This window comes from Mesocricetus auratus, unplaced genomic scaffold, assembly GCF_017639785.1.
Source record: "Mesocricetus auratus isolate SY011 unplaced genomic scaffold, BCM_Maur_2.0 Super-Scaffold_4256, whole genome shotgun sequence".
NCBI lineage: Eukaryota > Metazoa > Chordata > Mammalia > Rodentia > Cricetidae > Mesocricetus > Mesocricetus auratus.
This window is the reverse complement of record NW_024429182.1, coordinates 123,773,410-123,845,498: the sequence shown is the minus strand read 5'-3', so window position 1 is coordinate 123,845,498 and position 72,089 is coordinate 123,773,410. Positions and strand designations below refer to the sequence as shown.

At 45.6% G+C, this 72,089-nt stretch overlaps 1 long non-coding RNA gene across 2 annotated transcripts; it reads right to left on the bottom strand.

Annotated features, from left to right (window-relative positions):
• Positions 1-45,320: 45,320 nt before the first annotated feature.
• Positions 45,321-50,680, bottom strand: LOC121133560. Of its 2 annotated transcripts, XR_005870447.1 has the most exons (4): positions 48,385-50,680; positions 47,013-47,122; positions 46,380-46,562; positions 45,321-45,966 (listed from the first exon to the last, which is right to left on the bottom strand). It is a non-coding gene; the product is annotated as an uncharacterized LOC121133560 (long non-coding RNA). The 2 variants fall into 2 exon arrangements; XR_005870446.1 differs by having other exon boundaries at positions 46,380-47,122.
• Positions 50,681-72,089: the final 21,409 nt, after the last annotated feature.

The following is a 72,089-nucleotide window of genomic DNA, read 5'->3' as shown; positions in this document are numbered from 1 at the left end:
TCACACCTGAAATCTTTCAAGAGGCCTAGTTTGCAAAAGCAAGATTTAAATGCCCAATTTACTAGGGGCATCTCGGCCTGAATCTCATGAAAGGAAAAAAAGAAGGAAGGGATGGAGAATAGGAAAGAAAAAAAAAAGACAATGATACCAATACATGAGTCGTTTGCAAATGAAAACTGGAGCTCATTTTGGGGGCATCTCCCATGAGAACACCACTTTATTTCACCGAAAGGGAGAGTGACATTTTGGTTTAGCTCCAGGCACAGAGGGGGCCAAAAGGCAAGTCCCGCAGAAGAACATCTGGTTGGCAGACACCGAGGAACACAACACCTGCAGGCTCCTCATGTGTTTATGCAGTAACTGCTTGTCCATTATCCACACAAAATATGTTCTGGGGCTGGAAATGGGTGCTTCATGCCAGCAAAGTCTGGAGCGATAACGCGGCCTGTTTATCTTGGAATTCCCAGTCTTGCATGGGCGGGCCGCCCTCAGCCAAGCCAACTTTGGAACATTTTTGTGCCTAGAGCCTCTCTGATGAAACTTCAACACGAGTTTGAAACTGGAGGCTAGGGTAAGGGCGTTGGAGGATGCGAGCGTGAAGAATGACTGCTGGGCTTTGGGGTGGATTCGCTTGTGCTATTATTTACTCCTGTGTGAAGATTTTCTGGCAGGACCTTTCCATTTCTGAGCCTCTGGAAGCAGTTGTGTGTATCAAAAACATCACCAAAATAAGCCATCTGAACACCCTCACTTACAGGAAACCTTACCCTGGGGACTCGGAGTTCCTCTAAAGGAACAAGGCCTGCCGCTTTTGACTCTGTCCTTGGCAGCTGGGGTTGGGAGACCCCGGCACAATTTATTGTGTCCTCCTTTGAAACACTTTCTGATGCATATGAAGCATCCACAGAAGAGGTCTGGCTGGAAGCCATGTGATGGAGCCCAGAGCAAAAAAAAAAAAAGTCCACCAAAATCAAACCTCACTCTTGAGGGTTGGGGTCAAACCCTACGGTAATCCTGGTCCCATCCAGAATCAATGCTGCTGCCATGGTGAACGCTGTTGACGTGGGGGAGAGTTAAAACCTAAAATTATGGAAGCAAGAAAAGAGAGGTGTGGGGAGAACAGCCAAATTCATTAAGTATTTGAGTTCCAGCTTTCGCCAGGCCAAAGGATTAGCACTTTGCAGGCTTTTTCTCATAACAACTCAAATCTCCTTAGTTTATAGTCTAGAAAAAGAAGGGAACCTCCAGGGTCAGTAACTGAAGGAAAAGGTGCATGCGTAGTCTGTCCCCTGCCAACGCATTCCACAGGTTCAGTGTGTGTGGGATTGCCTCTCTGGATCAAAGACCTTGTGCCTGGTGTCTAACCCTGACCCTGCTAATCCAGAGAGTAAAGTTAAGGAGTCACACAGTGTGTGGGAGCTGCAACACATCCTGCTTTTCTCTGAACCACCATCCTTAATTCACACCTTTCCCCAGGAGATAGCCAGAGGAAGGGATGCTACAAGGTACTTTCCGTATTGTTTAAGGATACACAATTTCATACACAAAATATGAGGAGCAAACCAATGAAAACAAAGGAAATGAATACACTAAATGTGGAGAAACCTAGGGGAATGTGGATACTTATGGGAGACATAAAGGAGAGAAAGTCCTAGAAGCATCAAATACCCAACAGTATGTGTAGGCTGCATACATGGGGCACTCAGAATTTCCTGGGATTTGAATTGAGTATTCATGAGGGTACCCACATTGGGTCTCCCACCCTCAGCTTAAAATACGCAGGTAAAAGCCAGCGGAAGACTAATTGGCTAGTTAAGCTGTTAGTTCCCAGGAGTCCCCAAAATAAATACGTATATTTGTGTCACATGCCTCCCACCTGTCGGCCATTTGTTTTTAATTCTGGGCCTTTTTCATGATCCCAGCGGAGAAAGGTCTGCTATGTCACAGACGGAGAAAAGAGAAAGGAAAAGAGAGGGGTTCAGCAGCGAGGCTTGGCCTATGACCTCATACAGAATTACACATTTCTTATATTTTTGGTTGTGAGCCTAGCCTGTAGAGCCATCTCTCCAGCCCCAGAATTACACATTTCTAAACTTGTACCTCTCCTTCTTGAGCCTTGTCCGAGTACGTTAAAGCTACTTCTACCTTCATCTCACTGTGTGTGCCTCAAGACAGTTTATTGATCATCTTTTTTGTTTTGTTTTGTTTTTTGTTTTGTTTTTTTCGAGACAGGTTTCTCTGTAGCTTTGGAGGCTGTCCTGGAACTCACTTTGTAGACCAGGCTGGCCTCGAACTCACAGAGATCCGCCTGCCTCTGCCTCCCGAGTGCTGGGATTAAAGGCGTGTGTCACCAACGCCCGGCTAGTCTAGTCATCTTGATTTGCATCTGAGCTGTTATGTGCCCTGACTTCTATGTGTAATGTACTCAAAGAGTACAACTACATCAGGGTGAGTCCAACCTGACGTGTGATCTCTAAGGCTGAGCTGATCTTTATTACTGTGTGATTCTTGGTACTCTAAAGAAAACATGTCCTAGTAGAATGACCCAGAAGCTAAGAAAACCAGGTAAACCCAAGAAGAATCACATGAGTCTCTTTAAAGACAATACTTACAGAGTATTTCCTATTGCTGGAATTTGTAATCGTTTATTTAAAATCTGTTCAGTGTTCCCGAGGCTTCCCCTGTCAGTCAACACTTTCATCCTTCACACCCAGTGGAAGCTGTGTGAGTATCATATTAACCTTACAAAGTCTTCAGAAAAGATATGATTATTCCTGTTTTATAAGCGGATAAACTGTGCTAAGCAAGTAGCATAAATTGCCTGGAGCTACACTGCTATAAAACCATGGTTCCAGATTTAGAATGCTAAACAAATACCAGCTCAGCTACCACCCAGACCCACATCCTGGGCCTTGGATCCTGGCCCTGACATCTACCCCATCTGTGCCATCTGTGACTTGCTGGAGCACATGATGGGACTGGTCCTGCCGAACAACAGCCCCAGGAGCTCAATGACTCAGGGCAACAGCAGGATATCCAAAAAGAGTTTCAGTGAGAGTCCAGTATTGACGATGTACCAGAGACCCGGAGGCATTGAGCCAGACCAATGACTCATTGCAATGAACGTTTGCAGGTGGGACTAACTGAACAAGAGGGTATACTGTGTGACATGCCATAGCTTCCAGTGTCACTAAGATGAAAAAAGAGGTGTTGGAGAGGCAGGAAAGATGGAGGAGTGAAGAGGTTTTTGTTTGTTTTATCTTGTTTTTAATTAATTTGGGGGGACACTTCAGGGGTGAAGGAAGGCTATGGAAGGACTGAGAGGTGATCAGGAGTGGAGTACATAATATAAAATTCTCAAATAAATAATTATGTGATATATATCATATATCACATACACATATATACATACATATATGTATATATATTAGACTGGGCATTAGATAATATCAAACACTAAATTGTTGGATTTTTATTTCCCATGGTATAAAAATGTTTTTATTAATATATAATGTCTTTAATTTTTAGTGGTTTTGTTTTCGTGTGTGTGTGTGTGTGTGTGTGTGTGTGTGTGTGTGTGTGTGTGTATCCATGATCATGTGTCTGTGGAATGCATGTCTATGAAGACCTGAGGTCAATAATGGAAGTCTCCCAAGATCGCTCTTCTGCCTTATTCCCTTAGGCAGGGTCTCTCAGCGAGTCCATAGCTCACTGGCGGGGCTAGTCATTCTGGCTTTCTGTCAACTTGACACAAACTAGAGTCATTTGGCAAGAGGAATCTGAGTTGAGAAAATGCCTCAATCAAATTTCCTGTAAGTAAGTTGTGGGGGTATCGATCAATGATTGACGTGGGATGCCCAGTCCACTGTGGTACCACCCTTGCTGTCCTGAGTCACGTAAGAAAGCAGCCCAAGTGAACCACAAGGAGCAAGTCAGTAAGCAGCCTTGGTCTCCGCTTTGGTTCCTGCCTCCTTGCTCCAGCCCTGCTTCAGTTCTTGCCCCTAATTTTCTCAGTGATGAATTGTTACCTACACATGTAAGAAGAAATACACCCTTTCCTCTCCAAGCTGCTTTTAGGTAAGGAAAACCTAACGAAGATACTGTCTTGCTAATCAACTAGCTCTGAGGACCCTCTGCCTTTGCCTTCCAATGATAGAATTACAGATGGGTTGCTACACCCACCCAGCATTTGCAAGGATTCTGAGGATTTTAACTCCGGTTCTCACACTGTATGGCAAGAGCTTTAACCTCGGAGCCGTCTTCCCAGCCTCCAATGTATTGTTTTCTATCTGCCTTCTTCCGGTTAGCAACATTGCTGCACAGTCTCCACTCTCTTGGCGTCTGTGCTAGTTCATTTTTGCTTTCTGGAATTTCAGTAGACTATAGTACATCCATTCACCAATGATACTTGTTTTCCACTTGTACGTACAAATAAAGCTGCTGTTAATTTTGTTTCATTTTAAGAAACCTTTCACATGGACTTTGATGATTTCCCTGTGGAGGGTCTCACTATCCCTGGGGAGTGGGTGGGGGTGGGTTGGGGGGTCAGTGGGAAGCATGGGAGGATGGGAGGACAAGGGAAGGGGGGATGGATATGTAAATAAGAGTGTTTCTAAAATAAGAAAAGAAACCTTTCACAATAAAACAAAACAGAAAGGAAATTTGTGAGTGGCTGAAGAGGTTTGGGGAGGAAATGTGGAAAGGAAAGGCAAAAGGGAAGCATTGAGCATATTTAAATACAAAGGCGGAAGAACAGAAGAAATGGAGTCTGGAATGAAGTCTGAGAGTGCAGAAAACACGACTGAGAACCCTTGCAGCAGTATTGACAAGAACACACACACACACACAACAACACCATAAAGATGGTTCAATTAGAACTCATGTCAGAATGAATTTGGAAAAGAAAACACTAATTGACTATTAAATGCGCAAGTCACAGACTATTCATCATTTCCTTACTCCACTGTCGCCCCATGAAGTCTCATCGGTGCCTAAGTAACAGATGAGAACACTAGTGACACTTGCTTATGGGACCCTGAGTCACAAAGGATCTTGGAGGCACAAAGGTCCTTGTATTCACAGACAGACACTAGGGAAGTTGGGAATGGTAATTTGCAGGGGCATCTCCTCAATGAAGGAAAGAAAATACCTGAATTCCACCCAGCAAGCTGGCAATGGGTATTGTTGAGAAGCCGGTGACCTTTTGCAACATTTTTCTGACCTTTTGTAGAGGAAGCCCTCACCCAACTCCCCCAGAATGCTTCTTCCAGACTCTTCCTCCCTACACATTTCTCTTCAGCTTTCAGTGAATAGAACCCATCCTTAGGGGGTATGTCACATGTACTTTATAATCTGCTGAGCTCTATGGATTCTAGGCCTTTTAGTTATTGAACCCTCCTTCATGGTCACATGTACTTTGCAAAAGAGTTTCTATGTAGTCAGGCCTTAAGCTTTTTTGTGCACCTGGCAATGGAATGATTGCTGCCTGTAAGCTTTGTCATTAACGTCCATAAACCACCCAGCATCCAACTCCCAAAGTTTGATCCAGTCTAAGTCAAGCTGAACTGAGTTTTCATCTTCACCTCTTAGAAGATCATTTCACTACCAACCATGATACCTGCAGAGACCCCCCACAAAAGGGGATGGTGGAGGAGGCCAGAGTAGATAGCTTTGGGTTTCGATCTGTGAAAGCCCGATGCAGTCCATTTCTACATTACCCTTCATTTGAAGACAGGCCTCTATGGCTTTAAGAGATGCAAAAATCAATGGTTTAAAGAACAATTCGTTCAGGCTTTCTTTAAACAAGCAGAGTGCATCCCCAGGTGCTATGACAGTAGCAGGTTAAGGTTACACGACACTCCTGCCACCATAGCTGCAGACATGGAGAGGCTGCATCTCTCATACCTGGGACTCTAGGGTGACAGTGAACTTCTCCAGCTTTGCTCTTGTCTCCAAGCTCAGCAAGTTCCCATCCTCCTCCAGCAGAATCTACTACACAGACTTGACTTTGTGGTTCCCTAATTCCTACCCATTACATGTAGGAACTCCAGCCTTCACACAAGGCTCATTTGGATCTATCCCAGTGTATATTTCCTATCCTGCCTCCATAATTCCTTCGTGCCAGCCATACAGGCTCTCTTTCTCCCACCCCCACCCTCTTCTCCTTTGCTGGTTATGTTATCATTTACTGTAACCAGAAGTCCTGACCTTTGCTCTTCCCAACTGAACCATCGTTCTCAATTTGCCAAGACTGCTGGCTCATGTGGCAGAGTGTCAACACCAGTTCTTTTCTTCATTCTTCTGGTTGCAGCTCCCCTTTTACCCACAGGGGTCCCCCCTTACATCTTGGGCAAATCTTGTGATACTTGCCGCACTATATTTTTGATTGCTTGAATATTCTTCTTCCCTGCTAAATAGGAAGGGCCTCAGTGACAGGAACAGCAACTTACTTATATCCATGTCTAGGTCAGGGCCAGATGGATGTACAGATCATCTAGCTGGTGAACATAAAGCTTGACTGTGGCCTTTCTCCAGTTTTAGCAGTTCTTTGGTTTCCATTGTCTTCGCAGATCAGTTTCATATATCAAGTGAGCAGTGAACTGCTGTTCTAATTCTAAAGTCTAACCCGTCTGTCTGAGGTTCTATCCAGTTTGACATTCTGTAATTCTCTAGTTTCCAAATATGAAGTTAAGATTGGGAGTATGGATTTCTACTGCAAAGGGGCTAAATTAAAAGTCCTTAAGATGGCCATTTTGTGTTGCCAGAAAATGCAAGATAGGAGGAGAGAAGAGAAGGATGAGGCACAACAAAGTAGGGAGGAGAACAAACAGCAGTCCAGGGGAAACCAAGACCTAAGGAGGAACATGGACTCAACAACTGACGCTTCCCAGAGTCTTCAAGGACATTAGGGCCTCCTGGTGACTTCTGAGGATCCCTTAAAGACTTTCATCGGGATAGAGACCTCTCCGGAGGAGCTAAAGTCGCATGCTTGTATCCCACCTACATGCCAGGCTCTCCACTGAGGATTGACTCCTTCAGCCTCTCTTGGAGTATGAGGTAATACTATCAGGATTTCATGAACCATACAAGTATCTACAAGATTCTTCAGGGCTCCATTCTTCATGCCTGAAAGTATACGTATTGCGACACGCTCTGAAACGCTGGCCTTTGTTTCAAGATAAACAGCTGCTGAGCAGAGAAACACTTCCAAACGTTAATTTTCTTCATGTTAGGAAGCAAGAACAATCTCGTAACAAATGGGTGAACTTCACTTTTCAAATGGAAAACACAGAGGAAGGATTTGCTCCCACAAAAGGCTTGAGGCTAAAGCTTAGGGAGAATTAGCAAGAACAACGAAGCCATTGCTGATCAAAGTTCATCACAGCTAACAATATCAATATGTGGTCAGAAGAGCTGGAACTAACACAAAACAGGCAGTAGGATTTGGGGGGCATGAGGACTTTGTCTTTCTAGACCCCCAAGTCTCTCCCATTCCCTAAGTTCACAGTTGTCCCTGCTCCCTGCTGTCACTTACGTTACTGAAACATCGTCTTTCCCCGCTCTATGAACATGAACATCTCGGCTTTGCCGCAGGCCTAAGCTTGCTCCTTAAACAATGAGTCTAAGTCTAATGGATTGTGTGTTCTTTCCACCCGCCATGCATCAGCCACAGCACCTAACCAGCCCGGAACCGAGAAGGTTCTTGGGAAATGTTTGCTAAAGAAAAAAGGCCAGACTACATGGTTTTTATTGTCAATCTGGTTCCTCCTCTTTATTTCCAAGATAAATAGGAAACCCAACACCCCAGTGGTTGGGGGGAGCAGGTCTTCAAAATGCCTTACAACTGTTATTGTCCACTTGACAATAAAAAAGAATAAACTCCCATGACATGTAGGAAAGGGAGTGGACTTGCTTCCATGACCCCGGGCTTGGCAAACCCACTGATAGTGATGGAGCAATTCACAAAATACCCATCCTTCTTGGCAACCAGGTGGGAAGGGGATTATGTCACCGTAGTCACTTTATTCACAGTAGCAGCATTGCTTGAGTGGGTTCTGGCTCATTGGCCTTCTCTGGAGATCAGTTCACTTACTTGTAAAGTACTGTGTTCAGAGCTCCTTTGCCTCCTCATCTCCTTAACCTAGACCATCATGCTCTAGATTCATCATCCACAAGCCTTCCTTTGGTCTTGTGATGAAGAAATCTCCCTAGATCTTTGCATTTCTTCCCTAGGTCTGCCATAACAGAGTACCACAACACTGTCTTAAACAATGGAAATGTATTGTCTCACAGTACCAGGGGGTAGGATCCAAAATAAAGATGAGGGCAGGATTGGCTTCTGAGGCTGTGAGGCTGGGTTTTGGTCTACTTCATTATTGGTATCTTAACATCATCTTCCCTCTGTTCAAGTTTCCACTTTTTATAAAGACACCAGTCAGAAGAGATTAGAGCCATGCTAATAATGTCTTCATCTTTATTATCTCTGGAAGGTCACCATATCCAGATAGAGTCCCCTTCTGAGGTCCTGAAAGCAGAACATTAACATATTGTGGGCAGGAGGGACAAGCGTCAATCAGTAACAGTCCTTCAGCGTAGCAATTTGAAATTCTCTTAGTTGTGAGTAAGGTAGACTTCATAAGCACCATATGCTAAAGAAAAATCAAGCTATAAACAAATTGGCTAGAAACAACCAACTCCTTTAGATCCAACTCTTGAAAAAGTAAAAAAGGGAATAAAACACTTCATTCCTAAGTACATAATTGCACTCCAAAGGCCCAGCTCACTAGCCCGACATCACCACTGGTGGATCCACGGATGCTTCTATTGCCCCTACTTTATTAACATTGTCTCTCTAAGTTTGTGAGCTTAAGATCAGACAGAGGGCTTGATTATTATTACACACACCCCACCAAAGAAGAGTGCTTTTCTAATCAGGGTTAATAAATGAGACATGAGTTAAACTATGCATAAAATCAGAAAGAATGCTCACTTCAAGATCTCTCATAAGGCAATGTCAGCAAAAGGGGTGAGCCAAGTCCACCAGTCAGAGACGGACCAGCAAAGGATGGGGATAGGATTATCCCGTCTAGGGGTGGCAGTAAATGCAGTTTTAAGGGGGAACCGCAGAGAGTTTTACAGGGCCACAGTTTGCACTCTCGCTCCCAGTGGCAGTCCCTGATGGTGAACTAGGAAGCAAGCTCCCTCATCATCTCAGTGAAGTCAACCCAGTCTCAGTAGCTCCATCCAAGGAAATGGAGACACTTGCAAGACACTGGTTGACTCTACCTGTAACTATTTCCTCATCAGCTTTCTGACTGCCATGACACTTCCTCCTAATGAGAGGATTGGTGGAGGAGTTAATAATGCAGTGGAAATTGGAATACCTTCTTTGAATTCTTAGTCATGACGATGATGATGATGATAATTGTGGTGATATCTTTCCTGAACAAATAAAGCCTTTCTGGGGGTCAGAGACTGGAGCTTGCAGCTAGCTAACCATAGAGGCCTGGAGGTCTGTACAGACAGGCAGGAAATGATGAAGCTGGGAATAACAGTATATAAGTAAGGACAAAGAGGAAATTGCTCTCTTCTCTGTGGAGATGCTTAGGAGGGAAGGTGTGCTATGGATTGCTCCTTCTCTCTAATCTCCAGCATTTCCCTCTGTATCTGACTCTGGCCTTTTATCATCTAGACCAATTAAGGACTTCTTTTACAAATAATAATAAATTAACATTGAATTCAAACAGAAGCTCAAAACCAATTTTATCCCAGTCTAAAGAGAAACCTTCAAGTTAGGCAAGAGGTAAATCTCAACAACTGGGAATGGGAAAGGAAGGAGGGGGAAATGCCTCGCCATTAAAGCTGCCATAGAAATCAGTCATGTGGCCAAAAGCAGCTGCGTGAGAGAGAGGAAGACTTTAGAGAAAGAATACGGAAACTCACCTGGGGAGACCCTGAGTGTAAAAGAAAGTATGCTCTAAGCTGACACAGAAGAGGGACTGGAGAGGTGGCTCATGGTTAAGAGAATTTGCTGATCGTTAAAAAGACCTGGGTTTGGTTCCCAGCACCCACATGGCGGCTGGTAACCACCTGCAACTCCTCTTCTAGAGGAACTGACAGCCTCTTCTAGCCTCTGTGGGTACAGCATATATGTAATGCATATCCATACAGGCAGGCAAAACACTGATACACATAAAATAAAACTAAATAAATCCTTTTAAAAAATGATGAGGAATAGGAGGAAAGAAGAGGCTATGCTTTTCTGGATAATCCACAACAGTAGAAAGACTTACAAAGCTGCATGTCCCAGTGAGCTACTACACTAGGAGGGTGGAGATTTGGGGAAGGAAAAGTGAGGTACCTCATTAAAGGATTAATTATTCCACCTTGTCTTTAGCCTGTCCTCCTAAGGGTGGTCCTCTGGCCAAGCAAATGGTGGAGCACAGCTGCAGTGTTAGTCGGGTCATCACGCAGGCCAGGGAGGTCTTCCCACTCGAACATTAGTGAGATTTGCTAATAAGAAAGCGCAGGTTGAGAAACCAAGTGACCATGAAGCTGAAGTCTGCCAGGTACTTGTCTGTTGGATCGGACGAACGGGCTTGAGGACCGTAAAGGCAGGCCAGTAGGATCTGCACACTGTACACAATGTGGGCACTGTTGGGAGTGTTTTCATCAGTCCTACAGAACTGATGATTTCTCAGAAGGGGTTGGCTTTATAGACAGAAATGTTCTGAAGAAAGTGAAATTAAACAAGCAGAAAGCAGGGTGGGGAGCAGATTAGTTGTTTAAATCACAGAGAAACAGAGAAATTCTTTAATGTGTTGCTATTGGGATACTCTCAGTTAAGTTTGTGGGTGACCCAGAGGAAGGGAACTTAATGTCAACTGAAGCTGGCCTGACTGAAAAATTTGACTGTTGCCCCCAAAATCCTGGCTCCTCGCAAGGTTGGACAAAGAGTTTGATTTCACCTTGTTGGCTAGGAGCCTCAGCAGGAGTGACTTCCATTTCAGTTTCTCACCTGTTCAGAAGCTTGGTCCAAAACAATGGCCTTTTGCAATTTTTATTTAGCAAATACGCAATAAGAGGCAGGAGAAACATTTTCCATATATGCCATCCTTCATTCTTCCAAACAGGGTTTATTTTCTTGTTTGTTTGTTGATTAGTTGGTTGGTTTTTGAGGCAGCATTTACCACACTGCAACAGCTGGGGTGCACCACCGAGGTTGGTTTTCTGCAGTCCTAGGGCTCAAACCCCAGGCTTCACACATAGTAGGCAAGAAGCAGACCAGCTGAGCTGCATCCGCACTTCCCACGGGCATTTTTCTTTTTTTTAATATTTCTTTATTATGTATACAGTAGAGGGCATCAGATCTCATTACAGATGGTTGTGAGCCACCATGTGGTTGCTGGGAATTGAACTCAGGACCTCGGGAAGAGCAACCAGTGCTCTTAACCTCTGAGCTATCTCACGGGCATTTTTCAAGCTAGCTACCTTCCCTTAACCAAGCTGCCTTCACTAGACAAAAAGACAGTTTCCCAGTCGAAATCAAGCCCAAAATACGGTATAAAGTGTTTATAAAATTGCGACGCTCCAGGTGTTAAGAAAATCATAGATGCTAATTGGCTGTTCATGATTTATTGTTAAAATCAGGATGAGAGCAGTGCAAAGGAAAACAAACGTGCCCCTAAGTGCAGAGTGTTCTTGAATATGGGCCACAAGAAGAACGCTTTGAAATTTCAAAGGCTCTTTCCAGAAATTCAAAGAGTTCTCTCTGTGTTAGACCAGTAACTGTGAATACAAGTCTAATTTTAAAGAGACTTTTGACTTCTAAGAGAGCCAAGAAAGCTACGCATTTCTGTATAAGCATGCAGATGCCTCCAACAGGGATAATTCACTTTGACATACTGCAGCTTTCCAGAAATTTTCATTTAAAAGCTGTCAGGGCTTTCAAAAATTTGCATTTCTATTTTGAGATGGGGAAAGATGTTTTTACCAAAGCTTTCAAGTACTTCAGTGTGGGTTCAAGTTCAGGTGACAGGGTCGGTTGGAGGAACGGGAAGATTGGGCTTTAGCTGTACACGTGTTTCATACCTCCTTGAGGAAATCATCAGAAAGGCAATGTGTGAATTTTCTCTGAGTTCTTCGGACACACAGAACTGGCCTCACGAGGATGGGTTTGACTTGAGATGTGCATGTGTCTCTAGCTTCAGCTGCCGCAGAAAACCTATTCTAGTTACTGTTGTAAGGACAGCAGGAACCATTTCACCCTGAGCCTAACTCAATCACTGAATACAAACAGGCCTGAGGGAATCCTAAAGGGGATCCACACAACACTGAGATTCCCGTACTTGGTTGTGATATGTTTTGTGATTCAGGAAAATGAACTGACCTAACATTCCAAGTCTCGTGTACATAGTCACCAGTGTCCAAAGTCTCTGAAATAATCAGCAGTCATGGTGATCTCTCTCTGGTTCTCTGTCTCTCTATTTCTGTCTCTATGTCTCTATGTCTCTATCTCTGTCTCTGTCTCTGTCTCTCTCTCACACACACACACACACACTAAAGAAATAAAAAGTCTATCTTTCCCTGCTCAGGTCGATGCCAGACCATCTGTCTCTCTCTCTCTCTCTCTCTCTCTCTCTCTCTCTCTCTCTCTCTCTCACACACACACACACACACACACACACACTAAAGAAATAAAAAGTCTATCTTTCCCTGCTCAGGTCGATGCCAGACCATACCAGCTATTATTTTCTCTTTATTGCCCATGTCTAAAAGAAAACAGTTAGCTAAACAGAACCATCAGGCATCAGGGCGAGGACATTTTAAAAGTCTACTCTCTGTGGTAACCCTTCACCTCCTGCTATTGGCATCCTGGAGAGGAAACTAGAGCCCTAGCCTTGGGAGGAAGGGAATTGAAGCCCAGGTTCTCTGACTTACAAGCTGACATTCCATTCCCGCCTGAATACCCATGACCCCCTTTACGCCGTCTGCTGTTGACACCTGTAGGTGTTGGTTTCATTCTGAAGCCACCAGAATTGTCTTTGCAAGAAGAAAAGATGATGTGATCAGCAGGGAGAGAGATTTTCCACTCAAGAGTGCTCACAAATCTTCAGCCTGTGGCCTCAAAGGCTGCCTGGGATTTCATCAAAAGATTTGCCAGAATATGCCCATGTTTGAAATATTGATATTAGATGGATTTCGTTTTCTTTTAATCCCTCATCTCTCTGTCTGAAGACAGTGGGATTAAGAGTTTGTCCATGGATAGAAGTCTAATGTTTCCTCCGCAGAGATCTTTTCAGTGTGCAAACATTGCACATGCTTCAGAGAGCTGACTTACACTCTGTATCGGGCAACTTTCTGGGAGTATTAGGCCACACGATTCCTTCCGTACATCTAGTGTCAGATCCCAAAGGGTTAGTGTAGTAAACAAGCAGTGTAATCTGGCTGTGCAATGCCATGACAGATATTATAGTTGGCGTGTGAAATGCCCCCAACCTCCAAGCTCGTGTGTTTGAGAATGCTTGGTCCCAATCTGGCAGCACTGTTACAGGTGACTATAGAACCTTTGAGAGATGGATCCTAGCTGGAGCAGCAGGATTTGCTAGGCTGCGGGCTACACCCTGCTTCCTCCCCTCTCCACTTCCTGATCCACAGAAAAGTGAGCAGGCAGCCTCATGCTCCTGCCAACACAACACAACTGCTCCAGTCACCATACCTCCCCAACTGTGACAGACTACATGCTAGTGTCACCAGCCAAAACAAATCCTCCCTTCATGAAGTTGTTTTTCAGTAGCTATTTGGTCAAGGCAAGGAGAATAGTAACTCATACAAATGGTTACATTTACATCTTCCAACTAGATTAACTGTTCACTGAATAATAATAAGTTTACAAGCTCTTTGGACTTCTCCAGTTTTAAGTCATTAAGTATTATGGATTTCCCTTGGCGCTGCTGACCATTGTCAAACAGATTCATTTGTTCCTTTCCAGTCTTCATGATTTAATGTTAGTCTCATCACACAAGGATATACGAGTTACAGAATGGGCAAGAGAGGGTTAAACGAACTACAAAGTTCAAAGGGACCTATTGAAAGTGGGGTTAGAGGGATGAGACAGGGGCAAAGGGGGGGTCATTGCAGGTGGTTAGCTGAAGTGTACACATGTCAAACCCAAATACTGAACTTTCTTGGCTGCCAAAGCACAATTGATTCAAACTGAAGAATTTCAGTATGAGAGAGCCAAGTCAGGATAGCGGACATCACTCAATTGAAAGCTTATCACCTATCTATCCCAAGAAGCATATGAGGCACAGCCAGATGATGGGCCAGTGAGTACCACTGCAGTCCAGTGTTAGGTGTCTCTTTTCTCATATGACCCAGGTTGAGGGGATTGCATTGTTTAAAGTCAGTAAGGACCAGGCATGCACTAGTAGCACACCGTTATGCAATATGGAGTAACTTGAATCAGGACGTGGCTTGATCTCTTCACAAACAACTATTGCAGAATATTTGTGAACACTGTAAAGCCGTGTCTCTGCCTAAGGCACCTTCTAATTAGTGTAATAAAGAGCTGAACGGTCAATAGCTAGGCAGGAGAACTGGGTGGGATTTCCTGGGAGAAAAAGGAAGAGGAGAAGGCAATTAGGTTATGCCAAAGAGATGCCAATGAGACTCTGAATAGGTGGGACATACGGTACAGAGCAGAGGTAACCAAGCCATGTGATAGAATGTAGATTAATAGAAACAGGCTAATTAACTTAGAAGAGCTAGTTAGAAAAAAACTAAGCTAAGGCCAAGCTTTCATAATTAATAATAAATCTCCGTGTAATTATTTGTGGGCTTGCAATCTAAGAAAGTCTGATGAGAAAGCTTGCTACAAGCTACTCAGGCATCCATCAGAAGGAGGTATTTGTGATTTCTTCCTTTTAGAAGAGGTTAATTAAGTCACACTGCAAATAGTTTCATTGGGGGATGATGAAATGTTCTAAGAGTTAAGTGAAGAAAAGCACATGCGAGGCATCCCAAATAGAACCTAACACAGCACTGTTAACATTTAAAAAGAGAATCTCATACAATAGATAGATTTAGGAGTCAGAGAAAACACTGAGTGAGTAAAGTCCTGAATGAATGAGTACTGTTGGCATGAACTGGCCATCAAGGACCAAAATGCCTCAGACCCATGGAGAAATGGCAAAGACCTCCCCCTGGGGTGAAACAGGCGCATGGCAAAGCCTCCGTGGAGACCATATTTGAATGTTAATGGTGTGTGCAGAATATGTTCATGATAGCCTTGTGCACCCTGGATGTTTATGGCCTGAAGACTGTTCCCCTCCAGAGACAAGTCACCTGCCCCCTTGTTCATCTGTGTGTAATAACCCTGCCTCCTTGCCCAGCTGCACACAATAACCCGTCTCTCGTTCAACTTGATATAACAAATACACTGAGTTTCTGGGGTGCTGCGGCTTCTCCACGTGAGAGCCCAGAACTCCCGATCCCAGGTGTGTCTCTGTCTGTGTCTTTTCTTCATTCCCTTCCTGTCTAGTCTGTCCCTGGAGCCAGGCTGGATGTAGCAGGTGGATCGAAACACTTGATTTGGTTGCTAAGCTGGGAACTCACTCAAAACCAGGGCACCCATGTCCACTGTGCTGACGGATGCCACGGGCCTTGCCTTCTTTTTCAGCGAAGAGAATTCTTCTCTTCCTGCCCAGTTCTGTTTACCTGAAGAGGTTGAAACAACCCGCATGGCCATCAGCTAATGAATGGACGAAGAAAATATGATACATCTCCACAGCGGACTACTATTGAACCATTTAACAAAGGAATGTATTCCTATCATTCAAAGCAACAAGGAAAGAGATGGGCATGGTTGTGTGAGATGAAATAAGACAGCCACAGAGAGGAGGTTCCATGAGATCTCATGCCTATGCCCAGTCTAATAAAGTTGATCACGCAGAATTTGATGATAAAATGGCGGTAACCAGAGGCTGGGGAAAGTGTGGCGTGGTAGAGAAAGGGTGATGGATAGGCATTAAGCTATAGGTAGGCAGGAGCAGGAAGTCCCTGGGTTGCCATAGCTCACCACTGTGGCACTAATAATAGTAATATTCCAAGAAACAGGAAAATATTTTTGAGAACTTCCGAGGTAAAGAAATGGTAACATCTTAGGAGGTACATAAGCTTAACCTGATTTTAACATTATACCATATATCCATGTATCACAACCTCTTTAATATGCCTGATTTTTGTCTCCGTATATCAGTTAAAACTAAAACTTGACAAACATCCTCAGACTGTGAATGCTTATTTTCTTCCTGTCTAAAACCCACGTGAGGGTTTAAGCCCCGCCCTCCCGCAGGCAGCAGGGAAGCCTGACTGATCAGGTGCCCAGTGAGAAGCAGAGAGATTATTGGATGCATACTGCTGATAGAGCCGGTGCTCACACACCACGTGGGCTAATCATCCTTCAACATCATTTGCATTTAATTACAGTGCAAATCATTTGACTGCAAAGGTGGTGTGTGCTAATAATAAGGCAGTCATCTGAATTCATCGTTCAGAGCCACGGACCTTTTCAGTTTTCAATTAAAGATGTAAGAAAGGTGACGGCGGTATGTGAACCTTGCTAAATCAGGGAGTATGTATTCTCAAGCAGTTAACTAACAACCTCTCTCTTCCCCCAGGAAGTTATGCCGCTTTGGGCTACACTGAGTGAGTGAGCCAGCCGGGATAGGTTGAATGTCCACCAGGGACTTCTCATATTAAAATCTAACACAGAAAGCAATGAAGGGATCCCGGTGAAGGGCCCAAACCCTCACCCAGTCACCTGCTTTGGCAGGCATGACAGGCTGCAGAAAAGACCCAGCAAGATGCAAGATACAGATCCCTGACTCAGCAGTATGTGATAAGCCCAACCATGCCCTGATCACCAGGAAGCAACCTCCAGATACCCTCCATGGGGTAAGGAACCAATCAGAAGTTAGCTGGTGGGCTCTGGCTGTGCTTTACTGATAATAGAGGGATGCAGGGCATTGCATTGCACTGGGATGACCTCTAGGCATAGCAACCTTTCTGCATCTGCAGTTGACCAATCAACTGAGCACAGGTTGCCCAAGCCTGGATGTGGACCAGTCCTGAGAATGTTGCTATGCAACTAGCGGACCCGCCCCCCCCACACTCCCCTTGCTTTAACCCTATATATGCCCTGCCCCACTGCTGCTCCGATCCCTCCTGCTCCACCTGCTGTGTTGGATGGATGGAGGACCCGAGTTAACTCGTAAATTAAAAAGACTCTGCTTTTGCATCGGATCTGGCCTCTTGGTGGCTTGGGGGGTTCAGAGTCTGAGCACAATACTCAGCAGTTACTCTGAGAAGCTGTGCCAGAGCCCAGTGTGGGGGTCAGTTATGAAACCTCCTCAAAGAGGGAAAAAGAAAAGAACAAACTGAGCACAGGAAGCGTGAACTTTGGGAGTATGTGCGAATCTGCGAGACACCACAGACTTCAGTGGAGTCGGTTCTCCTCAGTGACACTATACAAAACAGAACACTTCCTAGAAGGAAGCGCATAAGCAGCCAGGCTTCTCAGATTCTACTCCCTTCCTGTGCCAGCAATGTGGTATTAGTTAATGAATTCTCTTGCCGATGGCCGGAAGTGCTCACATGGAAAGCTTGGGTCCCGTCCCATTTGTCTTGATTGGAATTCTTTTAGTTTCTTACTAAAACCGATCTCTGAACCAAGAGGAGCGTGGCCCTAGCCATCGGCTTTCCTTATGTGAAATGAAGATGTGGGCTAGTCTACTGGCAAACAACTATGTGAAGCTGAGTCTCCTAAAAATCAAATGCTGAAGCCAGACTGCTCTACCTAGCACTTCTATATCTAGGGTCTTGCTCTTGCTTCCAGAACATTCTATCCAGATGATTTGCATTCATATATTTTAATGCATTTTATGCATGTGGGTGTTTTGTCTACATGTGTGTTTGTGGCACCATATACATGTCTATTGCCTGTAGGGGCCAGAAGAAGGTATTCGAGCCCCTGGAATTGGAGTTACAGATGGTTATGAGCTGCTTTAGGGGTGCTGGGAATCAAATCCAGGTTCTCTGGAAAGGCAGTCAGTGTTCTTAACTGCTGACCCATCTCTCCAGTGCCTCCCAGTGATTCTCATACACACTGAAAACCAAAAGTACTGTGAACTCTGGAACATTATGGTGGTTGATGTTCCTGTGGATTTGATTGGCCATGGAGTGCCCTGGTTTAGGATTATTTCCAGATACGTCTGTCACCATACTTCAGGGTGAGATTTGAATTTAAATAAGTGGCCTGGGCAAGGACAACTCATCTTCATCCAGTATTGGCAGGTCCCATGCAATCCTTTAAGGGATGATTAGGACAAGAACACAAGGAAGAATCTACCATCTCACCTGCCTGCTTGCTTCTTTGTGGGGACTTAGGGTAGGGAAGGACTCTAGGGTCCCTACATCCCTAATGTGAACTTTTTGTTTCATTTGAGTAGGTTTTTCTGCATATGATGTTACATGAAATGTTACCTACAACTTTGTGCATTCTTCCATGACCCCTTGGTATCTTAAATCTCCACTCAGAAGCATAAATTTTAGTATTATAACAAGTTACACATTCGTTTTGGCTACTCTGGTGTGCCTTCGTACCCCTGGCAACAGCATGAGCTGGTGGTGATTGCAGTCTTTTCTTCAGATTTCTATTCTGCAGCTTCTGCTTCAGGCTTCCTAGACACCACGCCCCACCCTCTCTCTTGCCTCAACACCGGAATATGCAGTAGCTTGTACCAACTGCTCCCCTGACCTTGGGCCTTCTGACTTGGAGGGAATTGTATCACTGGCCTCCCTAGTTCTCCAGATGTCACAGGGTGGGACTTCCCAACTGTGATCATCGCATGAACCAGTTCCTCGTAATAAATCTCCTTTTCTATGAGCCTCCTTTTACCCCTTCCCAGGTGTTCCTGGTGCTCCTGGGTCAGGGTGCACATCACCAGTTAGAGGGAAGGCGGACCCCTCACAGCGGCTCAGGCCAATGTCTAGATGCAAACAAATTGGTGTTACACACAAGTTGTTTCAGGGTGCACATGTGTCCGTGTGAGGGGATACTTCATTAGTTAGCATTATTGTACTGTTCCTATAGGATGGAATATCTTTGCTCACTGGAATTATAGACTTAGACTCTTAAGACAGGGAGAGTCCTAAGAACAATGACTGGGTATCTTTGGTGCTCAACAACACAGCCCTTACAGTTAATGTTTCACAAGGTGCCATGTAACTAGCAAGGAAAGTACAGCAAATAACTGTCACTAAATCAAAGTAAATAGCTCACGTTATGAAAACAGTGAACATGAAACCACTGGCTCCCTAGATCTGGAGAGAGCATCTCCCAAACAAACTTGTATTTGCTCCCTGTTGCTGGACCAAGAAAGTAGGAAACGTGAGGGGATGTGAACATGGTTCTATGGGAAAGTGAGACACTCTATCATGTGTCTGACTTCATCCTGCATTACTGGAATCATCATCTAAGAACACACATCATCATCCCTTCCCTTGCTCAGTCTCATCTCACTAATTCTTTCTACCGTACTGAGAGATAGATGCCGATGTGGACATGAGGCCCAAACAAGGGACGCTGTGGAGCAAAACCACGCAGTCCTCAAAGAGCCGAACCAAGACTCTGCCCCTGGGGCAGAGGTGGATCTACCAGGTTTTCTTTCTTCCAGGTGACTCTTCTGCCCAGCCCCAAGTCTGGAACATGCACCAGATCCCACCTCCCTCCCACGTTATTCACTGACAAGTCACATCATTTCTCAACATGAAGCCTCTGGCAGCAAACACAGGGGCAGCGGCTGGCTTCCACGAACCCCACCATGCCTTTCCAAACACAATGGCCACAGGGCAACTGAAGACTTGTTGCAGACAAGCAGAGTTTCTCAAGCTACCTCACCACTCACTTTCTCCAGTTCTTTCATCCACCAAAGATGGGTCCATGATTTAGTAGAATGCGTGAGTCATACAGTGTTCGGAGTCCTTAGTTCCATTCACCACCTACCAAATGCAGTGGTCATCCGGGAAACAATTTGCTGTGGTGAGGCTCTTGTGTCCCTCACCATTGTAGGTCTCACTGCGTGCAATCTCCAGCTCTGTGGAAGAACTCCTCACGAAATGGTCAGCATTCACCCTCTGGCTTCAGAATCTGGATTTTAGGAGATTCAGATTGATATGGTTAATTAGTTAGCATTATTGTACTGTTCCTATAGGATGGAATATCTTTGCTCACTGGAATTACAGACTTAGACTCTTATGACAGGGAATATCCTAAGAACAATGACTGGGTATCTTTGGTCACATAAAGTTCAGAAATCAATTTCGGTCAGCAAGAAAACAAAATCCCCAAATTTAAGGACTAAAAAAAAATTCCTTCAGGGGTCATAGCACCTGCTCACCCACTCGAAAAGGCCAGTTGAGATCATGGATACTTGGATGACTTATGTGGAAACAATTAAGCAAGACATAAGCCATGTGATAGCAAAAGTTATCTCTAGGCGGGAAACTTCAGTTGTTGCCTCTCTAGTTTAACAGCCAGAGGTTAAAAAAAAAATCAGCAGAGCGTTGGTTAAAACCTATGCTTTCCATCCCAGTATTAAAATAGATGCTGTAAGACTTTTTAAGAAGGAATGTAAGCAATCACAGCCATGCAGAAAAGGTCATTGTTTCGCTTACAACGGATGAATCAGGAACCACGTGTAATTTTAAAGGAAGGTTAAAAAACAAAAATTAAATTAAAAAGGTTCCCTTTTATAGGGCCACTTGGCCAGAAGGTCAAGAAGGGTACTGTAGAATAGAAAAAAAAAAAACTCAAGAAGAAGAAGCAAGGAGTTTCTGTGGTCCCACCCCAGAACAATAAATCATCATCCATGATCACTAGGCAAGGATTTTCTCCACCCATTTACTGTGAGGTCTCTTGGATTTTTGTCTACCTATTTTCTTGACATCTACCTTTCTGTCTCCTGACGCAGAATTGTGTCTTGGTGTCAGCTTCCTTGCGGGCAGTTGTCCCTGATGCTCAAGGTGGCCCAGACTTACTATGTGGCATCCTAATGCTTCACACTTGGCCTTCACATTTGTCCCGGGATTGCTCACCTCTGCCCCCTTCCTGGCCTGCCAGCCTTGGTGTATATGTGAGGGCAATGGTGTCTTAGACCCTTGCCCCTCACCACTGCAGTGGCAACTCCGGTATGCCTCCTGGAGGCTGAGGGAAGACACTCTGTCGGCTCCTCAGCTCTCCACATCTTAACAAAATGACTCAGTAGTGACAGGGAAATGTGGGGACTGGGAACTTAGCTCTGAAATATGAATTTGCATTTCATGCCAGAGGTTCAGTTTTCCTGGTTCCCCCATGTCCTGAAAATTGCCAGCTGTAATCTGGAGGGAAGAGGATGGTTGGCTTCTGACATTAGCATACCTATGTCCATGCTCTGCCATGTCCAGACTCGGTAACCACATCCAAGCTGCTGAGAACCCCTAGGGCTCTGTTGTCCACACACTGGGCTAGACTCTGGCTTTATGTCACGTACACTCTTGACAGAACTCTAACAGAGAGTATTATTTTGCCTCCCTTTGGAGATTTTTACATTTTAGTTATGTCATTTTCAAACACAATTTGTTCTTGTTGACCCCCTCCTCCCCTAACTTCCCCCTTCCCCTCTCTCAGTCCCTCCCACAACCTCCTTTCTACATCTGTGTTACAAGTGCCCTACCACCCCTCACAGCCTCTCCTGCCCAGGCTGCCTTTCCCAGTTCGTAACCTGCAGACGTGTGCATCCACTCACACGTACATCATAAGCTAAGACCCACATATGGGAGAGAACTCTGGGTTTTTGGATGACCTTGAATTAACATAGTACTCTCCAAATCCATCCATTCTCCTACAAGTATCACAATTTCATTTTTACCTCCACATGAATAAAATTCCATTGTATAAACATACCACATCTTCAGTATCCATTCATCTACTGATGGACATCTGGGCTATTGTGAATTAATCAGTAGTAAGCATATATATACAAACGTCTCCATAGTGGGATATAGAGTTCATTGGGTATATGCCCAGGAGTTGCATAGCTGGGTTATACGGTAGCTCTATTTTTAATTTTTTAAAGGAAGTTTCCATACAATTCCCATATTTTGCCTCCTTTTTTTTTTAAGACTAATAATCTGAGTCTGTGTGAGCTGAAGCTCCTTGCTGTGGGACACACATTAAAAATGTTCATGGGTCACATGTGAAGTTGGGGAATGCTTCCAAATATATTTCAAAAATATATCTTCCTTCACTGGTGAATTTTAGCTGCCAACTAACACAATCTAGAATCACTTTGGAAATGAGACTCAGCTCAGGAATCATTTGGACCAGACAGGTCTGTGGGTATGACTAGGGGTGGTGGTGGGTTTTCTTGAGTTTTAATTGGGGGCAGTAGAATTCTCTGGTTTGGAGCCCTGACCAATATAAGAGTAGAGAGGGTTAGTTGAATATAAAGTTAGTAAGGAAGCAAGTATTCATACTCATCTGTTTCTTTCTGCTCTTGACTATGGATACAACCTACGGCTTGAGATCTAGCCTGGAATTGTCAACAAATTAGCCTCTTTTTCCCCTAAGTTGATTTTGACCAGGGTATTTAATCACAACAACAGAAATGAAGCTAGAACACTCCCCCTATAAATCTCCACTGAAACCTGGTCTCAGAGAGCTCTAAATCATACATGACAGAAGGGAGACAGAAACAGTAAAGCAATCTAGAAAAGGGCTACATGGTTCTCTGGGAACAGGTCCTGTGAAATTGATCCCTGGAAGTTGCCTGACCTACATGCAGCCCCTTACCTGTATAGGGTACCGTGCGACAAGGAATCTTAACTGGAATGTCAGTCCCTCCTTTATTGTAGGTACCTGGCCTCTAAAGACACATGGATGTGAGTGACCCTCCTCAAACATGACCTACCCAAAGACTGTCCCAGGACCTGGCACAAGCAAGACAGCCATCAGTCCTTCCAAAGTGCCAAGGCACTGCTCAATCTGGTCTGAACCAGGAAGTGGTCTCCCTCACATTCCTCTTCATTTAGAATTCATTATGTCTCTCTTTCCATGAAAGATAAACCAATAGCTGCCCTTGACAGCTGTTTTCTCCAGGGTCATTCCTTCTCGCCGCCCAGCTATTCTTTCTTTGGGGATTTGAGCAATGTAACGTTAGGACTATCAATTTCATTCACTCCTTCCAGTGTAGTCTATAGGGACTGAAGATGTAGCCAAGCCAAATGCCGTTAACTGTTTGTGCACTGTTGTGAGCCAACAAGAGAAGTGGGGAAGGACAGAGAGGGCAGTTTCAAAGAGAAACTTTTAATCTGCAAGTACAAGTAGATTGTAGCAGTATACAGAGAAGAATGAGGCTGGCCAGAAATTGAGTATTTGGATCACCTTGCACAGAGCCGTATTCCATCACTAGATTCAGTGGCCAGCTCAGGAGCAACACGCCTTGAACACAGTGCTCAGTCACTAAAGTACAAAACCAATGACCTCCAAACGGTATACAAGCCATGGGAAAGCCCGACACTTTTCACATCTACAAGCTTCAAGTGAACAAATTCCTTGTGGATAGAATGTGAGTGAGATCGAGAGACGTTTGAATGGCAGGAACTGCTTCCTATACCGGGAGACATCAGTAAGTGGTGCAAAAGGCAGACTCCAGGTTTCTGGGAATCGAGGGAAATTATTGACGCTTGGCAATCATGTTCTTAGAACAACCCCAAAAAGCAAACACAGTGATCCTCATTCCTTTTGAATACGTCAACAAGGTATTGGTGTTTCAGCCTGCCAAAGGCAATGTAATTCAGAGGTGAAACGCTAGGATTAGAGTGTAGGGCAGGCCAGTCATTCTCAGTGGGAACCTTTTCTCTCCAGGTGACTTTGGGGCTCTCCAACGATATTTTCCCTTGTCATAGCTGAGTTGTTGAGGCTTGTGTCTATTGGGTAGAAGCCAGGGGTGTCAATAAGCACCCTGCAGAGTGCAGAATAACCCCTACAACAAACGCTTTCGCAGCCTCGCCTATCAGTGTGCTTGAGATAAGCTAGACTGACTCACGAGTCTATGAGGGCTACTAGAGAAAGCAAGGGGCAGATGAAAACTACTCAAAATAACTTAAAATTCCATATGGGGAGTTAACATTTTTGGGGTATCAGCAGAGCTTTGATGTGTCTCAGATTTGTGAAGGGGACATCCAGGGCTCTGTAAGTGACCCGAATAATGCTTTGTCCAATGAGAACTACATGGCCCAATCCAGGCATACTATTAAAATGTCAGCCAAAATTCTTTGTGTATGTGAACTTTAACCAGTGTGCTGGTTACGTTTTGCTTTGTCAGCTTGTAACAGACTACGTTCATCTGGGAAGAGGAAACCTCATTGGGAAACTGTCTCCATCAGAGTGGCCTGTAAGCACATGTTTAGGGCATTTTCTTGATTAATGATTGATGTGAAAGGGGCAAGTGGTTCTCCACGATATAGGGAAGGTAGCAAGCTGTGAGGCTGAGAAGCAAACTGGTAGGCAGCACTCCACCATGGCCTCTGCTTCAATTCCTGCCTCCGAGCTCTTGCCTTGAGTTCCTATGTTAACTTCCCCTCTGTGATGAACCCTGACCTAGGGTATCCAAGCCAAGCAAGCCCTTTCCTCCCCAAGTTACTTCTGGTCATACTGTTTATCACAGCAATAGAAAACCAAGTAGGACAATCGTTCAGCAGGGAAAAAAGCCCCATGCAAAAAAGAAATGCAAAATACAGCCGAGGATCACCAAAATAAGTCAAGTCCTCAAAAGCCTTCTATGTTCCTCAGACCTGGGAGCAGGGGGCAGCCTACTGTTGCTTTGTGTGGATTCTTGTTCCACGGCAGAGCACACACGACTGGTCTGGGAGCTACCAGGGGCCTTCCACGACCCTCAGAGGAAAAGGCTGATTCAAATGCCAAGAAGAAAAGCTTACCTGGAGACACATCAGGGCTGGAGATACAAACTTCTCATAGGCATACCTGGATGAGTGTGTGTGTGTGAGAGACAGGGAGAGGGGGGGGTATATATGCATGTGTATGTCAACCCTTCCTGTCACAACCTACTGATACCCACTTCGTGTTTTAACAGTATCTCCCATTGGCCTGGGACACATGGGTTTGGCTGAGCTGACAAGCCCCGGTGATCTTCCCTCTTGTTCCTGTTGATAACCCTCAGATATGGGATTATCAGCACACACCTGGCTTGGTTTTGTTTTTGTTTTTTTTGGGGGGGGAGGGGTTGGGTTTTTTGGCATGGCTTCTAAGTTCCTGGAGGGGGGCAGCACTCAGATCCTCCTCCTTGTGAGGCAAGGATTTCACTGACTGAGCCACCTCCTGAACCCCTAGGGAATGTATTTCTTATAACTATTGTGACATAGTCACCTCCCTGTCTAAACCCCACCGAACACTTACGAAAGTCAAAACTCCAGCACTCCGGTAAGTGGGGCTCCTCCTGAACAGACAGCGCACAGCCTGCTTAGTATCTTCAAGGTACAATCTCCTACCAGTCTATCAGGGCTCAGCCATGATACGCCGTCCCCGTGGAAGATCCCTCAAGCCAAGCACACCTTGGCTCACCTTCCCTACTTGTAGGGATCTCGTAAGAATGTTTTCAGTAAGTCAGACATATAACCACTTGGTTCCCAGTTGGCATCACTGTTTGGGAGGAGTTGTAGAACCTTGATGATGAGGTAGGGCCTTGCTGGAGGAAGAATGGCACATGCCTCAGGGTAAGGGAGGAGCATTCATTGCCTGGGCCCACTTCTGGCTTGCCCTTCCTGCTCTGTGATTAAGGAGATCTTCCTGCTCCTGCTGCCATGGATATTTCTTGCTGCCATGCCTACCTCACCAAGATGGACTCCTAACCCTCCGGAACTATAAGCTAAAGTAAACTCTTTTCCATGAGTTTCTTTGATTGTAATGCTTTCCCATAGCAACACAGAATGACTGATTTCGGTGCTGTTTCTAGAGACGGCTATTTCTGATGCCCACTCGGTCTGGCTGCCTGAGCGCCCTGAAGCACAGAGCCGCTCGGACTGTTTTGTCCCAGCACTAGTGGCCTGCAGAACCTCTTTGGTAAGATGAGAGTGAAGAAAAGACTGTCTTCAGTTATCTTGAGTGCTGACAGCTAGTACACACCAGCTCAATGGCACCTTAAAGTGAGGTCAAGAGGAGGGAGGCAGGGAAGTTAGGCCCTCTTATGCCTGGGCTGTGTTTTCTTTATGTTGACCTCGCTCAACCTCGTTCACCTTATCCAAGTAAGGGGGAAAATCAAAACAAGAACTTTACAGTAGGATTATTGCACAGTCAATAAGACAAAGCTTACAAAGTGATTAATTAAGACTGAGCCCCCGAAGAAAATGTTCTATGGGGGAAATAGACCCACTTCCTTGGTAACAATAACACTGGCCAGAAGCAGGCATTTCCCTTTAGGAAGCAGAAGCAGAGAATTAAGTTAATGCACTAAGAGCCTTGGTGCAAATGATCAGTGAGAATAGATGACATGCTATCTGAGCTCCAGTAGGAAAATGACAACGGGAGCTTGGGAAACGGCTCAATGGCAAAGTGCTTACTGTACAAGTATGAGAATCCAAGTCCAGATCTCCAGAACCCACATAAAAATTGGGCTATGGCAACAGGGACCTGTTACCCCAGTGGTAATGATGGGAACAGATAAGTAGATCCCAGCGGCTCACTGGCCAGGCAACTCTAAGCCAAATCAGTAAGCCCCGGGCTAACAAGAGACCCTGTTTCCAAAAATAAAGTGATAGTGATAGTGATAGAAGGAACACAGAGAACTGACTTCTGGCCTCTACACATGGATGCACAAACAAGCATACCCACATGGGTACGCACGCATCACTCACACACGCGAGCACGCGCACCCACACGCTCGCACAAAAGGAAGAAAATAGTAAGTAACCACACCTGTGGCATAGCTTCTTGACCTCCATGCAGTAGCAATAAGATGACGAGATGGACCCAAGACAGAATGCCCCTAGCCCTGGACGCATTGCAGCAGCTTAGCGTTGACTTTGCATGGCCTTATTCCCCTCTTCCTAGAGGCTGGTGTGCTGCTTGGGAAGAACGTTTCTTGGGCAGACATTTCTCTGGATAGCAGGATGAGAAGAGGGGTTTTCATCTCCACGGGTGAGGGGAAGATTTGAAATAAAGCTATATGATGCTTTGTGCCCGGGGAGTAAGAACTTCTGCCAGAAACCATGCTGCCGCCTCCATTCCTTCTTCTCTCCTCCCCTCCTTCCACCCCTTCCTCTCAGGCACCCCTTCCAGTCCCTTCAGGACTGCCCTCACCCCGTCTCAGGTCTCCACTGCTGGTTTCCCCTTAGCGCTCCAGGGAGGCAGAGAGCTGTAACCAGACCTGGTGGGCGATGGTATCAGTGGCCCCTGGTGACTGGCACTTTGACTAAAAGCCTCCTGTCCCTCCTGCACTGTGATTGAGTTTCCCTCTGCTGGCCTGTCAGGCCCTCCTTTTCAAGGTAGGAGCAGAGTCAAGGGGCACCTGCTTATGTAAACTAGCCTCTGATCAGAGATAGGAACTGTCCCTGAGCTGAGCAGGCAGCCTGGTTGGATCTGAGCTGATGCAGAGCCACAGTCAAAGAGACCTAAGAGCCAGCGATTGCACCTTTTTGGTCACTGGGAGACAGGGGAAATAGGGCTTAAGGTAACACTTGACATCACCGACAGGGTCTGGACTATGCCAAAGGAGACCCTGAGAGCTCTGAATGAAGGCAGGAGGCTTAGCAATGCAGGGTGGGCTTCCCGCCATCCTAGAGTGGTATATGAGTGGGTATGGCTGCCAAGAGAGCTAGACACTAAATTTCACCTCCCAGTTTAAAAGAAGAAACCCTCAGTCATAGCTAAGGCGCCTCCATGTGGGACTGGTGAGCAGCCTAGGACCCATGAGGGGGAAATGGAGCCATACCGGGCAAATCCAGAGCTGAATGTAACCTTTACAGAAGAGTCAAAAATAAAGGCATCTGCTGATGTTGTAGGTGTCTCTTCCCCCATGGGTCTCCCTCTGCTGATGCAATGGTCATTTAGCCTATGAGGGCACTTTGCAAAGACTTCACCGACAAAGGCCACTGGGACACTGTCATCCAGACCTTAGTAGGAAACCTGAACATTTCAGAAGCCCGTGTGGCTAAATTTAGAGCTTACCCCTCCACAAGGGAAAAAGAAGACCGGCATTTGTTGCAATCATACTATATGCTTGACCTTTTGCAGACGTACGCATGACCTGACGGGTAATTTTGCTTTCTTCTTTTACCAAAAGGCTCAAACTGGAAACCCAACATCTATTATCCTCTCCCATCCTCGGCTGGCAAGCCGATGACACCAAGCCCTGCCCTCTGCTGGATGTCACTGGCTGTGGTGGTTTGAGTATAAAATGTCCCCCAGAGTCTCATGGAGATGAACACTTGGTCTCTAGTTGGTAGCACAGTTTGAAAAGCCAACAGAACCTTTAGAACATGGAACCTTGCTGAAGGGAAAGGTCACTTAGGGCGGGATTTGAGATCTTATGATTTTGTAGCACTCTTCTTCATCCTCCTCCTTCCTGCACACGGTGTGCTTTTGAGCTTGGTGTTTTATTACAACAGTAGAATTCCTAACTAAGACAAGAGATATATGACCCCCCACCAAAACCTATATTACAACAGACTAAAATTGCAGAGCAACTGGCAGCATTTGTGAATTTTCAGGAAAAAGACAATGAAACTTCAGTAGCCTGGAAAAAAAAACTATTTCTATACAAGACAATGAAAGATTTACATCATAAAGACCTCGCATTATCAAAAGATGCCATTGTATGTGATTATAGAATGTTAGGATAAAGCTCGCAGGAGACCTTGTGTGAGGGGCCATGGCGGATACCACGGCAGGCGAGGGTGACCGAGGTGGAGGGACAAATCTGCCAGGCAGACAGAGCTTCAGTGAGAAGTTTTAATAGAAAGAGGAGGGAGGGGGAAGGAAAGAGAAAAGCGGTAAAGAGACACAGAGGGAGGACAGAAGAGAAGAGGGAGACAGGAAAAGTCCTGTCTGTCCTGGGGGAAAGTGGGAAAAGAGCTGGAAAGGAGCAGAAAGAGAAGCGAGCAGACAGAGAGAGAAGAGCCAGAAAAAGAGCGAGCGTAAGTGGGCTGCGGTCTTTCTTTTAAAGGGGTCCTTTGCACCTGTGTGCAGACTAGCACTCATGGAACCCTGGGCTGACCAGGGCACTGCCTGAGTGCATTCTGGCAAGTGACAAGGGCAGGCCAGCATAATGCCTGAATCCTTACGTAAGGAAGACGGCATAAACTCACAGACACTTCTGAGAAAGAGTTGCATTTAGCTAAGTTAAAATAAACCGTTGCTCTTTAGGGAGCGAGGTAAAATCACTTCATGTAGAATAAGCATTCCATCAACATCCCCCTGGAAAACGTTAGCAACATGCTAGTAAAGGAACAGAGCTGGCCAACCAAAGCTGTTCCCTGTGAAGAAAGAAAGGTGCATTCTTTGTTCTGTAGACAAATGGTGAGGTGCAGGCCTGGCCATCAGAGAATTCTGTTTCCTGCTCAGCCTGACAGATACCGTCAACCTAAGCTGTCAAACTCACTTTTCAGTGTCTGGGATACCTGTCAACCCAGCTGCAGAGCCCCGAGGATGGACCAGGCATGACTCTTGGAACAGTCTTTGCACCAACGCGAACACGGTAATCTTGACTTTGTCAGACTGAATCTAGGCCCAGTAAAGGACAAGATCAATCAAGGGAAATATTGCAAATATTACCTTATTGAGAATTGTTTTCAAGAGAAAACGTGAAATTGGGAGATCCCATTTGTATTAGCATTTATTAACTATACAAAATAGTGGTGTGGTGGTTTGACTAGGAATGCCTCCCCACCCCTGTAGGCTCCTATGTTTCAATGCTTTATCACTAAGAAGTGGTGCTACTTTAATGAGATTAGGAGGTGTGTTCTTGTTGGAGTACATGTGGCTTGTTGGAGGAAGTGTGTCACTGGGGAGTGGGTTTTATAGTTTCAAAATCTCAAGCCTGGCCAGTCTCTCTCTCCCTCTCTCTCTCTCTCTCTCTCTCTCTCTCTCTCCTTCCTGAGGATCCAGATATAGAATTCTCAACTGTCACATCACCTGTGTGTCACCGTGCTCCCCACATAAGGGCAATAAACTAAGCCTCTGAAACCATAAGCCATCCCCAGTTAAATGCTTTCCTTTATAAGAGTTGCAATGGTCATAGTGTCTCTTCACAGCAATAGAACATTGATTAAGACAAATGGGTTTCCTTATGACATTCTGACCCATGTATACACTGTACTTCTTCTCTTTCTTTTTATTGGGAACAGATTTTTTTCATACACTATATTCTGATTACTATTACACTCCCCCAACTCCTCCTGAATACTCCTCACCTCCCTGCTCATTCAAATTCCCATCCTTTCTTGCTCTCTCTCATTGGAAAAAAAACAGGCGCCTGACTTCCAGGCCAATAGGATTCCAGGGATAAACTCTTTATAGTATGTAATTTGTTCATCTTCATTCCTTGCTGCACTCTCCTATCCCTGATCCCTTTTCCCTGCCTCTCTTCCACTTTCAAAATAGTTCCCCTTTTACTTTCTTACCTTTTCTAACATCTAGATTCAACATATGAGAGAAAACTTCTGATATTTTCTGAAGAATTATTCTAAATGATCTTATCAATAAAAAATCTGGAGGCAAATATTGGGCTGAGATCCTGAAAGATCGGAGAACATGGAACAGCCGTCAGTTGCTTCCTGCTCTCTCATTCCTCCATCCAAAGGGCCAAGATCCTGTCTCAGCCCTGCCTTACCACTTCCTGTCCCTGTCTCTACAGTCCTCCAAACCTCTATGGTCAGCTAGTGTCTAGCTCAGCCTTCTGACTCCAAGCAAGCTTTATTTGTCAGAATGCAATCAAAATATCATACAACATTTTTTCTTTCATTAGCATCATGTCACACTCCACCCTCTTTCCCACGATAGCACAGAAATAAACATGTGAGTGTAGGTTTCTGTTACATGATGGTTTAGATTTCTTTGGGTATATGTTCACTGGTAGGAGTATGATCACATACTAGTTCCATTTGAGATTTTTTTCAGGACTGTCCATACGGATTTCCCAATCTGGACTAAATTATACAACACTTGTGAAGATGTCTTTCTCCCACATCCTTGTGAGCATTTGCTGTTATTTTCTTTTTTAAGATTTATTTTTATTTCTATTTGTGTGCAGGTAAGTCTGTATGTATGATATCTGTGGAGGTGGGGGAGGTGGGGGCGGATGCCCATGGAGGTCCACAGGAAGGCTCTGTAGAACTGGAGTTATATATAGGTGTTTGTGAGTTGCTCCATGTGAGTGGTGGGAACAGAACTCAGGTCCTCTAGAAGAGCTGTGTGTGCTAACCACTGAGCTGTCACTCCAGCCGCTATTTTCCTGCTAGTAACCACTCTGATTGACATGAAGTACAGCCTCAACACACCCTTAGTATATCCCTGACAGCCATTGCAACCCGGTCAATAGGAAAGCACACCTGGAAGAAGACACACCCTCACCTACAGAAGACACACACCCCCACCTACAGAAGACACACACCCTCACCTACAGAAGTAGACACCCTCACCTACAGAAAACACACCCTCACTTACAGAAGACACACACCCTCACCTACAGAAGTAGACACCCTCACCCACAGAAGTAGATACACACCCTCACCTACAGAAGATACACACCCTCACCTACAGAAGACACACACCCTCACCCACAGAAGACACACACCCTCACCTACAGAAGACACACCCTCACCTACAGAAGACACACACACCCTCACCTACAGAAGACACACACCCTACCTACAGAAGACACACACACCCTCACCTACAGAAGACACACACCCTACCTACAGAAGTAGACACACACCCTATCTACAGAAGACACACCCTCACCTACAGAAGACACACACCCTACCTACAGAAGTAGACACACACCCTATCTACAGAAGACACACCCTCACCTACAGAAGACACACCCTCACCTACAGAAGACACACACCCTCACCCACAGAAGTAGATACACACCCTCACCTACAGAAGATACACCCTCACAGAAGACACACACCCTCACCTACAGAAGACACACCCTCACCTACAGAAGACACACCCTCACCTACAGAAGACACACCCCCACCTACAGAAGACACACCCTCACCTACAGAAGACACACACCCCCACCTACAGAAGTAGATACACACCCTCACCCACAGAGGATCTGAAGACATGGAAAATTCACCAAATATGGTTGAGAGGACTGGAACTGGGCACAAGGTGACTGTGGGACAACTGTAGCACACTTAGCTGTGCTCACTGTGTTCTTTGCCATGGTCCAGGGGCTGTGAGTGGGAAAGGACTGCCTGATCCCAGGGTACAATTGTTTCAGATTGGACAGCTTAAAGACTACTATCATTTCACAAGGGGGTAGGCGAGTACTCCATACTATATCTAGGAAGCCTCTGTCTTTGGAAATTGGGTTCCTTGTGACTGGAGTATGGTTAAGTCCACAAACCATATGCAACCTGAGATTTCATAGTGGGGAATGAAGAACTAAGAACTCCAATTGTAGGAAATATATAATACCTAGCAAAAGACTGAAAACACAAAGAGATTCTTTAATACTGACATATAAGATTAATGCTAAACATTGATCTTTTGCCTCAATTATGCAATAATTAATAAAGGGTTCCACTATAGAATTAGATAAAAGCAAAACATATGAGGTAATTATCTACTGGACAGACATTTTTACTTACAGAGAATGACTCAATTAACTTAATACTAATGGGGATTACTTGGCCAAAGTAAAAAGTAAATTTGATGCGAAGAAATATATAGCTCAGTGTGTCTTTCAGTGCCTAAAAAGACTATTAGAGACACTGGGTATTGTAATAAGAAAGCAAAACACAGTAGTTTGATAAGTTAGGGGATTTACCAGAACTTAAAAAGGGAAAAGGCCACCTCATGTAGTGGGGGAGAGCACCACACCTCAGGGAGCGAGTTGAGTCCTAGAGCTGGGCAGTGTGTTAAATATGTGTACGTCTTTTTATGTTTTAAATCTTAGTGATGCTTTAATAGAAATTACAATAATATTCCAGAGAAATAAATGACAAAGCAGTGAGCTGGATACGAAGTACTAGTCACTGAGGGCAGTGTGGTGATTAATTTTATGTGTCCACTTCACTCAGCTAAAGGGTACCTGGTAGAAAAACATTACTTCTGGGTGTGGTTGTAAGGGAGTTAGAACTGTATTTGATGGATGAGTAAAGATAATAGTCCTCATCAAGAATGTAGGGGACTGGAGAGGCAGGGATGTGAGCTGGCTTTGAACTGGGATTTTTATCTTCCTTTCTTGCCCTTGGACCTGACACTTCTGATTCTCTGCCCTATGAACCTCAGCTATGACATATTGTCCATGGGTCTTCTGGCTCATCTTAGACCAAATAGCATCCTTTGCTTTCCTGGTTGTCTTACTACAGCTGGCAAGACTGGTGAGACAATTCCTGTCCATGTCCTACTGATCCTATTGTATTTCTACAGAGAGTTAGGGTCTTTGCAAAATCTCTACTGAATAGGAGAGGGTATTTCAGGAAACATCATGTAGTGATTTTTGACCTGGGGATGTTCTGAGTTTCATTGATTCACTCCCCTTTTATAGATTTTTGTGCCACTGTAGAATTAGGGCTAATTGCTTACTACGGCAGGAGTGATATTCCAGAATAGTAATAAAGCTGGGTGAAGCCTGTTTACCACCTACTGCATAACTCTGCCCTGCCACCCTACCCTGTGGCCTCCACTGAGTGGCTTACACTTTATCATCTCCTCTCCAGCTTCATGGGGTAGAGAACTAGAAAGTGACATAGTAGAATATACGCATGTTAAGAGACGAAGGATCTATGCACCAACCTCTCAAATTGAGAAAAAAAATAAGTTGTACCTAAAGTACCTACACACACACACACACACACACACACACACACACACACACACACACACACAAAGGAACAGCACCTATTCCTTCCTCACCAAATATCCTAATGTTGCTTTTTGTTTAGTTTCACGATATTGTTTAGATACATAGACTTCTATTTTGCATATTTACTTTTAAAAAACCTCAGGTGTGGTTGTTGTTGTTATAGTTGTTAACTCAAAAATATTTTCAGAGGCAAAACATCCTGTTGGCAGCTCTGTACCTCCTGCTCTAACATATCCCATCCTGTGACTGTACACACCACCCATGCAATTGCGATCTCCATCATGGACAACTTCTATAACTATATGTACTACTGTGACCATTCTATGAGCCTCCTGGTACACACATGTTAAAAAGTTCTTCCCTGCTTCCCTGACATTATTATGGCGTGTTCTCCTTTTTCATGCCTCACGAAGTATTCTTTGTACAGGTAAAGCCTATTAATAGTAGCCCTGTGTTTCAATACTCTTTTCTTCTTATATTCAAATGTTCCATCTGGGATCACTTTTCTCTTTTGAACTTATACTAGAGGCCTCTGAAGTTAACCTCCCACCCCACTTCCTGACCTGAAAAACCAAAGGTTGTGTTTTCTGCCACAGGTATTTTACCTCTGCTGGAATGCCACATGCAGGGAACAGTTCAATGCATTCCCCGTGTACACATACTTTTACTTACTGTAATACAGTAGTAGAGATTCCACCCATATTATATTAACCAATGATTCCTTCTTACTTAAAATAGAAGTGCTCTCTTTTATTGTTTTAATATATGTATCTGTTTACCAGTTGGTGAACATTTGGGGTGTTTTATAGGTGCTGGCTATTACAAAAAACCATCTGCTGCAATCTATGGGTGTGATTCTTTGCACAGATGCGTATTTTCATTTGTGTGTGTGTGTTAATTGCATACATGTGTTGAGTGTATGTCTGTGGGCATAGGTGTATTTTCCAGTGCATGCATGTGTATAGGCCAGAGGTTGATGCTGGATGTTGTCCTCCATTGACAGGATCTCTCACTGGCCTGAAGATGAGTTTAAACTGCGCTGGCTGTTCAACAAGTCCCCAGGATGCACCTGTCTCTGCCCCCCCCCCACTGTCCAGCACACAGGGATTGCAGAAGCATGCCGCCATGTCTTGCACGCACTGTGTCTTGCATGTGCAATGGGGATCCCAGCTCAGGTCCTCACTCTTGTGCAGATACATTTCCATCTCTGAGATTTCTCCCTAAGCCGTGTTTTCATTTCCCTTAGATGAATTTCTTTAAACTGTGTATCCCATTTTACATTTCTATGTATGTAAAATGTATGCAAAATGTATGCAAGAGGGTCCTAATTACTACGTACCCTCTTCAACATGCTGCAGCAGCCTTTGTGATTTACCCATTCCAATGAATATGCAATGGTACTGGTGGGGGTTTCTTTTCATTCACTTGCTGCCCAGTTTTGCATCTCTTCAGTGAAATGTTTGTTCAAAATTTTATCCGTTTTGCAGTCCTGTTGTTTGACTCATTGAGTGATATTCCTTATATAGCCCAGACACAAGTACTTTATCAGATGGAGGTCCTACATATATTTTTCTCTTCGTGCAGTACCTACTTTTCATTTTCTTGACAGTGTCAGCTTTAGAATAAATCTTTTAAACTTTGATGAACTATGAATTCTCTTTTTCATATATAGCTGTATTTCTTGTGTTTAAATTACCATTATTATTAAATTAGTTTAATAATATTAAATCAATATTTATTAAATTATTATTTTAATAACCTAGGTGTAATCTCATCTTCTTACAGTGTATCTTCATTTTCTCTTGCATCTCTTTTTATCATTCTTCCCCATTTTTTTGCACTTTTACTGCATTTTGTATCTTCTTCTGGCTCTTAGCTTTACCTCTTGGCTTATTTCTTTTAGTTGCTGTGTGCTTTACAACACCCCCTTTATCCTACCATAAATTATCTTTACATACCACATCTCCTGCCATGCCACAGCCTCACCACCAAATGCATATGACCTCTTCTAGAAACCCTTTATGCTATTATCCTCATATTTAATTTTGACATATATGCCTAATAATGCATTACTACTTCTGCTTAGGCAATTTGAAATATCTTTTTATAGTTTGTCCTCTTTGTGAGAGCCCAGCTACATATATTTTAGATGGGCTAGTACTGCTCTCTGTGTCTTGAGTTTTCCCATCATTGGAGTGAGAGTGCCTTGTTACCGTATGCTCTGTTCATTTTGAACAGTTTTCTAGTGCCATACCCTGTTGTAGAATATTATTATAAGATGTGTTACATTTCTTTATGCTGTGGTACACTTGTTTAATGATGCAAAGATGTGTGGCATTCATTTATGTTGTATTTGTTTAGCTCTGTGAGGCTGTCACTTTGCCTGCCTAAAACATCTGATTGGTGAAATAAAGAGCTGAATGGCCAATAGCACGGCAGAAGAAAGGATAGGTGGGGCTGGCAGGCAGAGAGAGCAAATAGAAGAAGAACATGAAATTGGGAATGAGAAAAGGGGAAGAGGAGGATGGGGGGGGTGAACTGCCGTCAGCTCCACAGCCAGACATGAGTAAGAAGGAAAGAAAAGATACACAGAAATAGAGAAAGGTAAAAACCCAGAGGCAAAGGGTAGATGTGAAAGCCTAGGAAAAGTGGCAGGGAATAAGGCCAGGTACTCATAAGTAATAATAAGTCTCCATGTGATTATTTGGGAGCTGAGCTGGGTGGTGCCCCCTCCCAGAGAAAAGAGTAAAAAAGCAACCAACTATAATACATTCCAATTCAGTTATATAATCTTAATCCAATTCAAAAAGACTACTCTAAAGTTTATGTCTTCCTTAAACCTCCCATTTTTCTCAGCACATTTATGCTTTTATCTACCTGCTTGACTATAGAGAGTATATTTGTATACAACAAATTCATACTGTTTTAATGTCTCCTATCTGCTGCATCTCTGTATGCTTTTTATGTTCACATTCAATGATTCTTATTTTGGTTGTGTTCCTGGTATTTACTTGTCTGGCACTTTTTGGTTGGATGTCAGTTATCTAAAAAAAAACCAAACTGTAATTGTTGGTTGTCAATTTTGTCTTTCTTTAAATCGTCTGTGGTTTCATTCTGCCTCACAGGTTAGTTGGAATCAGATCCTTCCAAGCTTGATTTTAGGCATTGTTGGGGAGGATTCAGAGTATCTGTCAGACCAGCAGCATCACCCGGGAAGCCCATCAGCTAGAGAAGATAAGACCACAAAAGATTCTGGAGATGGATCCATCACTCACAAAGTCTCTTCTCGGCTGACGCCTATGCTGACAGTTCTGCCATGAGAGGATAGTTTTCATTGCCTGCGAGACTTCACCCCTGTAACAGATAGTCCCCATACATCATTTCTCCCCGTCTACATTCTCCCAGAGCTTGTTCTTGCAGCGTCACTGGCACCGTCTGCAAAGCTACACTCTTTTTTTGGTTTGGTTTGGTTTGGTTTTTTTGGTTTTTCCAGACAGGGTTTCTCTGTATTGTTTTGGAGGCTGTCCTGGAACTAACTCTGTAGACCAGGCTGGCCTCGAACTCACAGAGATCCACCTGCCTCTGCCTCCCGAGTGCTGGGATTAAAGGCGTGTGCCACCAACGCCCGGCCCAAAGCCATACTCTTATTCCTTTCTGCAGTCTTAGATGTTTACATGGGCTTCCAGATTTTACTGGGTTTAGAAAGTCACTGTTCTGTGCTCCCCTGGTGCATGCAATAGGTTCACATATATTTCTTCCTGCCAGTCTCCTTATTGCAGTTCATCAGAACTTTGGCAGTAACAATTTTGCTCTTGGTTACAGAACCAAATTGGTCCAATTCTTGTTGAACCACAGGAAATAAGTTGCTGCCTGTTTCCAGAAGTTGGATAGTTTTGAGTGTACACAGTTCAATTCCTAGGCAAAGCTCCACAGGGCTCCTTGTGGCTCTCTCGAACTCTTTATATGGCTTATCATTACTATTACTGTCACTCTGCCCCCTGTATTCTGGCCATTTGGCTCCTCACGTCTATCTCTGTCCCTTCAACTTAGTAAGAGCACTAGCCATAGCCTGAGTCCTGGCCCCTTTGGTGTGAGGTGACATATATAGGGCCTGTTTGGTTTGTTACTCTTATAAGTAGATCGCTACCCTTGCCTGCCGGGTACCCAGCTCCTAAAAGTTGATTTATCAGGCCAGGGATGTAACTCAGCTGGTAGAGTGCTTGGCAAGCATGCCCAAAACCCTTTTGTTTGATCCCCAGGGCTACATACACCAAGTGTGATGGTGTTTGCCTATAATCCCAGCACTTGGGACCTAGGATGATCAGGAGTTCAAGGCCATCTTGAGCTATATAGCAAGTGCAGACCAACCATGAAACCCTGTCGACTTTTGCTTTGTGTGTTTTACCTGATTCCTTACTTAGAGCAAAGGTATAAGAAGGGGACTAGAGAGATGGCTCAGCAATCCGATTGCTCTTCCAGAGAATTGGGGTTTGATTCCCAGCACCCGTGGGATACCTCTCAGCCATCTGTAATTCCAGTTCCAGTAGACCTAACACCCTCCTCAGGTCTCCATGGGAACCAGACATGCACGTGCTGTACACACTTACATGCAGGCAAAACACCTACACTTTTAATCTTTTAGTTTTGTTTTTTAAAAGTATAAGGCAATCTCTGTCCCTCAACTTTGACCAAAACTGGAAGCAGAGGACCATCAAGTTTAAATGTCAACCTTTGTCTTCTTTTTCTGAAATATTTGGTTCCCGCAGGGATCTTCGTGTTCTTCAGCTTCAGATTGGACTTCTATACTTTGAAATTTATTTAACGTTTGTATCTGAACATTGCAGTATCTAAACTCTTTAGGGGTCTTGGGTTTCCCTGCCTCCTGGCTCTCACTCAATGTATCTTACTTTGTTTTCTGATTTTATTTCTTAATGAGCTGCTTATTTTCATCTAGAACTCTAGCTGAGACCAAGGATGAGGATATATTGGAATGGCTCTTTAGTCTTGGCCGACACTGGTGGAAAGCACCGTCCCCTAAAGCTAAATTCTCAAGTTGAGTTTTATTGACTTCCTGGAAGGCAGCTTGGAGGAGAGCAGATAAACAAAAGGTCTGGTTCCTCAAAATTTCTCACCTCCTAAGTTCAATTCCAAGGTGTATTTTTGCAGTCCCCTGAAGGTGAGAAAGTGGGATTTGTCTAGTTCAACATTCAAACAATGTGGCTCTTTATTATCCCAGCTGTACTGAATATGTCTCCTACCCAAATCTCTTATTTGCATGAATACAGGACACTAAATTTAGGAGCATGCAATGACCTTAGCAAATGACTTGAATCAAAAACTAGAAGAAGCAGGTGGTGGCCTACAACTGCAGCATTCATGCACGAGGTCTCAGACAGGAGGATCACAAGTTCCAGACCAGCCTGTGATATGGTGAGACCTTGCTTCCTACTTAATTTTATGCTGCTGTAATAATACAGTAACCAAAAGCAACTTGGGAGAGGAATGCATTTCTCCTACACTTCCATGTCATAAGCCATAATTGAGGGACATCAAAGCAAGGACCCTAGGCAGAATCTGGAACAGAAACAAAAGCAGAAACCAGGCAGAAACACTGCTCTCTGGCTTGCTCAACAGGCTTGTTTATGGCTGCCTTTCTTATATGCCCAGGTCCTACCTGCCTAACACTGATCCTGCCCACATTGGTCTGATCCCTCCCTACAGCAATTAGAAATTGAGAAAATGCCCCCACAGACGTGCTCACAGGCCAATCTGATAGAGACAAATCTCCCCAGTGTGTTTGATTCCTTCTTCCCAGATGACACCATTGTGCCAAACTGACAAACACCAACACACATTGCATGTAAAAAAAAAAAAAAGCCTATTGGTTATTGGTTCTATTTACTGCTCATCTGCCCCTATGTTCTTTAATATTTTATGCATGCACTTAGGAAGCTTTTAACATAGTTATCAGATACAACTTGCTATTTCAGTAAGTCTAGATGTAGAGTTCATACTATGAGCTGAAAACACATTTCAGTGTGTTAACTATGATTGTAGGGTGTCACACGGATATCTTAATGAAGTTCCATCTTGACACTGTAAGCCTTTCTATCTCAAGTCATGGCTTTCCCTTACGTGATCTAAAAGCAAAGAGGAAAACCCATTCACCTGACTTGAATGTTTATTCTAGAATCTAGCTTCTTTGTTCATTTGAATCTTTTAAACGAAAGATTCAGACTTACTTGTCTTGGCACTTGGTCTTAGGTGACCTGCTTCTCCTTTATGTCATCATGTGCTTACCTCTCATATACACTGCCCCTTCCTGGGCTACACACACGTTCACCAATCAATCTGGGGCCCCTTGAGTACAGCACTGTGTCAGTGATTCTCCACATCCCCAGTATTCTCTCTCTGGAAGACCCTTTCCTCCTCTCTCACTGACGTTGTTTAGTTTGAGGCAACTTTTTGTGGGGTTTTTTATTTTGTTTTTCTTTGTCATAGGTAAACTTTGCAATATGTCCTTATGTTCCCACACAGTTTGAGGATTTGAGCTGAGAACTCATGAAAGTGTATGACTGAATTTGACAAGAGCTAATGTTGGGCTTGATCAGAAAGAAACTATAATTTTGATTTCACAATAATCCGATGAGTTGGTAGTCTTATCTCATCCCCATGAAAAGTTGGTCCCTTGAGCCCTGCTTTTGTGGTAATCCTCAAGTAGCACAGAGTGTGCTGGGGTCCTTTTGTCTCAAAACAGTCTCATCTCCAAAGTTGCAGTGTGTTTTCCGATGACAGAGTGCATTCCTCTCTGCATCCACTGGAATGTCACCTATGACTCCTGCCAGGGCCTGCTGACTTCCTATGCTGACTGCCCCTTTCTCTCTGCGTGGATTCTTTGCTGGCCTCCCAAGAATGGTCAGAAAGTGCAGAGGGAGAAGCAAGGAGGAGAAGCAAGCAAGTTTCTACTCACCTAGCCTCTCAGCAGATGACCTCAGGTTCTGAGCCTGGAAGACGGCTCTAGTCAATGTTTTCTCTGACCCCATACTGCTCAGACGCTGAACTGCCTCTGGGACCTCCTGTGTGATCAGTGTGTACTTTACCAGATGGCCTCGTGCTCTTGAAGTTTTTAAGAACCCAGTGCCTATAGCTTCTCTCCATAAAGGTCAATTTGCCCACAGAATAAGCACTTTTGAACAAACTCATAGATTGTTTCACCTTCATTTTTCACATATAGCGCCTCTCTAGTCCAGAAAATCCGACACACTGCAAAATGCTTACCCTGGCAAAGCCTTGCTACCCACACTGGACTGGCCCATTGCTTTCCTTCGCTCAAAGGCCCAGTCCACAATAAGACCAGTGGCAACACACAGCAAGTTTTCTACATGACTTTTTGTGCCATGTTGCCTTTGTTCTATATGAAGTTCACAGAACAGCTCTTGTCAAAAATTTCTAAAGTTAAAAAAAGTCATTAATTAAAAGATGGGCAAATGATCTGAAGCTACAAAGAATAAAAATTGCTGATAAATATATGAAAAAAATGCCTGATTTCTTAATTATCAGAGTAATGTATAGTGTACACTGTTCTCATTTGTCACACTGGACCCCACTAATATGTTCAGTTAATATGCATTAAAGATAATCCTGTGAGATCCCTTTCGTGACTCATTTGTATGCATGACGAGGTGAGAGGCCCCAGGGTCATCTAACCAGCTATAATAAAATGGGACATTCAGACCTGTTCTAGGTGGCCATTGGATTGTATAGCACCTTCTGGCCGAATGCCTTAACTGGAAACAAGAGGAGTCCCCTTTGGAAATTGTGTTGGGAAAAGTCATGAGAAGTTGAAGGGCAATGGCAGTCTGCAGAAGGGTGCACTCGATGCATGGGCTGGCACACTGATCCATGAAAAGAAACCCACGCTTTCAACATAGTGGCCTCACACACTCCCTGTAGGAGCCCCTTTTTAGGATTGCTGTCTTCATCCAAGCCTGCCCATAGTCTAACTGGCTAATTATGTCCTTTTCCTACACAGCCAACATCCTGTCTCCCTCCTACAGATGACTGACCTGTAGTCTCATACTCATCCAGCCGTCAGGCAAACTGGCCTCCTGAATTGCATTGCCGCCAAAAAAGCAGCTCCCTGACCTCTCTTTAGAGACTCTATCTAGTTCCATCACCAAACGATCCTGTCAGCGGCTCAGTCCTCCCATGTGACCAGTCAAAGGACCACTTCCAGATAACTCGCAGGACACATCCTGTCAAATAGCAAAGGTATGTGAAGATCCCGGGCTTTTGGGGACCTAATCATCTCCTCCATACTAGGTTGTCCAGCACCATGGACTTGCAGGGTGAACAGAAACATGACAAACACATTGCAACACCTCCAGGCCCCGTCAGGGAAATCAGCTTAGAGAAGGACTCCACGTGTACCAGTCACCCCTCTCCATTTCTTAATGTTCTAGCTGCATAGTGGTGGTGCACAACTTTAACCTCAGAGGCAGAGGCAGGCAGTTCTCTGTGAGTTCAAGGCCAGCCTGGTCTACAGAGTAAGTTCCAGGACAGACTCCAATGCTACAGAGAAACCCTGTCTTGAAAACACACACACACACACACACACACACACACACACAAAAGTTACTTTCTGAAAGGCACAATTCTTATATTTAGACTACAGTTGGCCACTTATAAAATACAGGTGGGCTGGGGTAACCAGAATTTAATCTATGAAAACAGGATACCAAACACAGTTTCTCCACTCCTTCCCGGGATCTGCCTCATCATTCCTCTCCCAAATACTTTAAATTCTTTGACTTTCTTTGACTTATCTTTAGCAGGCCAGTCAGACACAATCCACACTGGCAATGAATCGAGTGAGAGGGGTAAGTGAACATTTCAAGGCGCAGGCTGTGAGTTCTTGAACCTGCTTCAGCATCTTTCTGGAGTCAGAAGTTCGGAGTTAGGATGCTCAGCTGTCTCCCTTTACGTAGAGGGCTGTGGCTGGAAATTTGTGGCGCTCCCTTCTACTCCCTCAGTTGTTTTTACTTCTTGAGGCTGTGAATAGCATTAACAAGCAGAGAAAGCCATGCTACCGCTATGTTGATGATGGGACTCCTCCCTTTTCCAGACAGCTCCAGATGGGCTTTCACTGGGCTTTTTAAAGCTAATGCAAAACTGGAGCTGATGTTTCTTCTGTCACCCTAAGGATGAGAAGTGGTGAGCTGCTTCTCCTAAGATAGCTGGCAGGGGGTGCTGGGGGGTGGTCACAGGGTCAGGAATGGGGTGGAGCCTGGAAGTGAAGTGTGTGCCCCCCCCCACACACACACAATGTCCTAGAACAGATTTGCCTCCCTTGGCTGCCAATGTCTCCTCGTCTCACTCTGGGAATGTTTTCACGGCACACATTGCAAAGTTGTGTTTTTCCTTTTAAACACAAACACGTTTTTTAAATAGCCTGGGTTTTCTTCATGCCCTGTGGTCATGAGCCTCACTTCTGCGAGGTCCATGTGCCCGGTGACTCAAGGATCCCCCAAGAGGTTGAGACAAGTTCTGTCAGTTGGCTTATCCCAAATCATAAGACATTCGACTTTTGAGGAGACACCCCACCCCAAGCCCAGTCATAACCACTTGCTTTCCAAACAGCAGGAATTATGAAAACAGAGATGGTGGCAGCCCCAAGGTGGGGACGTGTAGGTTCCACAGACCCACCAGCATCACATCCCTCAGAGGAGCTGTTCCGTAAAAGGAGGGAGTCATACTGCCTCCTGGGGACAAGCTCACTATCACCAACACTGGAAGCCATCTTCTCCTCTGTGAGACTCTTCTGTGTCCCTCCAGTCCCCTCCCCCCACACCACCTCTAGCCTCTCTGTGCAGAAACTGGCATCCATATTTCTGTTAGGACCTCAGATCATATCTTCAATTGAAAATGGTAAGGCCAACATGCCTTCCTACCGAATTACAGATTGAGAGAGAGAGAGAGAGAGAGAGAGAGAGAGAGAGAGAGAGAGAGAGAGACTAACCAAGAGCAACCACAGAAAATGAACACCGGTTGGCAATTTCTTTCAGTGCATAAAGCTAGCTCAGTAAGAAAACCCATAGCTGGTGCTTTTTTTGTTGGGTTTTTTGTTTGTTTTTGTTTTTTTGCCACAAGAAGTAAAGTTGCTTTGTTTCCTTTAAAAAAAATAGATTTTAACCCTCACCCTTCAGTGCCACTTAATGAGGCAGTCAGGACCCACCCAAATACTTACTACCTTGGATACTGGACAGCTGCCCTAAAGTGAGCATGAGGATCATCCCCCAGCCCCATTCCATTCGAGTACCAAAATCCCCAGTAACAAGAGCCCAGGGAAACTGGGTGGATGGAGACCATGGCCCAGGCATAGAGAGCCTAGCCATAAAATTCCAAGGGAGAGAAAACACACACACACACACACACACACACACACACACACACACACACACCTTAGATGCAGTTTGTGGTACAGACTATAGCTTGCAAACCTCCTAGTCACATCAACAGAAATGCAGGTTTGGGAAACATCTCAAAGCAATATTTAAATACCTACTACAAGCTGGGGGAGTCGGCCAGAGAAACAACCACCAATGTACATTGGCAAATGCTAAACTTGAGCGTATTTCTGGGGCTAGGGGCTAAGAGAAGGCAGACAGACCGATGCACACATAGTTTGTGTAAACAGACTCATCTGTACAAACCCTAAGAGTTAAATGCTGGGCAGTATAGCATCATTTGAGCTTGCATTGGATGCTGTACATGGCCTCAGTCCTTGAAGCACTATATAACCCTGAGTTTAACTACACTGATAGGCTCCAAATACACAATGCCATGATGATTATAGTCAAAGAACCAGACTTTGAGTTTTCATACTACAAACTAAGCATTTGAATCACTTTCAGAATGTGTATGCTAGACCCCAAATTCTTAATGTGATAGCAACGAAGGTGGGTCCTTAGGGAGGTAATCTGACAGTGGGGATGCTGCCCTCATCAAAGCAGCCATGAGAGAGATGCTCTCACACTCTCCCATAAATACAAGAAGATGGCAGGCAAATAAAAAACCAGTGGAAGCCGGGCATTGGTGCACACGCCTTTAATCCCAGCACTCGGGAAGCAGAGGCAGGCGGATCTCTGTGAGTTCAAGGCCAGCCTGGTCTACAGAGCTAGTTCCAGGACAGCCTCCAAAACAATACAGAGAAACCCTGTCTTGAAAAAAAAACAGTGAACCAGACACCAAAATACAAGACTGCTGGCCCCTTGACCTTGTATTTTCCAGCCTCTGACATATATAAACAAGCAAACAAACAAATAAATTCTTGTTGATAAACAACTTTGTTATTCTTCTGACAGCAGCCCAGGCATAATAAAAACAAACTGGTTGCTAGAAATGGGATGCTGTGGGAACAAATATCTAAAAATGCAGACCTGGCTTTAGGATGCAATGATAAGAGGTAGAAGGTTTTGAGGTGTTTGCAAGATGGACTCAGTCACAGATGGGAAAAGCTAGGGAGAAGGTTTTGATCTCCCTTGAAAATGGGCCCATAATCCCAAACAGGATGCTGGTTGGGATGGACGGCAAAACCCGTTCTGATGCTCTCTCGGGAGGAAATGAGCACAGTGCTGCTGAACAAAGGATAAGAAGCCATCGTTGTGACATCACTGTGACACATGGCAAAGGCCTGGCTAGTTCCGTTTACATCTTAGCACCCTGTGGACGCTAAGACTTGACTGCCAATGAGTTGCTGGCTGGCTTGAGGACACATTCAGAGTGTTGAAGGGCAGCTTGCTTCCCCGACTGCCTGCAGATACAAGAAGAGGGAGACATGAGCTGAAGAGGGAACTGTGAAGCGAGAAGAAACCAGAATGTGAAGATTTGGGTATTCTGAGCCTTTCTGCATTACAGAAAGGGAAGACAAAGACTCACTGCTTTACCCTTATGTTGTTTTTTGGAGTTGAGGACAGGCCTTATCCAGCACCCACATAGTCACTGGGTTGGGGGTGGGGACGACTAGGACATTTCTGAGCAAGTCCCTTCATGATTTGCTCTTGTCCTACCGACCTGGAAATGGCATCTTCGTTAGATAAAGCCACTTTCAAACATGAAAGGTTACACTATAAGCTACATATTGGTTGGGAGCGGTGAGGGGATTGGGGGGGTGGGAGGGGGAACAGGCATGACCTTCCACAAAAAAAAAAAAAAAAGCTTACTTACATTCAGTGAGGCTGAAGTTGGAGCCATGGCATTTGTTGCCTGGCTTAAGATGAGGTGTCCCACAGACTCAATTTTGCCTTTCTCACCACACCTTTGAAGAATACAAAGATCATCATGCAGACTTCTCTTGGCAAACTTGAGGGGACCGGCTATGGGAATATCATAATTCCTAGGTGCTGAACACTGTGTGATAGGACAGAGAACACGAGGAGACATGTGGAAGGTCAGTGGTCCTCCGCTCGATCATGCCCTCATCCCAGCCTTTGCGTGATGCTGGCAATCAATGGAGGCAGTCTCTGGCTCCAGCATCTGTACTGCTCAGGATCCAACTGGAAGCACCCATGCCTCCAACAGCACTTAAGGTGAAGCTCAGACTGTGTCTGGGCTTTCTGTGGCCGCTGTTTTACCATCAGCTTCATACTGTTCCAATAACTTCAGGTTTAAAACATGCTGTGAAGTCTTAACTGCAAGTGCCTGTCCCCTTATTTTACTTACTCGTCCTTTATTCTAGGCTGGTGTCACCTGCTCTTCCAAAACAATGAAACACCAATCCAAAGACAGAATTTCTTTGCAAAGCTGCTACCCTTTGACTGGATGCTGTTGGGCACATCGGTGCATTTGGGAAGTACTAACCACTCCGTGACTTGATGTCTTCCTTCCACACGATGCCAGAATCCTTCCATTATGGCTTCCTGTGAACAGCGCTTTCAGTTGGGTCCAAAGCATCACCACCCATTGAGGCTCTGAGGAAACAGGGAAAAGGGAACTAAGAAGTGGTGCTCCTTTCCACCATCCTGATACCTCCTCTCCCTGGCCTCCGCGACTCAAGTGTCCCAAACCTTCCTCATGATTGCTACTGCCGGCATTTGGCCTTTCAGCACGCTGAAGCATGACCTTTGGCGTATGCCCTGGGGACGCAGTCTGCAGCTCTCTTCAGACCCTTTGCTTTCTCCTCAGTAATCTCAGTCATCTCCCATTTCCCTTCCTGTACAACTGCAAAAGCCATCGGCTCACTTAGCTAAAGCAAACACTGTACACAGATCCTATTAAAAGTGTTCGCGAGCTCATCTGCCATATAGTGGTATGGGTAAGGGAAAGATGCTGGCAGTTGGGAGAACGAGCCCTGAGATTATAAGAGTGGGAGAGCTGTCCCTGCCCCTCACCAGCTGCAGCACTCAAGAGAGTGGCCTCTGCACCTCGCCTGGGCAGCACAGTAGAGCTGGTCCTGGTGATGCAGATGCAGGTGAGCTAGAGAGCTGGCCCCAAGGGTGTGAAACCAGGGAGATTGGCCCCATTCCTTGTTCATTGCTGCATGGGGTAAACTAGCTGGGGCAGTACTGGAGAGCTCACCCTGGTGGTAGCAGAGGAAGGTGGGAGCCAGGAAGGCCAGCCCTACAGCTACCCAGTCCTGGAGCCATGGCTATGAGTTGGCCCACCCCAACATCCACCTCATCTACAGTCTACTGGAGCACGTGAGGGGGCCAGTGCCACAAACCCAAAGCTGCGGGATGTTCACCATGCAGGACAACAGATTGACCAAGAAAAGTCACAGTAAGAGTTCAGTATCGGTTGTCCAGCAGAAACCAGAGGCCTTGAACCAGACTAGTGACTCTTTGCAATGAACACTTACAAGTAAAGATATATGGACTAAAGGGTTTGCTGTGTGTTTCTCTATGTTACACCACAGCTCCCATGATGAGATTTTCTTCCCCCCTCTTTTATTTTATCCTAAATTTTATTGGGGGAAGGAAAGTGTCGAGGGGGGGAGGGCAGAGGGGGGAGGGGGAGGGCAGATACAAAGGGACAGGGGGATGAATGCAATTGAGATACATTATGTGAAAGACACAAAGAATGAGTGAATAATTACTCACAGAAACAGGTGTCAACCAAACTTCATTTCAAATGTAGACTCCTCCCCTTCCTTGTCTTCCCTTCTTGGATGAAATAGACCCCCCATCTCTCTTCCTATACCCTTTCCTTAAAGAGGAGCCCCCTATCCTCTCACCTGAAGGCCATCAGAGAAGTGGACCATCTCTCCATTGCTTCCTTCAGTCCCTTTAAGTACAGCTGAGAAATGTTTATCAGGATGCGACTTGACTATATCCAGCAGTGGCCAATGTCTTCGCCAACTGGCTGCTTCTTTCTCTCTACATTTCCTCACAGTAACCAAGACATCAGCACACACAAGGCATGGTTCTGAAGCTCCAGAGGCCAGCTGAGGGTCACTGGGTTTGGCACTGGCCATGTGAGGTTTATCACAGTCTGCACATGCAGGTTTCTTGTCAAGCAATGGCAGTGCACAACCTTAATCTCAGCGCTCGGGAAGCAGAAAGAGAGACGCATGGATCTGTGTGAGGCCAGCCTGGTTTACATAGCAAGTTCCAGGCCAGCCAAGGCTACATAGTGTGACCCTGCCTTAAAAAAAAAAACCCTGGATGACATGTAGACTGGTTTGATTGATGCTCTACTGTGCAGCTCAGAGGGGACAGACCACCTCCTTCTCCTGAATCCTGTTTTGGATTCAGGCCATTTTAGCACATGCACCACAGTGCCACTGACAACTTATTCCACAGGGGCCTTCACAGCCGGGGGCTCACCAGGCTCTGCTACCCTGGGACATCTCCCTATAATGTCCTTCAATTCATCAAATATTTATTGAAAACCCACATTTCTGAGCAACCAGAGGGATGCATGCCTGGCTCTCCTGTTTTTGCAGTTCACCGAGGGCATTTACCATGACCTTCTTCAGAAAGGATCTCCAAAGGGATGGTTTCCACTGAACACGGTTTAAAACAGCTGCCCGCACTGAAATCATCTCTGGATATTCAGCTTGCCAAAAGTCTGGCATTGCCTCATCACTTTCGAAGTTGGCCTGCTGGGTCCCAACCTCAGACGTATCTTCTGTCCCTTGGGCTGCTAGTCACAGCTGCTAGGTCTTTCCTACTCAACACAACCGTCACCTACCACCTGGCCCAGACAGACATGTCCCATCATATGATACAGGGCAATCAAATGCCCTGCACGTACAAATGGAAAAAAGAAACAGTTCTTCCTCACTAAGGACTTTGGGTATCTCTGCTCCACAAAAGTGCAGCAGACTCAAGACATGGGGTCCCCACACCAGCTCAGTGGGTTCACCTGGGGAGGTAGATAGAACTATTTGTTTTACAAGTATGGACATTGATGCCTACAGTATCCTCAGAAAGCCTTAAGAGAAAATCATTTTCCACCAAGAACCTACTCTATAACCCCAAACATCCTTTTTTCCCAATTTGACTGTTCAGCACCCTGCCTCCTGTCAGCCTCATCAGAGCTCTCTATAAAAGACCATCCTGTTGTTCCTACCGTTTTCTCCCTCCGCAGCCTTAGTCATCATTCTTAAGACATGTTTTGGCTGTCTCTTCAAAAAGGATGGTCAGCTTTATTCACACAAGTACTATCTCCATCCCACGCACCAGCCCCAGTCCATGAGAGATGCTGCAATAAATATCTGTGGCCTTCTGGCTCCTAATTTTGTATCCCTTCCATTCTGATAGCCGTACTTGCGAAACAGTTTCTCCAAAAGCTCCTGGTGTACGATTCCAAAATGGAATTTTATCAATACTTTCATTTTTTTTAAACTTTAGACATAAAACTTTATAAGCAACGTGAGGTCACAATAATTGGAGATGTGGTTTGGGCCCATAAGGACTATTTCATATAAATGGGCAATACCTATTGACGTCATGGCAATATCAAGTAGCACTTGTGGCATACCTGGCTTTTCTAAGCCACACACCAAAGGGGGATCTGAAAAATATGAGCTCTCCCTTCCCTTGACCTGCTACCCACTATTGCAGCCAGGGCCTCAAGCCTACAACTTTGCAGAACTGGATCGCCTCGATACAGGGAAGGAGAGTCACCCAACGGGACTTCTAGCCGGGGTCTGTCTGGAATGGTTGTGACCAGCTTGTGGATCCAGAGACTAAAGGCAGCCCTCCTAGCGTGAGCTTTCTCATGCCTGGCCAGGTGCCAGATGGCTGCTTTTTCTGCACAGGAGACTCTTTACTCACAGACCACACGGGCCCTTTCAAGCTTCTCTCAGGTTGCCTCTCCACATTCACGTTTCTCAGGACCCTTTGGAAGACTTGGGTAGTTCCTAAGACTGGTAAGTGGGTCTCAGAAAGCCCTTGTGAGGCCTAGCATTGGTAGTAGCAGCCATCAGGCCTGGTCAGCACGCCCCCTTCCTAGACCAGCCTTCGCTAGTCTTCCTCATTCCATCTTCTTCCTTTTGACTTTTTAAAAACACAAAACTATGCCGGGGGGGGAACACAAACCTTTCTGCCTATCTCAGTTCCATGAGTCCCGTGGACTAGACTCCTAGACTCCTTGGAGCATGTCTAGAGGGCTGGATATGCCCACGATAAACCATCTCCTCCTTCCCTTTCCTGCATTCATTCTACACCAGCCTTCCTGTCGCATGCTTCCAATGCCTATTTTCTTCCCGTAGTTCAGCTTCTTAATGTCTACCATGCCACTACAGACTATCCCCCAGCTCCAATCCCTCTGCCCTTCTATTTTCTTGAGTGTGTACCTCCCTGGCTTACACTCACCCCAACATGAATCCTGCAGTCAGAGGAAGAAATGCTGCCACCAGGCTTTGAACCTCCTCGGGCTTCTCCGTGTCTACTTCTAACAACCAGATAGTCTTCTCCCTGCCACCAGATCTACAAGGCTTTGCCAGAGCCAGCTCTGGCCTTCTGTCCCCAGATGCTAAGAGAACCCATGCCCTTTGGCAGAAACCAACCTCTCCCTATCTCTTACATTTGGAGTGAAGGAGACATGGCTTTTTACGACACCATCTCCCTAAAGCAAATCAGGATGGAGCCAAAGATAGGCTTTCTCTTGCCTTCTGATGTGATATAATGGTACCCCTGCTGCTCTCCTGGCTTTCTTACACTTCTCCCTTTGAGAGTTCCTCCTCCTTTGCCCAATCCCAAAAAGCACCTGCTTTTCTGTGTATGACACAGTAGGTTCATCTGGGCCTGTGACCTAATTATACCCAAAAGCAAGTAATTCCCTAATGCCTGTATTCTGGCTGGCTGGCCCCTTTCTATAACTTCCATCCCTTAATAGCAAAGAGGTCAAAGGCACACCTCAACACGCCCAAGTCTCAGGACTGTGTTGCATAGGCTCGTCCCTGCCCAGGCATTGCTTCTGACGCATAGAACTCCCTGGCCCTATCACTCATCTTTCCTCGGTTTTTTTTTTTTCACTTTATTTCTTCCCCAGGCATCTGCCCTGTTCTGTGGACTTCAAGAGCAGCCTCCATTCCTGCCTTCTTGTGGCGGCAGCACTATCTCCTCTTTAACAGGGAAATCGAAATGTGATCATACAATCCCCTCTGCTTAAAAGCCTTCAACAGTACAGCATCCTCAAGTCTTCTAGGATAAAAATGAAAACACTGAATTTAGTCTGGAAGTTTCCACGGCGTCTTAGCTTCTTTTCTGGACCAGAAGCTGTCACCATTATTATACACACTCATTCAAGCCAGGTCAAGCCCCAAGGATAAAGAGCGCATTGCTGTTTCCATAGCGCTTTTGTGTGTATTCCCAGCACCTAGATGAGGCCTGGTGCATCAGGAATGAGGAAAGGACAAAGTACGCCCTGCCCAAGAGGAAAAGCGAGCAGGATAAGCATTGGAACTCAAAGACAGCCCCTGATAGTCTCTAGTTCCCAGGTAGTAGATATCTGGCCTTCGTTAAAGACATAACAACGGGAAGGGGCAATTTTCCCAATAGCAACAGAAACTCAGAAGAGAGCTGGGTAAGCCTAAATTTGGGGGGCGTGGGGGTTCTGAGTGTTCAACATCCTGGGAAAAGTCATGATAAATGACATGAAAAGTCATGGTAAATGGCATATTTCAGTATCTGAGACTTCAGCGTTGCCTTTACACTTCCAAGGCCCCGGTGCTCGCGATAGAGGAACAGAAGTTCTGTGTAGCCTTGAAGTGGAGGTTGCTCTGGGGCACCTGCAGCCTGAGGTCAAGAGCTTCCCGGGCAGGTGGGCCAAGTGAGGCCACAGACAGTCTTTTGGTCAACAACTGTCCTCAGCTGGCTCTGCCAGTGCATCCAGAGGTTTCTTCTCAACTAGGAGAATCCAGTGAAATTCTTCTGAAGCCATCACAGAAAGATCACATAAAGTCAAAAGTCTTTAAAATTTTGGTTAGAAAAGCTAACAGCTATGTACTTCTGAAAGGTTGCAGGACACTAAAGGCTGAGCCCATTAGGAAGGTGGCACCTGGACCCTGCCCTGGGCTCCCTCTGGTACTCTAGTACCAGGACAGCAACCCCTGAGAATGTTAAAGGTGGAACATTCTGGTGGCAGTTGAAAGTAACAGTTGAAGATGAGGCCCAGAGCGGGGCAGGAGGTATAACTTACTAACTCCCTACAGAGCACCTGCAGAGATGTGGATGCCCCAGCGAGCCCCACAGCCAGGAAAACACAAGGCTGGAGAGGAGGTTCACTGTGGGGAAAGGAGAACAATGACATGAGGCCTAGGAGCATGTGAGGGGAAGGAAAAGTGCAGAGAACCAAGGGGCTGAAGACTCAAAGGAACCAATCAGCCGGAATGCAAACTAGTCACTCTGTGTGACTCTGATGAGGGCCAAGCCTGGAGTGGAGCCCCTCAGCCTCTTTCCCCAGCCACTGGGCCAACAAGTTCTTTCAGAGTTGGCCTCTGTCTCGAGATACCGGCCTCTCTGTCAGTACAAATTAAAACCAGCTTCAAATACCATTCTTTCGTTCATTCAACAAATACTTGTTGAGCGCCTATTATGGGCTGTAAGAAATATAGCAGGCAAAATGAGTAGTAGTTCTTGCCTGATGGAGACTTAACGATGGCAATACTGGATTTGTGTTGTAAGATGCAGCATATACTCTGTGAAGACAAAAAAGAGCCTTTACCTACTTTGTCTTCTCCATGAACTATGGAGATGAAATCTGAAAGATGGGTGAGAATTACCCAGTTGAGACAGAAAAGGGGAGAGGGTTCTAGGCAGAAGGAGGCTTCATTAGCTATGCCTAAAAGCAGAGGGATGTGGTGTTTTCAAAATGCCACCAGCAAAGCAAGGCACACACAGACATGAGCCAAATCACTCCTGGCCCAGGAAGTCTTGTCAAATGTTACATTTGGAGCTCATACTTGAATTTTTCTTATCTCGCTGCTGAAGGCAAAGCCATAAATAATCGATACCAAGGCTGTAGCTTAGAACATACATATAATAGGGTGGTGAACATGTGTAACACATGGGTAATACTGAGGCGCAGAGGTGTGCTGTACTCCATTCTTAACAAGGAATCTGTGCCCCTGACTTCAGCATCAGCTATGGAGAAGATAACATCCATCCTCTCCAACAAGGAAATTTACAAAGGTTCAATTGTGGTTCAGCCAGTGACAGAGATATTAGTTCAGGTTGTGTATATGCAAAAGTGTGCACCATTCTACAAACCAAATATAAATGGGCTGTCGTTCCATTTGTAATTGAGAAACTAAGACTTAGAACAGGCATGTGACTGTCCACAGGCCACAAAATGAGAATGAAACAGAATGAAGGCTAGAAACTGTCTTCTGCTTCAACTTATGCTTCTCTCTATAACGTGGGCCCAACAATGTTTGGTATCAGTACTCCTTGGGTACCAAAAAAAGGCACCTTTCCTCCCACAGCTCCAAAATTTGTTCCTGTCTGCCTATTACAAGAGTCCACTTGGCGTCTGCAACTAAGTGCATTAAATACTAGATGTGCTACTGATCTCCAAACTTTCAAGTGAATTTCTTGAAAGAAAAGGGTATCTCCAAGTCATGAAAAGAGAAGGCGGGCATGATGGGGAAAGGAGAGCACTGGGTGTGGGAGTCTATCCAAGTGTTACTTAGAGATGCAGTGTTAAGTTACAGACCTTAAAAAGCAGAGGGGGTCAACTATCTGGATGCTTGTCACATGTATCACAAGACTGGTGTCCTGACCACCCTAGGCTTCAGAAGGAACACAGCCGATACTATTCAAGTCTTGGGGAAATAGATGAATAGGAGAGGTGGGAGAAACAGTTACCAAGGTTTTGAAAGAAAATGAGCATATGTCACGTCGTGAAAGGACAATGTTTCTCAGCCCCTGCTCTTTCCCTTGGATTCCCCCAACTGCTCCTCCCCACCAGCTGTCTCGGACACACCTCCCCAAAATGATGCTGCCACACGTGAGAGCTCCCCTGGGGAAGCTCAAACTTAGCCATGACAAACTCTCCTGAGATTCCCCCTGCCCTCGCCCCCCCACAGAGTCCTGTATTAGGATCACTGTCCTTGTTCTCTGAGATTGACAGCTTCACCTCATATACTCCCAGACCCAATCACTGTGCCTTTTTCCTCTTCCGCACAAACTTTCAGCTCCTTTCCCCCAGCCTCCAGGCAGCAGACCCTGTGGGGTCCCAAGGAAACAGACTACATGTACCATGGCCCACTCACATGCTGCATCTCAGCTTGCCATTCCCAGGGCAAGGTCTTTCCCAGCCTGGGTGTTCCTCCTGGGGTTCCTCTGCACACATTCATGAGAAGTTCAGACATACAAAGCTGGAGTAAGAGAACACTACAGACTGAACCATCTTAGTGTTGCTCCATGAGGTGAGAAAAGACCTTCCATTCCTTGGTCTGACTCTTCCCTAAACACAAATTGGCCCCTGCTCTGTGTTACCCTCACAGTGAATAAAGGGTACAGCTGGTATTCGCAAGGAAATGCATCCTGTCTGCCAGCCTTCTCTTCAGGAATAGTGAGTTTGAACAGAACCTGGAGTCCTTGCGCCCTAGGGTCACCATACCCTGCTTGAGAGGCCGTTGGGAGAGGCTTCACTGTGGGGGTTTTTGCCCCAGCAAAGTTTGATGGGGCAGGGAGGGGCAAGCTGCACAGGGCTCAGCACACGTGCCTCTCCATGGCTATCTTCTGTACACCTCATTTCTCTCTTCCTGTCAATATTTACAAGCCTGGGGTTGGGGCTGAAGGCAAGACTAAGCATGGGGTATTGATAGCAGATGTCCTGCGGGGGCAGGGAGGGGGGATGAAGACGGGACTAAGCAGGGGACGTTCATAACAGGTGCACTGGGAAGATGATAGGGAGGACAAGCTAGCCATCTCTTGCTCCTAGTGGGGAGGGACACCTCTGTCCCCAGACAAGGGCCGGGGGTCTCTGTAGTCCAGGCAGAACTGGGCAATAGGCGTTTCCCAACTTTCAGACCCCATGCCCCTTTGGTGCACCTAGGAAACCCCAATCCTGGTCATCCATCCAGGGAGGGCTATCACCAACCCCTGCAATGGACCAGGGTTTTTTCCTTGTCTGCAGTCTCACCAAGGCTTTGAGCTACTCCAGGGAAAGCCTCCCAAGAAACCTTCCTAATCACTTACGTGTTCAATTCCTTCTCTTTTTCCTGCTTTTTAAAAATGGATCTTTTCCTTTTTCCTCCTCTCTTTACTACACCTACACCTGCCACCTGCACTCCCTTCTTTCCTGGATTAATGGGAACTAAGATAATGATGCTGGCCACACTTAATATTGGTAAGCCTTTCTTGGCTTACATATACAACTCACACTGTCCCCCAGAGACATTCAGTACAGGACAAGAGGCCATGGCAAGAGTACCACCGTGGTGCTTCCTATCATGAGTCCAACACTCCTTAAGGAAGGCCTCTAGACTGTGATAGCTATGCTCAAACCCAACACACCCAGGCATGTGACTGCCACCCAGGACACTGTTAGCATGCTACTCAGTCTGATTTGAGTCATTTCTCAGGTTTGGCAAGTCTGTGCTTCGGACTCAGTTCTTGTTCTTGGTCCTGTTTTACCCTTGGAAAGCATGAGGGCGAGTATCAAGAATGATAACTGAGTGCGAGCATGTGGCTATCGTAAGCCGACATCCCCCAAATGTCTCTGCAAATGGAGTAGCAGTTCACGTGGTTCCTTGACTCCTGGGCCTCTGTATTTTCATTTCACGGTTCAGCATTGCTCCTTTTTGTTTTCAAGGGTTGATGGAAGCAAGATGATGCACTTCTCAGTCCTTTGTTCTTATATTTCACAAGGCTCGCCCACCTCTTACAGAATGAACCCACGCACAGGGCTTGTCCTAGAGCCGAGGTCACAGCTCGGCAGGCTTGGCCTTTCCTCCCAGAGGCATCCCTCCATCCTAGCCCAGTCCTGGCTTTCTGCTCTCTGTCTACACCCATCCTGGCTCTCTGACCACCCAACTCTATGATGGTCTCCAAGTCCAGGGCGTGCAGGGAGGCAGCTCTTTGGAGATCTGCTATTTGGCAGCTACACAGAGGGGAGGACCGGGCCAGGGGAAGTGAAGACAAAGTGATCCTAGAGAGTCTCCTCTTGAGTGTCCTCCCACGAGCCTGCTAAGTTGGTGCTCCCTCCCAGCCCCTCCCAACGCCTCCACTCATGGCCTGTTCTTTCCAAGGCAAAATATCATGAGTACAGGAGGACCCTATGTGTCTTTTCTTGTGACCTTGACTATAATAACGGGTGATAATCCTTTTTGGAGACTGTACCTTTGTGGACTGGTAACAGGTGTACCATGCACATGTTCGTCGTAACACATACAATAGTATACATGAGAGAATTTCTTCTGCCTGTTCAGAGGGACAGTATTCCACAGAATATGTCTCAGCATGTACTAAGGAGGTTGCAAAACAAGTAGCAGAAGCTGCCACTGCTAGCATGAGCAGCCAGCCCATGGAGCTCACCTTGAAGACCCTCATTCTGATCTCCAAGTGAAAATTCCAGAACTTCGCCCAATCCCAGCTTTCTGCGGCCCAGCACTGGTGGCAGTACTTCCAGGACGGAACTCAGGAGTTGCGAGCATGTCTCTAAGGGTTACTTTCATATTCCAGAGCCCCTGGTGACAACAGTACAAAAAGCACCTTGCTCCACTCTTTGAACTAGCAAGGCCATAGGCACACACAAGAAAAAAAAGGGGGGAACCCTACATCCTTGGTTTTTATTGTACAATATGTAGGCCTTAGGGTGCAAGTATTCCCTGTTGGGTTTTTGGACAGTATTTGAGGTTTGACACAGGTGAGAGGGGTGGTGGGGGAAGAAAAATTGCAGAAACTCTGTTTCCTTTTTCCCCCCAACGTACACTAGAGGGTCTGGGACCCTTGGTCCTCTCTGGATCCAAACACTACTTGGGATGGGAACACGATTCTTTAGGCAGAGACTTTGAAAGAATGTATAACTAGCTATGAAAATGGGGGTCTGGAAGCATATTCCCATAAAAGTGGAGAGAAGCGGTTGTCCTCTTAAAAAAAAAAAGCACAAATTATTTGGATATTCACTATGGTCCCTGCTCAGCATTCCAGAGTGTGTGTTGGGGCTGGCATCACAGATCCTTGAGAAATGAAAATAGAGGCTCAGTGTAGCCACATGTCAGAGCTCTAAAGGTAGGAGCAGAGAGGTCAGACACCCTTCCTCTGCCTCTCCGATTCTGCTTTTCTAGTGTATTCTGGAACTTCCCTTAGATTTTCCCCCCACCTAAGCCTCCTCAAAGCTTCAGGCTTCTGCTGCCCTTGCCGGGGCAGAATCATTGGTTCCCGTCCTTCCCCACAATGCATTGCTGGGTGGGGCATTAACAGTCATTCCCAGGGTAGTGAGGGCCCCCCAAACCATGGATAATCCTTCCTTCATCCTCCTCAATCTAGTTTCATGACAGCCAGAGACCCAGGACTCTCTGGTCCCAGCTGGACCTCTCAGTTCTGCTCTTCTCACAGCCTGGGTCCCCGGTTCCACCCTCCCTCAGCAAGCCAGCATTCAAAACAAGGTTACCACATGGAGCACTCTTAGAGTTGCTTAGGGGCACAATATGGTGAGCTGGTCTTAAGAGGATATTAAGGTACCAGTTTCTAGAAACCATCTAACACCCCATGTTAATGAATCATTTCCAAATGACACAGAACAGCACACAAAAGAGCCCTCTGGGTCCATGCCATTGGTTCTACAGTGAATCCTGGTCCTCATCATCCTCTCTTCCCCAAAAAGAACCAGGTCCTCTCTGGTCAAGTACATAAGCCTCGGGAAAATGTCTCGGTGGCCACCTAAGGGAAGAGCACGTGATATTTCCACTCACTGGATTATAGCATTAGCACATCTGTCTTTCTAAAGTTAAGACAAAATAGGACACCACTACTTTGTCTTCGCGGCTTATAGTGGTCAGGCTATGTCTTTGGCTGATGACTTTTCTTGGATAAAAGTGGGTCTTATTTTGGCAGTCCCATGAGAATCTAAGGTCTAAGAAACCTAGCTACCAGTAAGAAGGTCCTTGCCAATGGTCTACAAATGCCTTGGGATCTGGTAAAAAGGGCAACTCCCAGTGTGGCAGGCATTCAGAGGATGCTGGCTGATGGGATGCATTGTCATACAACAGTAGCTTGACACCATAAAGAGGACTAACATAACTCTACAACAAGAAAACAAAGTTCTAAGGGTAGGGAGATTAGACTCTGGGGAAACCAGACATCATGGAGCCCTAGGCAGTCCACCTGCCAACCTAGCCAACACTTCCAAGGAGGAGTCAGGAGCAGATGTAACCTGGTCCTGGTAGAGTTCCAATGTAAGGTTATAAACATGTAGCAGATAGTAGCCATCATAGAGACCTTATCCATGTTCAGGGCCACCCCCCATACAATTACCAGAATTCAGAAAGGTTTGGAGAGCTAAAGGCCAGGCTCAAGAATGCCAGTTAGATTGGTCACAGGCAAAGGCTCTCACCTTACTGCTGTGAGCCTCGGTAGACCTTAACCGCCATACACCAACCCTCTTTCAAAGCAAGATGATAAACACTGTTGGCAGAGAACAAGGTAGAACAACCTATGAGACAAAAATCTATAGTAGGATTCCAGGACAACAGTGTTCCCACAGGGGTCCTCCTCGCCGACAGCGGCCTAGTTATGATGTCAGTGGAGAAGATTAAGAAAATCAAGACCAGACCCAAAGTCGGCCACCACCTCAATGTTAGTACTGACACAGTCACAGCCGCCCGGAAACACCCTAACCCCAAAGAGTCAAAAGCAGCTGGTCCCTGCTGAGAATTCATCTGTTCTTAGCAGCTGAGCTAGGCCAGGCCGCTACTGGCAATGATTCATCTGAGTCTTTTAACCACAAGAAATGAGTACTAGACACCCCTTTACCAGCCAAGCAAGAACTATCTAGTGTGGACCCTGTCAGCAGCACAGGGTCTTTGTTTTCTAAAGACACCTCTGGTTTTGATGATGCAGAAGTGTGTTTGTTTTTTATTGGGTGAGCCAACAAGTCCAATTAGTGTTGCCCACGGGAGCCTATTACTGGGACTAAGGAAACACACCAGGGCCTGTACCACTGGGAAAAAAGATTCTTCCTCCTCTGGCAACCACAGAGTGCTGAGAAATCCTCAGAGAGCAGCCTTCCCTTTTTGAGGAAGGGTTCGTCTCGAAATGCCTTTAAGATTTTGGAATGTCCCTGCCTAGTCAAGTGGAGATTTTTAAGAATATCATTTTTAATCTGTAATATAAACTTAGCATTTAATTTTTTTCAAAAGGAAAAAGTCCAGAAGCTGCTCACACTTATTAACTGAGGTCTTAAATAATTGTTTTTTTTTTAAAAAGCAAACAAATAAAAAACAGGAAGTCATCCAGATGAGCCCAGATTAGCCCTTGCCCAAGAGAGTCGTCTTCTCCACAGAGAGCGAACTATCACAGAACAGGGGGCAGAAATTGGAGTCACAGGCGAAGCTCCACCCTGCGCTTTAGCTGAAAGACCTTCCCCGAGACTCCTGTACCCTGCACACCAGATACTGCTGTTCCAAGACTCTTTAACTTGTCATGCCTCCTTATTTCCGCATCTCAGGGAGATCGACCCCACAGGGACTTCTGGGCCCAGCAGACCCCTTCAGCCTGACCACTCTGCATTCCTCAAAGTAAGGGATTGGGAGCCACCCAAGCCATCCCTTACCCCTCAGTCAAATGTCTGCCCAGGGCTTTCATCAGTCTTGCAGAAGATGGAGATACGTGATGAAACACGGCCTATGTGGCAGAAACCAAGAGAGGTGCCTGGAGGTGAGGGTTCGCCCTTGACCTGACGGTGCTGCAAGCACTGCACACGCCACTCACTGAGAACCCTGCTCCAGACACGTGCCTCTCGGGAATGAGGGGCAACACAAAAGCAGTATGGCAAATGCTACAGGCAGAGTTGTGAGTAGGGAAGCCTGGCATGACCATCCTAAGACAGGAAGAAGCCTCAGACTTTGCAAAGGTCAAGACTTCACTCAAGGAAAGCACAGTATTCTATACGGAGCAGGGGATGTCGTGGTAGGCTTCATAGGGACAGGGTTGATTAGGAAAGGGAGAGAGTCAGCAGCTACCTGGGGCAGAAACCTGGTGACTACATAGGTGCACACTCAGAGGAAGAGCAAGAACTTTCTCAAAAGGAGGGGAATTGCAAACAGGATGGGTAGGAGGCTGAGGTCTGTCCAACAAACCTCAGGGCCAAGTTTTGAGGCCTGGAATGGGGTGGGTAAGCTGGATAATGGTGCACACCTGTAATCCTAGCATTCAGGAGGGGGAGGCAGGAGGATCAGAAGTTCAAGGTCATTCTCGACCACATAGTGAGTTTAAGGCCAGTTTGGACTACATGAGACTGTCGCAAAACAAACAAGAGGGCGTGGTAATTTCAAATCTAGGTTTGAGCCTCCAACCCACAACTCGTTCTGCTCTGTGACTCGGTTTACTTTTTGGTTAAGCAATAGTAGCTGTCACAGATTTCGAGCTCCTTTGAGGCCTTCACAGCTTCCCAGAGAGCCAAACTGAGCAGCAGAGTAGCTCCATCCGTGGCCAGTGGGTTGGGGCCAAACACATGGGACATGCACAATAACTTGCCCCACACACACACTACACATTACACACACACACACACTACACACACACACACACTACACACTACACCCACACATTACACACACACTACACACACACACTACACACACACACACTACACACTACACACACACACTACACACACACACTACACACACACACAACCCACACACACACACACACTACACACTACACACTACACACTACACACACACCTAGGTAAACTATTTCAAAGACTACCTGGAATTCCATCTCCCATCTGATCATGTCGACTCAAGTGAAGGGTTCCTTTTCAGAGGGCCTTGGTGTCCTCACCTGTAAAATGAGAGGCTTGGTCCTCATGTTTCTCTGTCTCTTTTGAAAAGAAGCTAGTCTTCAACTGAAAAGTGTGAGAAAGATGTACCCACCAAATTACCTGCTTCAATGTTGCTGATAGATGGTCAGAAATTGCCTAAAGAGTGGTACTAAAGCATGTCCCACACATGACTAAGTAACCCTACAGTAAGCAGGAAATGGGGCCGTGGGTCAAGAAGAGTACACTGAGAACTGGGTCACTGGTTCTTTTTCTCTCTCCACTCTCTTCTTTCTTGGTGAGCCAAATCACTTAGCACCTTGGTTTCTTCAACAGTCAGTCCTGAGGAAGTGGCTGGGGGGCTTCTCTCCCACCTCACCGACAGCTGCTCTGCATCTGCAGACTGTTGGAGCACAGGCTTCAAAGAGCCAAGCACCCGTTACTGAAAATCGGGCTCATAAATTTAACCAAACAGCCTGCAAAATCCTCCTCCACTGGAAGCACCCACAACCCCCTGCTCCAAGAGGGGGCGTGGTAATTTCAAATCTAGGTTTGAGCCTCCAAGAGGAGTTCCGTGGATAGAGTGAATGACCGACTGCCTCCTCCTGTCCTACTCCTTGGACAGGTAACACTGCACTGGGCAAGTCCCATGTGAGCTGGCACCTCTGCCATCCCCGCTAGACTGTGAGCTCCTTGAGGGCAGGGACAACAAGCATCCTTCTCTTTCCCTCCAAGGAGCACGTACAATTTCAAGCAGCTGATTCACAGATGGCCCGAGAAACATGGGTGTTTTGATTGGGTGACTCTTTGGAAATGGTAGGTGCTATGTCAGGCTCACAGAACTAAAAACCAAGTCCTAAAATATCAAGAGAGATGATGGCTGTGAGCCTATCTGGTGCTGCGGAGTTTGTCACATGAATGGAAGTGGTTAGAAGCGGCCAGGTGGAGGTATCTGGAGATAGAGGACTTGGGTAAGAAGCAATCTGTGTGGGTAGGGGAATCGGGGAATCAGAACACCAAGCATATGTCAGATGAACGTAGAGCCCTGATGCTGAGGCTCTGGGTCAAAGTGTCTCTGAGAGGTCCAGGACAGAAGCAACGGCATCAGGGAGGACCGGGGAAAAGGGAAAAGTCAAACAGAGGCTGGAAATTGTGCGGGGCTCTTTAACAGTGGTTTTGGTAGAGGGGCATCAAGCAAGGTCAGAGCAAGGGCGCGTGAGAGGGCAGGACGAAGGGCAACTGTGGGGCCGAGGGCACCATACTGAAGGGAGATAGCGGAGCGGTGACTTCTCAGAAAACACAAAAAGGAAGCGCATGACCCGTGGCGACCTCTACCTAGTCATTTCTCTTTCTTTGGTAACCAGGGGACCAAGGGCTGTTTCTAAGGCTCCTTTCGATTCCTATCACTTATCTAATAGGGACAACGGGGACAGACATTCCATTAGGGAAAGTCTCCCCAAAAGAGCATATTGGAATACTCACAGCCCCTTTGGCTATGTGTCAGGTTGCAGTAGAGCATTCTGGGGCTGAAGTGTCAGTCAGACTGTCAGCATCACACTTCCGTAAACCCAAAGATGACCTCTCGGCCACTCAAGGCCCCTCTTCTGCTCAATTCATTTTGCCCAGAAGCCATAGAGAGAAAGCAGATGCTGGGCGAAGTACCTGCCTTATACGAGCTGGGTGGGGCCTACATTCAGGAAAGAAGACACAGGCGGTGCCTGAGGAAAGGGAGACCCACAGAGACACCCTGTGTTCCCTTGATCTTCAGAAATAATCTAGAGCTGAGTTTTGATACATTGGACTTGCCAATTGCTAGTCTTGAGGAAGGATCTGCTTCTTTGTCAATTAGGCAGAACACGTTGTTCATGGTTTTTGTGAGCCTTGAAGTTGCGCTGTATTGAAAGTCTTTGGCACAGTAGTGGAGCATACAGAGAGGGCAGTGCTGACTGTTACTGATCTGTGACTGCAATGTGATGGTGAGGACCATACAGAAAGGACAGCAGAGCAAGGGGAAAGTGGACATCAGTTAGGCTTCAAAGACACGGAGTCCTACCGAAACAAGACATGGCCTGTGAAGCTTCATCTGTCCGTCCATCCATCCATCCATCCATTCAACAAATGTTTTATGGGGTCTAGAATTTGCTAAGTATATCCAGAGCACTAGGGAGACTCGTAATGAGTCTTCCACATCATTTCCTGTGTGAAGTATTTGATCCAAACAACATTACTCAGCAGCGACAATTTCCCATAGAATATGGTACCTCAAGCTCAGCTTAAACCTGGGTAACTACTGACTCCCTCCTTGTCTGTGTCAGGAATTCCATAGAGAAATGTCTGCAGATGGAATTCATCTTTTTGTTCAGAGGGATTAGCCCATTTCTGGTGGCTGTTCTTGCCACAAGGATCAACTTGGCGCAAGTTGCAGGGCACTTGCTTAAACCATGTCTCCATCTAGCATATGGCAGGCAGGGAGCTCTGCGGTTGAAAGTGTCCTCAGGATCGGGATGCACTCGCCCCACAGGACAGACCTTTGGTGTGGTGAGAGTGGGGAAGAGGGCCACAGAAGAGGAGGAGGAGGGGAGGGAAATCTGAAGCTTTTTCCTACTGGCAAGAACTTCGTCTTTTGAAAATAAGATAGGAGGTGCTTAAGAAGTTTGATGGGTTTGCCGTTCAATATTCAACGCCCCATTTCCCTGATTTCTTGGCAAACTCTTGAGTGTGTGTTTTTCACTCATGGTCCTGCCTGCTCTACAAAAAAAAAAAAAAGTAGCCTATCTAAACCCCAGTCAAACCTGCAGCTAACCCTTTAAAGGGCCATCAGCAGTCAGCACACGCCTTTCTGGTGCCCTTGGCATAAGGAAACTTTGTGTTGTACTCGGTGGTGCTGTCCCCCGCCCCCTTCATTGTATAAGCTGTGGTTCTTCCTTTCCATTGGGTGAGGGACTAAGCCACACTAACCCTCTGTCAGTGGCTGGCCAAGAAGTCGGCGGGGGTACCAAGTAGTTGTCACTAGAGAACCTGGTGTGTGGTACCTGGAAAACATCAACAGACATGTTTTTAGTGTCTTGGAGGAGGGGTCATTTGGGGGACTGTCTCTTCGAACATTAGTTGTTGCCCTTGGTGTCTCCTACATGTATCTGCTCTTTCTTTCAATGTCTTTCCTACTTAAAGCAGGGACCTGAGACAAGTGGTGGTACCATCACCCAAGAAACTTGTCAGAAGCACAGCATCCCAAGTCCCTGCCTAGGGCTACTCAATCTGAATGTACATTGCAACCGGCCTGTGTGCTCCATCCTGAAATCCTGATGTGCTTACATAATTTCAAAACAGGACACCAAGGAACAGAGAGGTCACTCACCTGAGAAAGACATAAATGCCTATTCACTCAAGATTGAGTACCCACAGACAGGCTAAAGAGATCATCCCAGTCAAGCCTGGCTTAGCGAGCCAGTGGTTTAATGGGGGTGACTCAGAAGACTGCGGTTGAGGAGTTGTAAGAATATGGTTGGCTCAAGTGCAAACACATAATGGAAAAGCCCACCCAGTATAGGTGACAGATCCTGAATGCTGAGTCCCTGGAGCTCCCTGTATGATTTGCTTCAAGGATCTTCTCCCCAGCAATTGTCACTGCTTCTTAGTTCTACTGATGAACGGGGAAGATGGTACGTTTGACATGGTGAGTCCACCATTTGACCAAATAAAGAATTACCTCTCAGATTGTGTTTTCAGCTGGGGCTTGGAAGAAGCAGAATGGACCATTTCATGGGGTTTCATTTTTCAAAGCCACGAACTCCCCCACCGAATGTGAGAATGGCACACCCGCTCTCCTGTTCTCATATACTCGACGACTGTGTGTCCCGCTCCCTTCTGAAAACAATATTCTGTGGGCTAAATGTGAAGAGGGAGGCTGTGGGACTCAGGCATTTGGCATGAGACACTCCAGTCCTTCAGGACATAGGGGAAGTACTCAGTCAGTCATAACTTTGGGTCATCAATTACTGAAAGATACTCACTTGTACAAAATATCAACATCTTGTGAATTAACCTACCCTGCACAACAGGCTTGGGAAACCTAGGTTTGTTTGACTGTCTTCATGGATAAAGACACAACCAACTCCTGGACTATGTATGCCTGCATGTGTGTGCTCACATAAAGCTCGCATGCTTTCAGTTTCTCAGATGCCACCACTTTCTCCAATACATTCAAAGGAAAGCGCTTTCTCCTCACCCTCAACCCAAAGTCTGCATGGGTTATCCCTGGAAGCTCCGCTTGTTTGGGGAGGCTCCTATCAGGAGTAGTGTAAGTGGCATTTAACTTCAATCTCCCTTGAAGCGTTCCAGCCTGCATATTGTCTCTATGTGGCCTTGAAGGAAGATAAGTGATCTGGGCAAATGTTCAAGTTCTGTGCCGATTTCTCACTTCTTTCTGCTTGGAGACCACAGACACGGTCTGCACCTAAGGGCCATGACACACTTTTTTCAGTTTAGAAGAATCACTTCATGACTGTAACTGGGCTCTTCCAGGGTACTCACAACGCTGTCTCACACTTGTCCATTGACCACTGTGACCCAAACAAGTCCCTCAAGGTTGAAAGAGACATGTTACTGACATAAAGCAGGGCAGCTCGAGATTGGTGTCCGGAAGGGCTACTGCCACTGTGGGGATGTGGTGGGAATCTTTCCACTATCTCCTTCACCATGGAAGAAAACTTTTTCAGCTCAGTGGTAATTGACCCAAGTATTTCCTCCTCTGCCTTGATGATAAGCTCTAAATTCTACTCCACTGGGGTAACTGGAAGCTAGCCAATAACTCAATAAATATCGTTGAATTAATTGGGTAGATACAGCTGTCTGAACTTCCATGAATACCAGTTTGTAAAAGTGAAAATCATGTTTGTGTGTATACTAGCCACCCTTAACTGCAAGTCTAGGCATTGCTTTAGTGCAGCAAACTCAAACGTAAGAGGCTAGGAGGTGAGTCTTACAATGGTCCTGCTGAATCATTAGGAAAGTAATAGGTGGTACTTATGTAACCCATCCAGTGAGGGTGAGCCAGAAAAAGGCAGGACACCCAGATGAGTCAGAATATTACTATTCCTGGGCGACTTAACCCCAGTCACCAGCAGTGGGAGCAATGGAAGACTGGAGAAATGAGAAGAATTTATAAGGACTTTGGGAAACACCACAGAGTAAAACATTTGGTTCTCCTTTTCTCCCTTACCCCATCCCAAAAGAGAATAAAATCCCTTTTCAAAACCACAAGAAGATCCGTAGTCTGAGGCAAGATGGAAAGTGCCTTCCCTGTGGGGGCATCCAGCTCACGGCTTTCATGATGCCACCAGGGAGAAGACCAGTGTAAGAGCAGCCAGCAGTAGAAACAGTGATGGGAACCACACTGATGTTCTACACGTCAGGGTATCTCAGTGCCAGCATGTCTGTGCTTGCAGAACTGCACCAGTGGGACTGAGATTCCCCTCTAGCATTTGCCCTGTAAGAAGTGCACATCATGAGCAGTTAAGCCCATGGAGTTCAGTTTGCTCAGGTTGCAATTTTGGTTCCCTCCATAGACCATGATGCCTAGTGAGTCATAAAGCCTCGTGTGTCTGCTTCCCCCTCTGTAATATGGGAACGAGACTGCCTTGAAGGATGGTTTTGAGAAACTAAGTGAGTTGATATTGAAAAATAAGTGAGTTCACGCTGTCAAATGACTAGAATGAAACTAGATAAAGAGTCAGCATGGTGTTAAAGAGAAGCATCCGCCATAGAAATTGTTAGTATGGGTCAGGAAAATACCCAAAAGTAAAGGTGTGACGTAATCCCTTTTATGGAGTTTCTAGTCAAACCTTTTCCTCACTTTTATTTCACTGTTTGTTATTCATTTCAAGGAACTCTTTACATATTCTAGAGTAAGCCCCTTGTATCTGCATGTATATGAAATCAAAATAAACATTAAAAGATGGTCAAAAGCCATAGTCATTAGGGACATGCAAAGTAAAACCATAATGAGATAATAATGCCATATGCCCCTACTGGACATGGCTGTGATAGAAGGCAGTTGCCACCAAATGTCATGGAGGGTATGGGACCACTGCCTCTTCCTGCACTGGTGATAAGACTATAAATCGATGTAACTATTTTTGAAAAGAGTTTGGCAGATTACCTCACTGAATCCTATTTAATGGCGTACATAATGGCTGTTTGCCCAAGGAAAATGAAATCATATGTTTGTACAAAGGTTTTTACAGGAAGGTTCTCAACCGTCAAGCACTAGAAACAAAGAGAATGGGTCACAGAACTTGACATGCCAGCTGAAAGAATCTGCTGAAAGCACAGAGTTAGCCTGTGAATGCGATGCTGAGTATATTGTGCCAACACACGAGTGTGCCTGCTGTGGACTTTTACTTACTTAAAGCCCGGGAGGAAGAGTTAATTGATAGGGCTACAGATTAGAAGCGCAGTTACCAGGGCTGGAGAAGGGACTACGTGGTTAAGAGTGCTTGCTGCTCTTCCAGTGGACCTGAGTTCAGTTCCCAGCACCTTCCTCAAGTGGCTCATAACCAGCTGGAACTCTGGTTCCAGGGGATCTGTCACCCTCTCCAGGCCTCCATGAGCACCCACATACATGTGACATACTTTGGCACAGACATACATGTAATTTTAAAACAAACAAACAAAAGAAGAAAGGATGGTTACCTCTGGAAGGGCCAGAAAAGGATCATTCTATGGCAGTGGTTTTTGGTCCCCCATAGGGACGTGTTACAGCAACATCTCTGGAGACTTGATGCTCACACTCCTGGCATGTAAGGGCTAAAGGTAAAGGGTCAAGGGTACTGTTAACCAGCCTATAATGCACACGGCAGACCCCCACAATAAACAACAGACGTATTCCATGTATCAGTGATCAGAAGTTGTTCTGGCTTAGGATAACGGAAATGTTCTCTATCTTGTTAGTTGTATGGGTATCAAATACATTCCATAGAATTCAGCATCACTGTGAATCTTGCTGTAATTAAATTTTAAAAAGACACTATACAAAGTGACGGAAAGAGAAGGACCAAACCAGGAGCAAGGCACCCCCTTAGATGTTCTTCCTTGTCTATAGCGGCAGGTTTTTAGTGCATCCGTTTTTGATCTTCAGAGTGCCACTAGCTCTCTTATGGTTACATCTTGTATGAAATGCCTCGCCCACGGTTTTAGCATTAGTCCGTCTTCAGATCTCAAACGAGCCTCTTGTAAAAGCCTGGACTCACTATGTAGTCTGGGCTGAGCTTGAACAGGCGTCACTCTCCACGCTTTTGCTGAGTCCTACGATCCCAGGCTACAATGTGACAGTGGGATCAGATCTCAACCCTAGGTACCTTAGAGTCAGGAAGGTGATGACGCTGAAGCCTGCAAGAATGTGCCCAGCCTTACTGAACACCACTCCTGAATCTTGTAGCCCGTCTACCACTTTGTTAACTGCCTTCTTGACGATCTCCTTTTCCTTTTTTGGGGACTATATTTCATCTCTTCGGAGAAAAAACTGTCCTTACATTGCTACAGGTGACTCTGGGGCATACTGCTAATATTTTGGTTGGGAATAAACTATTTTCTACTTTTTCTTTTTCTCTCTTCCTCAATTTTCCTGGTTTGGTTTTGACAGTTAGGGATTTTGTGTGTATTCATTAGCATCATTTGCTCTTAAAACGGTGAAATTTGGTATTTTGAACAGTCATATATATCACCATGGCCTCTGAGCCTTCAGAGCTTGGCTTGCAGGCATTATGGCTCCATGCCAAGTCTGTCTCTAAATTTGGGGCAGCTAGAAAACACTCAAGAGTTTTCAGAAAGACTTTCCAGTGTCTGGGAATTTTGGAGTCCTCTCAAAGTTTGTATGTAGAAACTCAACCTCCAGAGCGACAGCAATAGGGCAGGAACTTTGGACATGATTAAGGTGAGAGTGTAGAACCCTCCCAGATGTGCTTAGACATCAAGAAAGCGGCCCAGACATCGGAGTTCCTCCTTTTTTATTGTGTGTAGAATCATACATAAATCATCTCCCCAAGGGAATGAGAATAGAACAGTCAGCAAAACTTGGTCAGCTGGCACCTTTGGATCGTGAGCTCCAAAACTATGAGAAATAAATCCCTATTATTTATAAGACACGTGGCCTAGGGTGTTTCATCACAGCATCATGAATGAACTAACAGCCTACAGTGTGGGGTATTTATTCCTTGTATTTCATAGCATGTTCATCTTCTTTACATGTGTAATGTTTGTACAAGTCCAACATTGTTTCCTTTCTTTCTTCTCATATCATGGGGGTGGGGCTTTTATCCATTGTTTGCATTTGAGATGAAGCTTATCAATGAACATAGTGATCTCTGATAGCGACATTCTGACTCAAGTCAAAAGAAAAGCAGAACATTGAATACAAAGCGTGGTATCTCTTTGTGGTTGGGAAGTGCTCTGGAACCCACAGCTACTAGAGCAAGGGGCTTCATCAAAATGCTCCAGAAATTAGTGTCCACATTTTAGATAGCATCTGGTAATCAGTCAGGCCACAGCTTCCACTCATTTTTGTGGAAAAGTCACCTTCAGTAATAACCAGCCATGTATGAGGGGTCACCTACTTCTACTGCTGACAGCAATGCATTCTCCAGGGGTTCTACACTTTGTGGCTGCTGTGCTGGGGTTGGGGGACTCCTCCAGGTGAAGGTGGGATTCAAAGGAGCTCCTCCAAGGCACCCGGGCTCATACATGAACAACGCCATTCCCTCTAAAGTATTCGGCTCCTTTTGTTCACTTTGAGGCCAGCTGTGTTGCAGATTGGGAAAGGAGGTTGTAACAAGGAAGCCGTTCCAAGTGCAGCTGAGAAACATCAGACAAGGGAGCTCAGTGGCTGGTGGGGTTGGGGGGAGTCAGCACTTCCAAATTATAAAAGCATAAGGTGAATTCAAGTAGCCTGAGGGCAGTCAGAAAGGCCCCAGGTTGGCTCTAGGAAGTAGAAGTCCATAAAAAAGAATGGTACAGATGAATTACAGGGTTCCATCTCAGAGGCAAACCCATACTGCCCACCACATGCATTCACAGACCGCCATAGGCAGGCTTCAGGCCATCTCTTGAAATCAAACAGCACCCATTGCAGCCAGACACAGGAAGAGCCAAGTCATTCACAATGGAGAGAAGAAATAAAAGCAATTAATAGTTTTTCAGATTTAATGTATGTCATCATATGCTGTTTGGTGAAATCATGGGACATAGACTGCAAGTGTAAATAAGCCAGGACTTTTGCTAAGGGATTGGTCAGTAAAGATTTAAAACCATATTGACTCAAACTAGAGTACATGCATGCATCCACTTCTGCCTGCCAAAGTATGCTTGGAAGGGAGTCTGGGTTGGCAGGACCAGTTTTTTGACCTTGCATGGTGGGTGGGGAGCTGCTTAGTGAAGCAATATCATGAAAGATGGATGTTCACACACCCATGCTTCCTCACTCTCAGCAATGATGAGTTCACAGACATTTGCTATCGGAGTGTGCAGCCGCCATCTCTCACCCACAGGTGAAAAGTGCGTTGTCAGAGACAGCAATTAAACCACCTCTCATTTTCTGTGGCGTCTGCCGCGCAGCCTGTGTCCGAGAACATGTGGAGGGTGTCAGGAATTGACAACACAGAGACTCGTTCAACGATATAAAGAAAACTTTAAGCAGGCCCCAAAAAAGGTTCAAGAAAACTTCCTAAGAAAGGCTCCCTCCAGAAAAGCTTCTGCTCTCTCCTCTATCCTGGCTGGTTCTGCTCTGACACCAGAGGTGGATGTGGGTGGGTCTGAAGGTGCAGTTAGTCTTTGGACAAGGTCGAGGTCAGGGTGGTTTCCGTGGGCAGGCCTTTTCCAGAAACTTATTGCCCCGGGCATTGTAATGTTTTTAGTAAACATGTTTTTAGTAAAACATTGTCTTACAGCTGCCTACTCCCAGGCAGAAGGGGAAATGGGTCTCTGCTCAAAGTCTGGTGTCCCCACAATTTTCTCCATTTCATTGGTGGGAGTTTCCCTTCCTGTAGCCACGAAGTCATGTCAATGGCCCATCACAATGCACATTGTTCAGATTACACTTTGTGAGCAAATCAATTGCCCTGCCAACTATGAAAACAAAAGCTGTGCTTTTTCAAATCTCCTCACCTTTGGCAATCTCAGAATGAGAGGAGTGGGCCAGCACAGGGAGACCAGATGTCCGCTGAGATTTCTCCCAGTTCCCAAGCAAGCTGTTGCCTTACATGGAGAAACCCAAGCAAGCTGCTCCCTGACCTAGAAGCAGATATCGCTCCACACCTGAAGTGCTGGTGCTATGCCCCGGTACTGGGGCAGGCTCTGTTTTAGCCCCATGTGGGAAATCACAGGGGAGAAAATATGATGGGTGTTCTCAACCACACTTCTATCCAAAAGCCCTGCATTAGCATCTCACTCTGGAGGCCCCGGGAAATTCAGGAGTTACAATCATTCTGACAAAGGTGATTAAGA